The sequence below is a fragment of the Pseudophryne corroboree genome, unplaced genomic scaffold (assembly GCF_028390025.1).
Source record: "Pseudophryne corroboree isolate aPseCor3 unplaced genomic scaffold, aPseCor3.hap2 scaffold_599, whole genome shotgun sequence".
NCBI classification, from domain to species: domain Eukaryota; kingdom Metazoa; phylum Chordata; class Amphibia; order Anura; family Myobatrachidae; genus Pseudophryne; species Pseudophryne corroboree.
In genome coordinates this window covers 201,857-273,945 of record NW_026970197.1, presented here as the reverse complement: position 1 = coordinate 273,945, position 72,089 = coordinate 201,857, and positions in this window count along the sequence as shown.

Here is a 72,089-nt window from a genome sequence, read left to right as displayed (position 1 = left end):
AAAGCCTCCTGTTAGGCCATCATCTACACGGCATAGCCCTGAATTTTCCAATGCGCAGCTCTTTGTAAAAGAGAGATATTGGCAAGGAAAAACTGTATTGTACCTTTGCATTTTTCTCCCAAACGAAGGACACTAGAAAGAAAATTTTAAAGCCTCCTGTTAGGCCATCATCTACACGGCATAGCCCTGAATTTTCCAATGCGCAGCTCTTTGCAAAAGAGAGATATTGGCAAGGAAATGCTGTCTTGTACCTTTGCATTTTTCTCCCAAACGAAGGACACTAGAAAGAAAATTTTAAAGCCTCCTGTTAGGCCATCATCTACACGGCATAGCCCTGAATTTTCCAATGCGCAGCTCTTTGCAAAAGAGAGATATTGGCAAGGAAATGCTGTCTTGTACCTTTGCATTTTTCTCCCAAACGAAGGACACTAGAAAGAAAATTTTAAAGCCTCCTGTTAGGCCATCATCTACACGGCATAGCCCTGAATTTTCCAATGCGCAGCTCTTTGTAAAAGAGAGATATTGGCAAGGAAAAACTGTCTTGTACCATTGGATTTTTCTCCCAAACGAAGGACACTAGAATGAAAAATTTAAAGCCTCCTGTTAGGCCATCATCTACACGGCATAGCCCTGAATTTTCCAATGCGCAGCTCTTTGCAAAAGAGAGATATTGGCAAGGAAAAGCTGTCTTGTACCTTTGCATTTTTCTCCCAAACGAAGGACACTAGAAAGAAAATTTTAAAGCCTCCTGTTAGGCCATCATCTACACGGCATAGCCCTGAATTTTCCAATGCGCAGCTCTTTGCAAAAGAGAGATATTGGCAAGGAAAAGCTGTCTTGTACCTTTGCATTTTTCTCCCAAACGAAGCACACTAGAATGAAAATTTTAAAGCCTCCTGTTAGTGCTTCATCTACACGGTATAGCCCTGAATTTTCCAATGCGTAGCTCTTTGCAAAAGAGAGATATTGGCAAGGAAAAGCTGTCTTGTACCTTTGCATTTTTCTCCCAAACGAAGGACACTAGAAATAAAATTTTAAAGCCTCCTGTTAGGTTATCATCTACACGGCATAGCCCTGAATTTTCCAATGCGCAGCTCTTTGCAAAAGAGAGATATTGGCAAGGAAAAGCTGTCTTGTACCTTTGCATTTTTCTCCCAAACGAAGGACACTAGAAATAAAATTTTAAAGCCTCCTGTTAGGCCATCATCTACACGGCATAGCCCTGAATTTTCCAATGCGCAGCTCTTTGCAAAAGAGAGATATTGGCAAGGAAATGCTGTCTTGTACCTTTGCATTTTTCTCCCAAACGAAGGACACTAGAAAGAAAATTTTAAAGCCTCCTGTTAGGCCATCATCTACACGGCATAGCCCTGAATTTTCCAATGCGCAGCTCTTTGTAAAAGAGAGATATTGGCAAGGAAAAACTGTATTGTACCTTTGCATTTTTCTCCCAAACGAAGGACACTAGAAAGAAAATTTTAAAGCCTCCTGTTAGGCCATCATCTACACGGCATAGCCCTGAATTTTCCAATGCGCAGCTCTTTGCAAAAGAGAGATATTGGCAAGGAAATGCTGTCTTGTACCTTTGCATTTTTCTCCCAAACGAAGGACACTAGAAAGAAAATTTTAAAGCCTCCTGTTAGGCCATCATCTACACGGCATAGCCCTGAATTTTCCAATGCGCAGCTCTTTGCAAAAGAGAGATATTGGCAAGGAAAAGCTGTCTTGTACCTTTGCATTTTTCTCCCAAACGAAGGACACTAGAAAGAAAATTTTAAAGCCTCCTGTTAGGCCATCATCTACACGGCATAGCCCTGAATTTTTCAATGCGCAGCTCTTTGCAAAAGAGAGATATTGGCAAGGAAAAGCTGTCTTGTACCATTGGATTTTTCTCCCAAACGAAGGACACTAGAATGAAAATTTTAAAGCCTCCTGTTAGTGCTTCATCTACACGGCATAGCCCTGAATTTTCCAATGCGCAGCTCTTTGCAAAAGAGAGATATTGGCAAGGAAAAGCTGTCTTGTACCTTTGCATTTTTCTCCCAAACGAAGGACACTAGAAATAAAATTTTAAAGCCTCCTGTTAGGCCATCATCTACACGGCATAGCCCTGAATTTTCCAATGCGCAGCTCTTTGCAAAAGAGAGATATTGGCAAGGAAAAGCTGTCTTGTACCTTTGCATTTTTCTCCCAAACGAAGGACACTAGAAAGAAAATTTTAAAGCCTCCTGTTAGGCCATCATCTACACGGCATAGCCCTGAATTTTCCAATGCGCAGCTCTTTGCAAAAGAGAGATATTGGCAAGGAAATGCTGTCTTGTACCTTTGCATTTTTCTCCCAAACGAAGGACACTAGAAAGAAAATTTTAAAGCCTCCTGTTAGGCCATCATCTACACGGCATAGCCCTGAATTTTCCAATGCACAGCTCTTTGCAAAAGAGAGATATTGGCAAGGAAAAGCTGTCTTGTACCATTGGATTTTTCTCCCAAACGAAGGACACTAGAATGAAAATTTTAAAGCCTCCTGTTAGTGCTTCATCTACACGGTATAGCCCTGAATTTTCCAATGCGTAGCTCTTTGCAAAAGAGAGATATTGGCAAGGAAAAGCTGTCTTGTACCTTTGCATTTTTCTCCCAAACGAAGGACACTAGAAAGAAAATTTTAAAGCCTCCTGTTAGGCCATCATCTACACGGCATAGCCCTGAATTTTCCAATGCGCAGCTCTTTGCAAAAGAGAGATATTGGCAAGGAAAAGCTGTCTTGTACCTTTGCATTTTTCTCCCAAACGAAGGACACTAGAAAGAAAATTTTAAAGCCTCCTGTTAGGCCATCATCTACACGGCATAGCCCTGAATTTTCCAATGCGCAGCTCTTTGCAAAAGAGAGATATTGGCAAGGAAAAGCTGTCTTGTACCTTTGCATTTTTCTCACAAACGAAGGACACTAGAATGAAAATTTTAAAGCCTCCTGTTAGTGCTTCATCTACACGGTATAGCCCTGAATTTTCCAATGCGTAGCTCTTTGCAAAAGAGAGATATTGGCAAGGAAAAGCTGTCTTGTACCTTTGCATTTTTCTCCCAAACGAAGGACACTAGAAAGAAAATTTTAAAGCCTCCTGTTAGGCCATCATCTACACGGCATAGCCCTGAATTTTCCAATGCGCAGCTCTTTGCAAAAGAGAGATATTGGCAAGGAAAAGCTGTCTTGTACCTTTGCATTTTTCTCCCAAACGAAGGACACTAGAAAGAAAATTTTAAAGCCTCCTGTTAGGCCATCATCTACACGGCATAGCCCTGAATTTTCCAATGCGCAGCTCTTTGCAAAAGAGAGATATTGGCAAGGAAAAGCTGTCTTGTACCTTTGCATTTTTCTCCCAAACGAAGCACACTAGAATGAAAATTTTAAAGCCTCCTGTTAGTGCTTCATCTACACGGTATAGCCCTGAATTTTCCAATGCGTAGCTCTTTGCAAAAGAGAGATATTGGCAAGGAAAAGCTGTCTTGTACCTTTGCATTTTTCTCCCAAACGAAGGACACTAGAAAGAAAATTTTAAAGCCTCCTGTTAGGCCATCATCTACACGGCATAGCCCTGAATTTTCCAATGCGCAGCTCTTTGCAAAAGAGAGATATTGGCAAGGAAATGCTGTCTTGTACCTTTGCATTTTTCTCCCAAACGAAGGACACTAGAAAGAAAATTTTAAAGCCTCCTGTTAGGCCATCATCTACACGGCATAGCCCTGAATTTTCCAATGCGCAGCTCTTTGTAAAAGAGAGATATTGGCAAGGAAAAACTGTCTTGTACCATTGGATTTTTCTCCCAAACGAAGGACACTAGAATGAAAAATTTAAAGCCTCCTGTTAGGCCATCATCTACACGGCATAGCCCTGAATTTTCCAATGCGCAGCTCTTTGCAAAAGAGAGATATTGGCAAGGAAAAGCTGTCTTGTACCTTTGCATTTTCCTCCCAAACGAAGGACACTAGAAAGAAAATTTTAAAGCCTCCTGTTAGGCCATCATCTACACGGCATAGCCCTGAATTTTCCAATGCGCAGCTCTTTGCAAAAGAGAGATATTGGCAAGGAAAAGCTGTCTTGTACCATTGGATTTTTCTCCCAAACGAAGGACACTAGAATGAAAATTTTAAAGCCTCCTGTTAGTGCTTCATCTACACGGCATAGCCCTGAATTTTCCAATGCGCAGCTCTTTGCAAAAGAGAGATATTGGCAAGGAAAAGCTGTCTTGTACCTTTGCATTTTTCTCCCAAACGAAGGACACTAGAAATAAAATTTTAAAGCCTCCTGTTAGGCCATCATCTACACGGCATAGCCCTGAATTTTCCAATGCGCAGCTCTTTGCAAAAGAGAGATATTGGCAAGGAAAAGCTGTCTTGTACCTTTGCATTTTTCTCCCAAACGAAGGACACTAGAAAGAAAATTTTAAAGCCTCCTGTTAGGCCATCATCTACACGGCATAGCCCTGAATTTTCCAATGCGCAGCTCTTTGCAAAAGAGAGATATTGGCAAGGAAATGCTGTCTTGTACCTTTGCATTTTTCTCCCAAACGAAGGACACTAGAAAGAAAATTTTAAAGCCTCCTGTTAGGCCATCATCTACACGGCATAGCCCTGAATTTTCCAATGCACAGCTCTTTGCAAAAGAGAGATATTGGCAAGGAAAAGCTGTCTTGTACCATTGGATTTTTCTCCCAAACGAAGGACACTAGAATGAAAATTTTAAAGCCTCCTGTTAGTGCTTCATCTACACGGTATAGCCCTGAATTTTCCAATGCGTAGCTCTTTGCAAAAGAGAGATATTGGCAAGGAAAAGCTGTCTTGTACCTTTGCATTTTTCTCCCAAACGAAGGACACTAGAAAGAAAATTTTAAAGCCTCCTGTTAGGCCATCATCTACACGGCATAGCCCTGAATTTTCCAATGCGCAGCTCTTTGCAAAAGAGAGATATTGGCAAGGAAAAGCTGTCTTGTACCTTTGCATTTTTCTCCCAAACGAAGGACACTAGAAAGAAAATTTTAAAGCCTCCTGTTAGGCCATCATCTACACGGCATAGCCCTGAATTTTCCAATGCGCAGCTCTTTGCAAAAGAGAGATATTGGCAAGGAAAAGCTGTCTTGTACCTTTGCATTTTTCTCACAAACGAAGGACACTAGAATGAAAATTTTAAAGCCTCCTGTTAGTGCTTCATCTACACGGTATAGCCCTGAATTTTCCAATGCGTAGCTCTTTGCAAAAGAGAGATATTGGCAAGGAAAAGCTGTCTTGTACCTTTGCATTTTTCTCCCAAACGAAGGACACTAGAAAGAAAATTTTAAAGCCTCCTGTTAGGCCATCATCTACACGGCATAGCCCTGAATTTTCCAATGCGCAGCTCTTTGCAAAAGAGAGATATTGGCAAGGAAAAGCTGTCTTGTACCTTTGCATTTTTCTCCCAAACGAAGGACACTAGAAAGAAAATTTTAAAGCCTCCTGTTAGGCCATCATCTACACGGCATAGCCCTGAATTTTCCAATGCGCAGCTCTTTGCAAAAGAGAGATATTGGCAAGGAAAAGCTGTCTTGTACCTTTGCATTTTTCTCCCAAATGAAGGACACTAGAAAGAAAATTGTAAAGCCTTCTGTTAGGCCATCATCTACACGGCATAGCCCTGAATTTTCCAATGCGCAGCTCTTTGCAAAAGAGAGATATTGGCAAGGAAAAGCTGTCTTGTACCATTGGATTTTTCTCCCAAACGAAGGACACTAGAATGAAAATTTTAAAGCCTCCTGTTAGTGCTTCATCTACACGGTATAGCCCTGAATTTTCCAATGCGCAGCTCTTTGCAAAAGAGAGATATTGGCAAGGAAAAGCTGTCTTGTACCTTTGCATTTTTCTCCCAAACGAAGGACACTAGAAAGAAAATTTTAAAGCCTCCTGTTAGGCCATCATCTACACGGCATAGCCCTGAATTTTCCAATGCGCAGCTCTTTGCAAAAGAGAGATATTGGCAAGGAAATGCTGTCTTGTACCTTTGCATTTTTCTCCCAAACGAAGGACACTAGAAAGAAAATGTTAAAGCCTCCTGTTAGGCCATCATCTACACGGCATAGCCCTGAATTTTCCAATGCGCAGCTCTTTGCAAAAGAGAGATATTGGCAAGGAAAAGCTGTCTTGTACCATTGGATTTTTCTCCCAAACGAAGGACACTAGAATGAAAATTTTAAAGCCTCCTGTTAGTGCTTCATCTACACGGTATAGCCCTGAATTTTCCAATGCGTAGCTCTTTGCAAAAGAGAGATATTGGCAAGGAAAAGCTGTCTTGTACCTTTGCATTTTTCTCCCAAACGAAGGACACTAGAAAGAAAATTTTAAAGCCTCCTGTTAGGCCATCATCTACACGGCATAGCCCTGAATTTTCCAATGCGCAGCTCTTTGCAAAAGAGAGATATTGGCAAGGAAAAGCTGTCTTGTACCATTGGATTTTTCTCCCAAACGAAGGACACTAGAATGAAAATTTTAAAGCCTCCTGTTAGTGCTTCATCTACACGGTATAGCCCTGAATTTTCCAATGCGTAGCTCTTTGCAAAAGAGAGATATTGGCAAGGAAAAGCTGTCTTGTACCTTTGCATTTTTCTCCCAAACGAAGGACACTAGAAAGAAAATTTTAAAGCCTCTTGTTAGGCCATCATCTACACGGCATAGCCCTGAATTTTCCAATGCGCAGCTCTTTGCAAAAGAGAGATATTGGCAAGGAAAAGCTGTCTTGTACCTTTGCATTTTTCTCCCAAACGAAGGACACTAGAAAGAAAATTTTAAAGCCTCCTGTTAGGCCATCATCTACACGGCATAGCCCTGAATTTTCCAATGCGCAGCTCTTTGCAAAAGAGAGATATTGGCAAGGAAAAGCTGTCTTGTACCATTGGATTTTTCTCCCAAACGAAGGACACTAGAATGAAAATTTTAAAGCCTCCTGTTAGTGCTTCATCTACACGGTATAGCCCTGAATTTTCCAATGCGTAGCTCTTTGCAAAAGAGCGATATTGGCAAGGAAAAGCTGTCTTGTACCTTTGCATTTTTCTCCCAAACGAAGGACACTACAAAGAAAATTTTAAAGCCTCCTGTTAGGCTATCATCTACACGGCATAGCCCTGAATTTTCCAATGCGCAGCTCTTTGCAAAAGAGAGATATTGGCAAGGAAAAGCTGTCTTGTACCTTTGCATTTTTCTCCCAAACGAAGGACACTAGAAAGAAAATTTTAAAGCCTCCTGTTAGGCCATCATCTACACGGCATAGCCCTGAATTTTCCAATGCGCAGCTCTTTGCAAAAGAGAGATATTGGCAAGGAAAAGCTGTCTTGTACCTTTGCATTTTTCTCCCAAACGAAGCACACTAGAATGAAAATTTTAAAGCCTCCTGTTAGTGCTTCATCTACACGGTATAGCCCTGAATTTTCCAATGCGTAGCTCTTTGCAAAAGAGAGATATTGGCAAGGAAAAGCTGTCTTGTACCTTTGCATTTTTCTCCCAAACGAAGGACACTAGAAATAAAATTTTAAAGCCTCCTGTTAGGTTATCATCTACACGGCATAGCCCTGAATTTTCCAATGCGCAGCTCTTTGCAAAAGAGAGATATTGGCAAGGAAAAGCTGTCTTGTACCTTTGCATTTTTCTCCCAAACGAAGGACACTAGAAATAAAATTTTAAAGCCTCCTGTTAGGCCATCATCTACACGGCATAGCCCTGAATTTTCCAATGCGCAGCTCTTTGCAAAAGAGAGATATTGGCAAGGAAATGCTGTCTTGTACCTTTGCATTTTTCTCCCAAACGAAGGACACTAGAAAGAAAATTTTAAAGCCTCCTGTTAGGCCATCATCTACACGGCATAGCCCTGAATTTTCCAATGCGCAGCTCTTTGTAAAAGAGAGATATTGGCAAGGAAAAACTGTATTGTACCTTTGCATTTTTCTCCCAAACGAAGGACACTAGAAAGAAAATTTTAAAGCCTCCTGTTAGGCCATCATCTACACGGCATAGCCCTGAATTTTCCAATGCGCAGCTCTTTGCAAAAGAGAGATATTGGCAAGGAAATGCTGTCTTGTACCTTTGCATTTTTCTCCCAAACGAAGGACACTAGAAAGAAAATTTTAAAGCCTCCTGTTAGGCCATCATCTACACGGCATAGCCCTGAATTTTCCAATGCGCAGCTCTTTGTAAAAGAGAGATATTGGCAAGGAAAAACTGTCTTGTACCATTGGATTTTTCTCCCAAACGAAGGACACTAGAATGAAAAATTTAAAGCCTCCTGTTAGGCCATCATCTACACGGCATAGCCCTGAATTTTCCAATGCGCAGCTCTTTGCAAAAGAGAGATATTGGCAAGGAAAAGCTGTCTTGTACCTTTGCATTTTTCTCCCAAACGAAGGACACTAGAAAGAAAATTTTAAAGCCTCCTGTTAGGCCATCATCTACACGGCATAGCCCTGAATTTTCCAATGCGCAGCTCTTTGCAAAAGAGAGATATTGGCAAGGAAAAGCTGTCTTGTACCATTGGATTTTTCTCCCAAACGAAGGACACTAGAATGAAAATTTTAAAGCCTCCTGTTAGTGCTTCATCTACACGGCATAGCCCTGAATTTTCCAATGCGCAGCTCTTTGCAAAAGAGAGATATTGGCAAGGAAAAGCTGTCTTGTACCTTTGCATTTTTCTCCCAAACGAAGGACACTAGAAATAAAATTTTAAAGCCTCCTGTTAGGCCATCATCTACACGGCATAGCCCTGAATTTTCCAATGCGCAGCTCTTTGCAAAAGAGAGATATTGGCAAGGAAAAGCTGTCTAGTACCTTTGCATTTTTCTCCCAAACGAAGGACACTAGAAAGAAAATTTTAAAGCCTCCTGTTAGGCCATCATCTACACGGCATAGCCCTGAATTTTCCAATGCGCAGCTCTTTGCAAAAGAGAGATATTGGCAAGGAAATGCTGTCTTGTACCTTTGCATTTTTCTCCCAAACGAAGGACACTAGAAAGAAAATTTTAAAGCCTCCTGTTAGGCCATCATCTACACGGCATAGCCCTGAATTTTCCAATGCACAGCTCTTTGCAAAAGAGAGATATTGGCAAGGAAAAGCTGTCTTGTACCATTGGATTTTTCTCCCAAACGAAGGACACTAGAATGAAAATTTTAAAGCCTCCTGTTAGTGCTTCATCTACACGGTATAGCCCTGAATTTTCCAATGCGTAGCTCTTTGCAAAAGAGAGATATTGGCAAGGAAAAGCTGTCTTGTACCTTTGCATTTTTCTCCCAAACGAAGGACACTAGAAAGAAAATTTTAAAGCCTCCTGTTAGGCCATCATCTACACGGCATAGCCCTGAATTTTCCAATGCGCAGCTCTTTGCAAAAGAGAGATATTGGCAAGGAAAAGCTGTCTTGTACCTTTGCATTTTTCTCCCAAACGAAGGACACTAGAAAGAAAATTTTAAAGCCTCCTGTTAGGCCATCATCTACACGGCATAGCCCTGAATTTTCCAATGCGCAGCTCTTTGCAAAAGAGAGATATTGGCAAGGAAAAGCTGTCTTGTACCTTTGCATTTTTCTCACAAACGAAGGACACTAGAATGAAAATTTTAAAGCCTCCTGTTAGTGCTTCATCTACACGGTATAGCCCTGAATTTTCCAATGCGTAGCTCTTTGCAAAAGAGAGATATTGGCAAGGAAAAGCTGTCTTGTACCTTTGCATTTTTCTCCCAAACGAAGGACACTAGAAAGAAAATTTTAAAGCCTCCTGTTAGGCCATCATCTACACGGCATAGCCCTGAATTTTCCAATGCGCAGCTCTTTGCAAAAGAGAGATATTGGCAAGGAAAAGCTGTCTTGTACCTTTGCATTTTTCTCCCAAACGAAGGACACTAGAAAGAAAATTTTAAAGCCTCCTGTTAGGCCATCATCTACACGGCATAGCCCTGAATTTTCCAATGCGCAGCTCTTTGCAAAAGAGAGATATTGGCAAGGAAAAGCTGTCTTGTACCTTTGCATTTTTCTCCCAAATGAAGGACACTAGAAAGAAAATTGTAAAGCCTTCTGTTAGGCCATCATCTACACGGCATAGCCCTGAATTTTCCAATGCGCAGCTCTTTGCAAAAGAGAGATATTGGCAAGGAAAAGCTGTCTTGTACCATTGGATTTTTCTCCCAAACGAAGGACACTAGAATGAAAATTTTAAAGCCTCCTGTTAGTGCTTCATCTACACGGTATAGCCCTGAATTTTCCAATGCGCAGCTCTTTGCAAAAGAGAGATATTGGCAAGGAAAAGCTGTCTTGTACCTTTGCATTTTTCTCCCAAACGAAGGACACTAGAAAGAAAATTTTAAAGCCTCCTGTTAGGCCATCATCTACACGGCATAGCCCTGAATTTTCCAATGCGCAGCTCTTTGCAAAAGAGAGATATTGGCAAGGAAAAGCTGTCTTGTACCTTTGCATTTTTCTCCCAAACGAAGGACACTAGAAAGAAAATGTTAAAGCCTCCTGTTAGGCCATCATCTACACGGCATAGCCCTGAATTTTCCAATGCGCAGCTCTTTGCAAAAGAGAGATATTGGCAAGGAAAAGCTGTCTTGTACCATTGGATTTTTCTCCCAAACGAAGGACACTAGAATGAAAATTTTAAAGCCTCCTGTTAGTGCTTCATCTACACGGTATAGCCCTGAATTTTCCAATGCGTAGCTCTTTGCAAAAGAGAGATATTGGCAAGGAAAAGCTGTCTTGTACCTTTGCATTTTTCTCCCAAACGAAGGACACTAGAAAGAAATTTTAAAGCCTCCTGTTAGGCCATCATCTACACGGTATAGCCCTGAATTTTCCAATGCGCAGCTCTTTGCAAAAGAGAGATATTGGCAAGGAAAAGCTGTCTTGTATCTTTGCATTTTTCTCCCAAACGAAGGACACTAGAAAGAAAATTTTAAAGCCTCCTGTTAGGCCATCATCTACACGGCATAGCCCTGAATTTTCCAATGCGCAGCTCTTTGCAAAAGAGAGATATTGGCAAGGAAAAGCTGTCTTGTACCTTTGCATTTTTCTCCCAAATGAAGGACACTAGAAAGAAAATTTTAATGCCTTCTGTTAGGCCATCATCTACACGGCATAGCCCTGAATTTTCCAATGCGCAGCTCTTTGCAAAAGAGAGATATTGGCAAGGAAAAGCTGTCTTGTACCATTGGATTTTTCTCCCAAACGAAGGACACTAGAATGAAAATTTTAAAGCCTCCTGTTAGTGCTTCATCTACACGGTATAGCCCTGAATTTTCCAATGCGCAGCTCTTTGCAAAAGAGAGATATTGGCAAGGAAAAGCTGTCTTGTACCTTTGCATTTTTCTCCCAAACGAAGGACACTAGAAAGAAAATTTTAAAGCCTCCTGTTAGGCCATCATCTACACGGCATAGCCCTGAATTTTCCAATGCGCAGCTCTTTGCAAAAGAGAGATATTGGCAAGGAAAAGCTGTCTTGTACCTTTGCATTTTTCTCCCAAACGAAGGACACTAGAAAGAAAATTTTAAAGTCTCCTGTTAGGCCATCATCTACACGGCATAGCCCTGAATTTTCCAATGCGCAGCTCTTTGCAAAAGAGAGATATTGGCAAGGAAAAGCTGTCTTGTACCATTGGATTTTTCTCCCAAACGAAGGACACTAGAATGAAAATTTTAAAGCCTCCTGTTAGTGCTTCATCTACACGGTATAGCCCTGAATTTTCCAATGCGTAGCTCTTTGCAAAAGAGAGATATTGGCAAGGAAAAGCTGTCTTGTACCTTTGCATTTTTCTCCCAAACGAAGGACACTAGAAAGAAAATTTTAAAGCCTCCTGTTAGGCCATCATCTACACGGCATAGCCCTGAATTTTCCAATGCGCAGCTCTTTGCAAAAGAGAGATATTGGCAAGGAAAAACTGTCTTGTACCTTTGCATTTTTCTCCCAAACGAAGGACACTAGAAAGAAAATTTTAAAGCCTCCTGTTAGGCCATCATCTACACGGCATAGCCCTGAATTTTCCAATGCGCAGCTCTTTGCAAAAGAGAGATATTGGCAAGGAAAAGCTGTCTTGTACCTTTGCATTTTTCTCCCAAACGAAGGACACTAGAAAGAAAATTTTAAAGCTTCCTGTTAGGCCATCATCTACACGGCATAGCCCTGAATTTTCCAATGCGCAGCTCTTTGCAAAAGAGAGATATTGGCAAGGAAAAGCTGTCTTGTACCTTTGCATTTTTCTCCCAAACGAAGGACACTAGAAAGAAAATTTTAAAGCCTCCTGTTAGGCCATCATCTACACGGCATAGCCCTGAATTTTCCAATGCGCAGCTCTTTGCAAAAGAGAGATATTGGCAAGGAAAAGCTGTCTTGTACCTTTGCATTTTTCTCCCAAACGAAGGACACTAGAAAGAAAATTTTAAAGCCTCCTGTTAGGCCATCATCTACACGGCATAGCCCTGAATTTTCCAATGCGCAGCTCTTTGCAAAAGAGAGATATTGGCAAGGAAAAGCTGTCTTGTACCTTTGCATTTTTCTCCCAAACGAAGGACACTAGAAAGAAAATTTTAAAGCTTCCTGTTAGGCCATCATCTACACGGCATAGCCCTGAATTTTCCAATGCGCAGCTCTTTGCAAAAGAGAGATATTGGCAAGGAAAAGCTGTCTTGTACCTTTGCATTTTTCTCCCAAACGAAGGACACTAGAAAGAAAATTTTAAAGCCTCCTGTTAGGCCATCATCTACACGGCATAGCCCTGAATTTTCCAATGCGCAGCTCTTTGCAAAAGAGAGATATTGGCAAGGAAAAGCTGTCTTGTACCTTTGCATTTTTCTCCCAAACGAAGGACACTAGAATGAAAATTTTAAAGCCTCCTGTTAGTGCTTCATCTACACGGTATAGCCCTGAATTTTCCAATGCGTAGCTCTTTGCAAAAGAGAGATATTGACAAGGAAAAGCTGTCTTGTACCTTTGCATTTTTCTCCCAAACGAAGGACACTAGAAAGAAAATTTTAAAGCCTCCTGTTAGGCCATCATCTACACGGCATAGCCCTGAATTTTCCAATGCGCAGCTCTTTGCAAAAGAGAGATATTGGCAAGGAAAAGCTGTCTTGTACCTTTGCATTTTTCTCCCAAACGAAGGACACTAGAAAGAAAATTTTAAAGCCTCCTGTTAGGCCATCATCTACACGGCATAGCCCTGAATTTTCCAATGCGCAGCTCTTTGCAAAAGAGAGATATTGGCAAGGAAAAGCTGTCTTGTACCTTTGCATTTTTCTCCCAAACGAAGGACACTACAAAGAAAATTTTAAAGCCTCCTGTTAGGCCATCATCTACACGGCATAGCCCTGAATTTTCCAATGCGCAGCTTTGTGCAAAAGAGAGATATTGGCAAGGAAAAGCTGTCTTGTATTAATGGATTTTTCTCCCAAATGAAGGACACTAGAATGAAAATTTTAAAGCCTTCTGTTAGTGCTTCATCTACACGGTATAGCCCTGAATTTTCCAATGCGTAGCTCTTTGCAAAAGAGAGATATTGGCAAGGAAAAGCTGTCTTGTACCTTTGCATTTTTCTCCCAAACGAAGGAAACTAGAAAGAAAATTTTAAAGCCTCCTGTTAGGCCATCATCTACACGGCATAGCCCTGAATTTTCCAATGCGCAGCTCTTTGCAAAAGAGAGATATTGGCAAGGAAAAGCTGTCTTGTACCTTTGCATTTTTCTCCCAAACGAAGGACACTAGAAAGAAAATTTTAAAGCCTCCTGTTAGGCCATCATCTACACGGCATAGCCCTGAATTTTCCAATGCGCAGTTCTTTGCAAAAGAGAGATATTGGCAAGGAAATGCTGTCTTGTACCTTTGCATTTTTCTCCCAAACGAAGGACACTAGAAAGAAAATTTTAAAGCCTCCTGTTAGGCCATCATCTACACGGCATAGCCCTGAATTTTCCAATGCGCAGCTCTTTGCAAAAGAGAGATATTGGCAAGGAAAAGTTGTCTTGTACCATTGGATTTTTCTCCCAAACGAAGGACACTAGAATGAAAATTTTAAAGCCTCCTGTTAGTGCTTCATCTACACGGTATAGCCCTGAATTTTCCAATGCGTAGCTCTTTGCAAAAGAGAGATATTGACAAGGAAAAGCTGTCTTGTACCTTTGCATTTTTCTCCCAAACGAAGGACACTAGAAAGAAAATTTTAAAGCCTCCTGTTAGGCCATCATCTACACGGCATAGCCCTGAATTTTCCAATGCGCAGCTCTTTGCAAAAGAGAGATATTGGCAAGGAAAAGCTGTCTTGTACCTTTGCATTTTTCTCCCAAACGAAGGACACTAGAAAGAAAATTTTAAAGCCTCCTGTTAGGCCATCATCTACACGGCATAGCCCTGAATTTTCCAATGCGCAGCTCTTTGCAAAAGAGAGATATTGGCAAGGAAAAGCTGTCTTGTACCTTTGCATTTTTCTCCCAAACGAAGGACACTACAAAGAAAATTTTAAAGCCTCCTGTTAGGCTATCATCTACACGGCATAGCCCTGAATTTTCCAATGCGCAGCTTTGTGCAAAAGAGAGATATTGGCAAGGAAAAGCTGTCTTGTATTAATGGATTTTTCTCCCAAATGAAGGACACTAGAATGAAAATTTTAAAGCCTTCTGTTAGTGCTTCATCTACACGGTATAGCCCTGAATTTTCCAATGCGTAGCTCTTTGCAAAAGAGAGATATTGGCAAGGAAAAGCTGTCTTGTACCTTTGCATTTTTCTCCCAAACGAAGGAAACTAGAAAGAAAATTTTAAAGCCTCCTGTTAGGCCATCATCTACACGGCATAGCCCTGAATTTTCCAATGCGCAGCTCTTTGCAAAAGAGAGATATTGGCAAGGAAAAGCTGTCTTGTACCTTTGCATTTTTCTCCCAAACGAAGGACACTAGAAAGAAAATTTTAAAGCATCCTGTTAGGCCATCATCTACACGGCATAGCCCTGAATTTTCCAATGCGCAGTTCTTTGCAAAAGAGAGATATTGGCAAGGAAATGCTGTCTTGTACCTTTGCATTTTTCTCCCAAACGAAGGACACTAGAAAGAAAATTTTAAAGCCTCCTGTTAGGCCATCATCTACACGGCATAGCCCTGAATTTTCCAATGCGCAGCTCTTTGCAAAAGAGAGATATTGGCAAGGAAAAGCTGTCTTGTACCATTGGATTTTTCTCCCAAACGAAGGACACTAGAATGAAAATTTTAAAGCCTCCTGTTAGTGCTTCATCTACACGGTATAGCCCTGAATTTTCCAATGCGTAGCTCTTTGCAAAAGAGAGATATTGACAAGGAAAAGCTGTCTTGTACCTTTGCATTTTTCTCCCAAACGAAGGACACTAGAAAGAAAATTTTAAAGCCTCCTGTTAGGCCATCATCTACACGGCATAGCCCTGAATTTTCCAATGCGCAGCTCTTTGCAAAAGAGAGATATTGGCAAGGAAAAGCTGTCTTGTACCTTTGCATTTTTCTCCCAAACGAAGGACACTAGAAAGAAAATTTTAAAGCCTCCTGTTAGGCCATCATCTACACGGCATAGCCCTGAATTTTCCAATGCGCAGCTCTTTGCAAAAGAGAGATATTGGCAAGGAAAAGCTGTCTTGTACCTTTGCATTTTTCTCCCAAATGAAGGACACTAGAAAGAAAATTTTAAAGCCTTCTGTTAGGCCATCATCTACACGGCATAGCCCTGAATTTTCCAATGCGCAGCTCTTTGCAAAAGAGAGATATTGGCAAGGAAAAGCTGTCTTGTGCCATTGGATTTTTCTCCCAAACGAAGGACACTAGAATGAAAATTTTAAAGCCTCCTGTTAGTGCTTCATCTACACGGTATAGCCCTGAATTTTCCAATGCGCAGCTCTTTGCAAAAGAGAGATATTGGCAAGGAAAAGCTGTCTTGTACCTTTGCATTTTTCTCCCAAACGAAGGACACTAGAAAGAAAATTTTAAAGCCTCCTGTTAGGCCATCATCTACACGGCATAGCCCTGAATTTTCCAATGCGCAGCTCTTTGCAAAAGAGAGATATTGGCAAGGAAAAGCTGTCTTGTACCTTTGCATTTTTCTCCCAAACGAAGGACACTAGAAAGAAAATTTTAAAGCCTCCTGTTAGGCCATCATCTACACGGCATAGCCCTGAATTTTCCAATGCGCAGCTCTTTGCAAAAGAGAGATATTGGCAAGGAAAAGCTGTCTTGTACCTTTGCATTTTTCTCCCAAACGAAGGACACTACAAAGAAAATTTTAAAGCCTCCTGTTAGGCCATCATCTACACGGCATAGCCCTGAATTTTCCAATGCGCAGCTTTGTGCAAAAGAGAGATATTGGCAAGGAAAAGCTGTCTTGTATTAATGGATTTTTCTCCCAAATGAAGGACACTAGAATGAAAATTTTAAAGCCTTCTGTTAGTGCTTCATCTACACGGTATAGCCCTGAATTTTCCAATGCGTAGCTCTTTGCAAAAGAGAGATATTGGCAAGGAAAAGCTGTCTTGTACCTTTGCATTTTTCTCCCAAACGAAGGAAACTAGAAAGAAAATTTTAAAGCCTCCTGTTAGGCCATCATCTACACGGCATAGCCCTGAATTTTCCAATGCGCAGCTCTTTGCAAAAGAGAGATATTGGCAAGGAAAAGCTGTCTTGTACCTTTGCATTTTTCTCCCAAACGAAGGACACTAGAAAGAAAATTTTAAAGCCTCCTGTTAGGCCATCATCTACACGGCATAGCCCTGAATTTTCCAATGCGCAGTTCTTTGCAAAAGAGAGATATTGGCAAGGAAATGCTGTCTTGTACCTTTGCATTTTTCTCCCAAACGAAGGACACTAGAAAGAAAATTTTAAAGCCTCCTGTTAGGCCATCATCTACACGGCATAGCCCTGAATTTTCCAATGCGCAGCTCTTTGCAAAAGAGAGATATTGGCAAGGAAAAGTTGTCTTGTACCATTGGATTTTTCTCCCAAACGAAGGACACTAGAATGAAAATTTTAAAGCCTCCTGTTAGTGCTTCATCTACACGGTATAGCCCTGAATTTTCCAATGCGTAGCTCTTTGCAAAAGAGAGATATTGACAAGGAAAAGCTGTCTTGTACCTTTGCATTTTTCTCCCAAACGAAGGACACTAGAAAGAAAATTTTAAAGCCTCCTGTTAGGCCATCATCTACACGGCATAGCCCTGAATTTTCCAATGCGCAGCTCTTTGCAAAAGAGAGATATTGGCAAGGAAAAGCTGTCTTGTACCTTTGCATTTTTCTCCCAAACGAAGGACACTAGAAAGAAAATTTTAAAGCCTCCTGTTAGGCCATCATCTACACGGCATAGCCCTGAATTTTCCAATGCGCAGCTCTTTGCAAAAGAGAGATATTGGCAAGGAAAAGCTGTCTTGTACCTTTGCATTTTTCTCCCAAACGAAGGACACTAGAAAGAAAATTTTAAAGCTTCCTGTTAGGCCATCATCTACACGGCATAGCCCTGAATTTTCCAATGCGCAGCTCTTTGCAAAAGAGAGATATTGGCAAGGAAAAGCTGTCTTGTACCTTTGCATTTTTCTCCCAAACGAAGGACACTAGAAAGAAAATTTTAAAGCCTCCTGTTAGGCCATCATCTACACGGCATAGCCCTGAATTTTCCAATGCGCAGCTCTTTGCAAAAGAGAGATATTGGCAAGGAAAAGCTGTCTTGTACCTTTGCATTTTTCTCACAAACGAAGGACACTAGAATGAAAATTTTAAAGCCTCCTGTTAGTGCTTCATCTACACGGTATAGCCCTGAATTTTCCAATGCGTAGCTCTTTGCAAAAGAGAGATATTGACAAGGAAAAGCTGTCTTGTACCTTTGCATTTTTCTCCCAAACGAAGGACACTAGAAAGAAAATTTTAAAGCCTCCTGTTAGGCCATCATCTACACGGCATAGCCCTGAATTTTCCAATGCGCAGCTCTTTGCAAAAGAGAGATATTGGCAAGGAAAAGCTGTCTTGTACCTTTGCATTTTTCTCCCAAACGAAGGACACTAGAAAGAAAATTTTAAAGCCTCCTGTTAGGCCATCATCTACACGGCATAGCCCTGAATTTTCCAATGCGCAGCTCTTTGCAAAAGAGAGATATTGGCAAGGAAAAGCTGTCTTGTACCTTTGCATTTTTCTCCCAAACGAAGGACACTACAAAGAAAATTTTAAAGCCTCCTGTTAGGCTATCATCTACACGGCATAGCCCTGAATTTTCCAATGCGCAGCTTTGTGCAAAAGAGAGATATTGGCAAGGAAAAGCTGTCTTGTATTAATGGATTTTTCTCCCAAATGAAGGACACTAGAATGAAAATTTTAAAGCCTTCTGTTAGTGCTTCATCTACACGGTATAGCCCTGAATTTTCCAATGCGTAGCTCTTTGCAAAAGAGAGATATTGGCAAGGAAAAGCTGTCTTGTACCTTTGCATTTTTCTCCCAAACGAAGGAAACTAGAAAGAAAATTTTAAAGCCTCCTGTTAGGCCATCATCTACACGGCATAGCCCTGAATTTTCCAATGCGCAGCTCTTTGCAAAAGAGAGATATTGGCAAGGAAAAGCTGTCTTGTACCTTTGCATTTTTCTCCCAAACGAAGGACACTAGAAAGAAAATTTTAAAGCCTCCTGTTAGGCCATCATCTACACGGCATAGCCCTGAATTTTCCAATGCGCAGTTCTTTGCAAAAGAGAGATATTGGCAAGGAAATGCTGTCTTGTACCTTTGCATTTTTCTCCCAAACGAAGGACACTAGAAAGAAAATTTTAAAGCCTCCTGTTAGGCCATCATCTACACGGCATAGCCCTGAATTTTCCAATGCGCAGCTCTTTGCAAAAGAGAGATATTGGCAAGGAAAAGCTGTCTTGTACCATTGGATTTTTCTCCCAAACGAAGGACACTAGAATGAAAATTTTAAAGCCTCCTGTTAGTGCTTCATCTACACGGTATAGCCCTGAATTTTCCAATGCGTAGCTCTTTGCAAAAGAGAGATATTGACAAGGAAAAGCTGTCTTGTACCTTTGCATTTTTCTCCCAAACGAAGGACACTAGAAAGAAAATTTTAAAGCCTCCTGTTAGGCCATCATCTACACGGCATAGCCCTGAATTTTCCAATGCGCAGCTCTTTGCAAAAGAGAGATATTGGCAAGGAAAAGCTGTCTTGTACCTTTGCATTTTTCTCCCAAACGAAGGACACTAGAAAGAAAATTTTAAAGCCTCCTGTTAGGCCATCATCTACACGGCATAGCCCTGAATTTTCCAATGCACAGCTCTTTGCAAAAGAGAGATATTGGCAAGGAAAAGCTGTCTTGTACCTTTGCATTTTTCTCCCAAATGAAGGACACTAGAAAGAAAATTTTAAAGCCTTCTGTTAGGCCATCATCTACACGGCATAGCCCTGAATTTTCCAATGCGCAGCTCTTTGCAAAAGAGAGATATTGGCAAGGAAAAGCTGTCTTGTGCCATTGGATTTTTCTCCCAAACGAAGGACACTAGAATGAAAATTTTAAAGCCTCCTGTTAGTGCTTCATCTACACGGTATAGCCCTGAATTTTCCAATGCGCAGCTCTTTGCAAAAGAGAGATATTGGCAAGGAAAAGCTGTCTTGTACCTTTGCATTTTTCTCCCAAACGAAGGACACTAGAAAGAAAATTTTAAAGCCTCCTGTTAGGCCATCATCTACACGGCATAGCCCTGAATTTTCCAATGCGCAGCTCTTTGCAAAAGAGAGATATTGGCAAGGAAAAGCTGTCTTGTACCTTTGCATTTTTCTCCCAAACGAAGGACACTAGAAAGAAAATTTTAAAGCCTCCTGTTAGGCCATCATCTACACGGCATAGCCCTGAATTTTCCAATGCGCAGCTCTTTGCAAAAGAGAGATATTGGCAAGGAAAAGCTGTCTTGTACCATTGGATTTTTCTCCCAAACGAAGGACACTAGAATGAAAATTTTAAAGCCTCCTGTTAGTGCTTCATCTACACGGTATAGCCCTGAATTTTCCAATGCGTAGCTCTTTGCAAAAGAGAGATATTGGCAAGGAAAAGCTGTCTTGTACCTTTGCATTTTTCTCCCAAACGAAGGACACTAGAAAGAAAATTTTAAAGCCTCCTGTTAGGCCATCATCTACACGGCATAGCCCTGAATTTTCCAATGCGCAGCTCTTTGCAAAAGAGAGATATTGGCAAGGAAAAGTTGTCTTGTACCATTGGATTTTTCTCCCAAACGAAGGACACTAGAATGAAAATTTTAAAGCCTCCTGTTAGTGCTTCATCTACACGGTATAGCCCTGAATTTTCCAATGCGTAGCTCTTTGCAAAAGAGAGATATTGACAAGGAAAAGCTGTCTTGTACCTTTGCATTTTTCTCCCAAACGAAGGACACTAGAAAGAAAATTTTAAAGCCTCCTGTTAGGCCATCATCTACACGGCATAGCCCTGAATTTTCCAATGCGCAGCTCTTTGCAAAAGAGAGATATTGGCAAGGAAAAGCTGTCTTGTACCTTTGCATTTTTCTCCCAAACGAAGGACACTAGAAAGAAAATTTTAAAGCCTCCTGTTAGGCCATCATCTACACGGCATAGCCCTGAATTTTCCAATGCGCAGCTCTTTGCAAAAGAGAGATATTGGCAAGGAAAAGCTGTCTTGTACCTTTGCATTTTTCTCCCAAACGAAGGACACTAGAAAGAAAATTTTAAAGCTTCCTGTTAGGCCATCATCTACACGGCATAGCCCTGAATTTTCCAATGCGCAGCTCTTTGCAAAAGAGAGATATTGGCAAGGAAAAGCTGTCTTGTACCTTTGCATTTTTCTCCCAAACGAAGGACACTAGAAAGAAAATTTTAAAGCCTCCTGTTAGGCCATCATCTACACGGCATAGCCCTGAATTTTCCAATGCGCAGCTCTTTGCAAAAGAGAGATATTGGCAAGGAAAAGCTGTCTTGTACCTTTGCATTTTTCTCACAAACGAAGGACACTAGAATGAAAATTTTAAAGCCTCCTGTTAGTGCTTCATCTACACGGTATAGCCCTGAATTTTCCAATGCGTAGCTCTTTGCAAAAGAGAGATATTGACAAGGAAAAGCTGTCTTGTACCTTTGCATTTTTCTCCCAAACGAAGGACACTAGAAAGAAAATTTTAAAGCCTCCTGTTAGGCCATCATCTACACGGCATAGCCCTGAATTTTCCAATGCGCAGCTCTTTGCAAAAGAGAGATATTGGCAAGGAAAAGCTGTCTTGTACCTTTGCATTTTTCTCCCAAACGAAGGACACTAGAAAGAAAATTTTAAAGCCTCCTGTTAGGCCATCATCTACACGGCATAGCCCTGAATTTTCCAATGCGCAGCTCTTTGCAAAAGAGAGATATTGGCAAGGAAAAGCTGTCTTGTACCTTTGCATTTTTCTCCCAAACGAAGGACACTACAAAGAAAATTTTAAAGCCTCCTGTTAGGCTATCATCTACACGGCATAGCCCTGAATTTTCCAATGCGCAGCTTTGTGCAAAAGAGAGATATTGGCAAGGAAAAGCTGTCTTGTATTAATGGATTTTTCTCCCAAATGAAGGACACTAGAATGAAAATTTTAAAGCCTTCTGTTAGTGCTTCATCTACACGGTATAGCCCTGAATTTTCCAATGCGTAGCTCTTTGCAAAAGAGAGATATTGGCAAGGAAAAGCTGTCTTGTACCTTTGCATTTTTCTCCCAAACGAAGGAAACTAGAAAGAAAATTTTAAAGCCTCCTGTTAGGCCATCATCTACACGGCATAGCCCTGAATTTTCCAATGCGCAGCTCTTTGCAAAAGAGAGATATTGGCAAGGAAAAGCTGTCTTGTACCTTTGCATTTTTCTCCCAAACGAAGGACACTAGAAAGAAAATTTTAAAGCCTCCTGTTAGGCCATCATCTACACGGCATAGCCCTGAATTTTCCAATGCGCAGTTCTTTGCAAAAGAGAGATATTGGCAAGGAAATGCTGTCTTGTACCTTTGCATTTTTCTCCCAAACGAAGGACACTAGAAAGAAAATTTTAAAGCCTCCTGTTAGGCCATCATCTACACGGCATAGCCCTGAATTTTCCAATGCGCAGCTCTTTGCAAAAGAGAGATATTGGCAAGGAAAAGCTGTCTTGTACCATTGGATTTTTCTCCCAAACGAAGGACACTAGAATGAAAATTTTAAAGCCTCCTGTTAGTGCTTCATCTACACGGTATAGCCCTGAATTTTCCAATGCGTAGCTCTTTGCAAAAGAGAGATATTGACAAGGAAAAGCTGTCTTGTACCTTTGCATTTTTCTCCCAAACGAAGGACACTAGAAAGAAAATTTTAAAGCCTCCTGTTAGGCCATCATCTACACGGCATAGCCCTGAATTTTCCAATGCGCAGCTCTTTGCAAAAGAGAGATATTGGCAAGGAAAAGCTGTCTTGTACCTTTGCATTTTTCTCCCAAACGAAGGACACTAGAAAGAAAATTTTAAAGCCTCCTGTTAGGCCATCATCTACACGGCATAGCCCTGAATTTTCCAATGCACAGCTCTTTGCAAAAGAGAGATATTGGCAAGGAAAAGCTGTCTTGTACCTTTGCATTTTTCTCCCAAATGAAGGACACTAGAAAGAAAATTTTAAAGCCTTCTGTTAGGCCATCATCTACACGGCATAGCCCTGAATTTTCCAATGCGCAGCTCTTTGCAAAAGAGAGATATTGGCAAGGAAAAGCTGTCTTGTGCCATTGGATTTTTCTCCCAAACGAAGGACACTAGAATGAAAATTTTAAAGCCTCCTGTTAGTGCTTCATCTACACGGTATAGCCCTGAATTTTCCAATGCGCAGCTCTTTGCAAAAGAGAGATATTGGCAAGGAAAAGCTGTCTTGTACCTTTGCATTTTTCTCCCAAACGAAGGACACTAGAAAGAAAATTTTAAAGCCTCCTGTTAGGCCATCATCTACACGGCATAGCCCTGAATTTTCCAATGCGCAGCTCTTTGCAAAAGAGAGATATTGGCAAGGAAAAGCTGTCTTGTACCTTTGCATTTTTCTCCCAAACGAAGGACACTAGAAAGAAAATTTTAAAGCCTCCTGTTAGGCCATCATCTACACGGCATAGCCCTGAATTTTCCAATGCGCAGCTCTTTGCAAAAGAGAGATATTGGCAAGGAAAAGCTGTCTTGTACCATTGGATTTTTCTCCCAAACGAAGGACACTAGAATGAAAATTTTAAAGCCTCCTGTTAGTGCTTCATCTACACGGTATAGCCCTGAATTTTCCAATGCGTAGCTCTTTGCAAAAGAGAGATATTGGCAAGGAAAAGCTGTCTTGTACCTTTGCATTTTTCTCCCAAACGAAGGACACTACAAAGAAAATTTTAAAGCCTCCTGTTAGGCCATCATCTACACGGCATAGCCCTGAATTTTCCAATGCGCAGCTTTGTGCAAAAGATAGATATTGGCAAGGAAATGCTGTCTTGTACCTTTGCATTTTTCTCCCAAACGAAGGACACTAGAAAGAAAATTTTAAAGCCTCCTGTTAGGCCATCATCTACACGGCATAGCCCTGAATTTTCCAATGCGCAGCTCTTTGCAAAAGAGAGATATTGGCAAGGAAAAGCTGTCTTGTACCATTGGATTTTTCTCCCAAACGAAGGACACTAGAATGAAAATTTTAAAGCCTCCTGTTAGTGCTTCATCTACACGGTATAGCCCTGAATTTTCCAATGCGTAGCTCTTTGCAAAAGAGAGATATTGGCAAGGAAAAGCTGTCTTGTACCTTTGCATTTTTCTCCCAAACGAAGGACACTACAAAGAAAATTTTAAAGCCTCCTGTTAGGCCATCATCTACACGGCATAGCCCTGAATTTTCCAATGCGCAGCTTTGTGCAAAAGATAGATATTGGCAAGGAAAAGCTGTCTTGTACCTTTGCATTTTTCTCCCAAACGAAGGACACTAGAAAGAAAATTTTAAAGCCTCCTGTTAGGCCATCATCTACACGGCATAGCCCTGAATTTTCCAATGCGCAGCTCTTTGCAAAAGAGAGATATTGGCAAGGAAAAGCTGTCTTGTACCATTGGATTTTTCTCCCAAACGAAGGACACTAGAATGAAAATTTTAAAGCCTCCTGTTAGTGCTTCATCTACACGGTATAGCCCTGAATTTTCCAATGCGTAGCTCTTTGCAAAAGAGAGATATTGACAAGGAAAAGCTGTCTTGTACCTTTGCATTTTTCTCCCAAACGAAGGACACTAGAAAGAAAATTTTAAAGCCTCCTGTTAGGCCATCATCTACACGGCATAGCCCTGAATTTTCCAATGCGCAGTTCTTTGCAAAAGAGAGATATTGGCAAGGAAATGCTGTCTTGTACCTTTGCATTTTTCTCCCAAACGAAGGACACTAGAAAGAAAATTTTAAAGCCTCCTGTTAGGCCATCATCTACACGGCATAGCCCTGAATTTTCCAATGCGCAGCTCTTTGCAAAAGAGAGATATTGGCAAGGAAAAGCTGTCTTGTACCATTGGATTTTTCTCCCAAACGAAGGACACTAGAATGAAAATTTTAAAGCCTCCTGTTAGTGCTTCATCTACACGGTATAGCCCTGAATTTTCCAATGCGTAGCTCTTTGCAAAAGAGAGATATTGACAAGGAAAAGCTGTCTTGTACCTTTGCATTTTTCTCCCAAACGAAGGACACTAGAAAGAAAATTTTAAAGCCTCCTGTTAGGCCATCATCTACACGGCATAGCCCTGAATTTTCCAATGCGCAGCTCTTTGCAAAAGAGAGATATTGGCAAGGAAAAGCTGTCTTGTACCTTTGCATTTTTCTCCCAAACGAAGGACACTAGAAAGAAAATTTTAAAGCCTCCTGTTAGGCCATCATCTACACGGCATAGCCCTGAATTTTCCAATGCGCAGCTCTTTGCAAAAGAGAGATATTGGCAAGGAAAAGCTGTCTTGTACCTTTGCATTTTTCTCCCAAACGAAGGACACTAGAAAGAAAATTTTAAAGCTTCCTGTTAGGCCATCATCTACACGGCATAGCCCTGAATTTTCCAATGCGCAGCTCTTTGCAAAAGAGAGATATTGGCAAGGAAAAGCTGTCTTGTACCTTTGCATTTTTCTCCCAAACGAAGGACACTAGAAAGAAAATTTTAAAGCCTCCTGTTAGGCCATCATCTACACGGCATAGCCCTGAATTTTCCAATGCGCAGCTCTTTGCAAAAGAGAGATATTGGCAAGGAAAAGCTGTCTTGTACCATTGGATTTTTCTCCCAAACGAAGGACACTAGAATGAAAATTTTAAAGCCTCCTGTTAGTGCTTCATCTACACGGTATAGCCCTGAATTTTCCAATGCGTAGCTCTTTGCAAAAGAGAGATATTGACAAGGAAAAGCTGTCTTGTACCTTTGCATTTTTCTCCCAAACGAAGGACACTAGAAAGAAAATTTTAAAGCCTCCTGTTAGGCCATCATCTACACGGCATAGCCCTGAATTTTCCAATGCGCAGCTCTTTGCAAAAGAGAGATATTGGCAAGGAAAAGCTGTCTTGTACCTTTGCATTTTTCTCCCAAACGAAGGACACTAGAAAGAAAATTTTAAAGCCTCCTGTTAGGCCATCATCTACACGGCATAGCCCTGAATTTTCCAATGCACAGCTCTTTGCAAAAGAGAGATATTGGCAAGGAAAAGCTGTCTTGTACCTTTGCATTTTTCTCCCAAATGAAGGACACTAGAAAGAAAATTTTAAAGCCTTCTGTTAGGCCATCATCTACACGGCATAGCCCTGAATTTTCCAATGCGCAGCTCTTTGCAAAAGAGAGATATTGGCAAGGAAAAGCTGTCTTGTGCCATTGGATTTTTCTCCCAAACGAAGGACACTAGAATGAAAATTTTAAAGCCTCCTGTTAGTGCTTCATCTACACGGTATAGCCCTGAATTTTCCAATGCGCAGCTCTTTGCAAAAGAGAGATATTGGCAAGGAAAAGCTGTCTTGTACCTTTGCATTTTTCTCCCAAACGAAGGACACTAGAAAGAAAATTTTAAAGCCTCCTGTTAGGCCATCATCTACACGGCATAGCCCTGAATTTTCCAATGCGCAGCTCTTTGCAAAAGAGAGATATTGGCAAGGAAAAGCTGTCTTGTACCTTTGCATTTTTCTCCCAAACGAAGGACACTAGAAAGAAAATTTTAAAGCCTCCTGTTAGGCCATCATCTACACGGCATAGCCCTGAATTTTCCAATGCGCAGCTCTTTGCAAAAGAGAGATATTGGCAAGGAAAAGCTGTCTTGTACCATTGGATTTTTCTCCCAAACGAAGGACACTAGAATGAAAATTTTAAAGCCTCCTGTTAGTGCTTCATCTACACGGTATAGCCCTGAATTTTCCAATGCGTAGCTCTTTGCAAAAGAGAGATATTGGCAAGGAAAAGCTGTCTTGTACCTTTGCATTTTTCTCCCAAACGAAGGACACTACAAAGAAAATTTTAAAGCCTCCTGTTAGGCCATCATCTACACGGCATAGCCCTGAATTTTCCAATGCGCAGCTTTGTGCAAAAGATAGATATTGGCAAGGAAATGCTGTCTTGTACCTTTGCATTTTTCTCCCAAACGAAGGACACTAGAAAGAAAATTTTAAAGCCTCCTGTTAGGCCATCATCTACACGGCATAGCCCTGAATTTTCCAATGCGCAGCTCTTTGCAAAAGAGAGATATTGGCAAGGAAAAGCTGTCTTGTACCATTGGATTTTTCTCCCAAACGAAGGACACTAGAATGAAAATTTTAAAGCCTCCTGTTAGTGCTTCATCTACACGGTATAGCCCTGAATTTTCCAATGCGTAGCTCTTTGCAAAAGAGAGATATTGGCAAGGAAAAGCTGTCTTGTACCTTTGCATTTTTCTCCCAAACGAAGGACACTACAAAGAAAATTTTAAAGCCTCCTGTTAGGCCATCATCTACACGGCATAGCCCTGAATTTTCCAATGCGCAGCTTTGTGCAAAAGATAGATATTGGCAAGGAAAAGCTGTCTTGTACCTTTGCATTTTTCTCCCAAACGAAGGACACTAGAAAGAAAATTTTAAAGCCTCCTGTTAGGCCATCATCTACACGGCATAGCCCTGAATTTTCCAATGCGCAGCTCTTTGCAAAAGAGAGATATTGGCAAGGAAAAGCTGTCTTGTACCATTGGATTTTTCTCCCAAACGAAGGACACTAGAATGAAAATTTTAAAGCCTCCTGTTAGTGCTTCATCTACACGGTATAGCCCTGAATTTTCCAATGCGTAGCTCTTTGCAAAAGAGAGATATTGACAAGGAAAAGCTGTCTTGTACCTTTGCATTTTTCTCCCAAACGAAGGACACTAGAAAGAAAATTTTAAAGCCTCCTGTTAGGCCATCATCTACACGGCATAGCCCTGAATTTTCCAATGCGCAGTTCTTTGCAAAAGAGAGATATTGGCAAGGAAATGCTGTCTTGTACCTTTGCATTTTTCTCCCAAACGAAGGACACTAGAAAGAAAATTTTAAAGCCTCCTGTTAGGCCATCATCTACACGGCATAGCCCTGAATTTTCCAATGCGCAGCTCTTTGCAAAAGAGAGATATTGGCAAGGAAAAGCTGTCTTGTACCATTGGATTTTTCTCCCAAACGAAGGACACTAGAATGAAAATTTTAAAGCCTCCTGTTAGTGCTTCATCTACACGGTATAGCCCTGAATTTTCCAATGCGTAGCTCTTTGCAAAAGAGAGATATTGACAAGGAAAAGCTGTCTTGTACCTTTGCATTTTTCTCCCAAACGAAGGACACTAGAAAGAAAATTTTAAAGCCTCCTGTTAGGCCATCATCTACACGGCATAGCCCTGAATTTTCCAATGCGCAGCTCTTTGCAAAAGAGAGATATTGGCAAGGAAAAGCTGTCTTGTACCTTTGCATTTTTCTCCCAAACGAAGGACACTAGAAAGAAAATTTTAAAGCCTCCTGTTAGGCCATCATCTACACGGCATAGCCCTGAATTTTCCAATGCGCAGCTCTTTGCAAAAGAGAGATATTGGCAAGGAAAAGCTGTCTTGTACCTTTGCATTTTTCTCCCAAACGAAGGACACTAGAAAGAAAATTTTAAAGCTTCCTGTTAGGCCATCATCTACACGGCATAGCCCTGAATTTTCCAATGCGCAGCTCTTTGCAAAAGAGAGATATTGGCAAGGAAAAGCTGTCTTGTACCTTTGCATTTTTCTCCCAAACGAAGGACACTAGAAAGAAAATTTTAAAGCCTCCTGTTAGGCCATCATCTACACGGCATAGCCCTGAATTTTCCAATGCGCAGCTCTTTGCAAAAGAGAGATATTGGCAAGGAAAAGCTGTCTTGTACCTTTGCATTTTTCTCACAAACGAAGGACACTAGAATGAAAATTTTAAAGCCTCCTGTTAGTGCTTCATCTACACGGTATAGCCCTGAATTTTCCAATGCGTAGCTCTTTGCAAAAGAGAGATATTGACAAGGAAAAGCTGTCTTGTACCTTTGCATTTTTCTCCCAAACGAAGGACACTAGAAAGAAAATTTTAAAGCCTCCTGTTAGGCCATCATCTACACGGCATAGCCCTGAATTTTCCAATGCGCAGCTCTTTGCAAAAGAGAGATATTGGCAAGGAAAAGCTGTCTTGTACCTTTGCATTTTTCTCCCAAACGAAGGACACTAGAAAGAAAATTTTAAAGCCTCCTGTTAGGCCATCATCTACACGGCATAGCCCTGAATTTTCCAATGCGCAGCTCTTTGCAAAAGAGAGATATTGGCAAGGAAAAGCTGTCTTGTACCTTTGCATTTTTCTCCCAAACGAAGGACACTAGAAAGAAAATTTTAAAGCCTCCTGTTAGGCCATCATCTACACGGTATAGCCCTGAATTTTCCAATGCGCAGCTTTGTGCAAAAGAGAGATATTGGCAAGGAAAAGCTGTCTTGTATTAATGGATTTTTCTCCCAAATGAAGGACACTAGAATGAAAATTTTAAAGCCTTCTGTTAGTGCTTCATCTACACGGTATAGCCCTGAATTTTCCAATGCGTAGCTCTTTGCAAAAGAGAGATATTGGCAAGGAAAAGCTGTCTTGTACCTTTGCATTTTTCTCCCAAACGAAGGAAACTAGAAAGAAAATTTTAAAGCCTCCTGTTAGGCCATCATCTACACGGCATAGCCCTGAATTTTCCAATGCGCAGCTCTTTGCTAAAGAGAGATATTGGCAAGGAAAAGCTGTCTTGTACCTTTGCATTTTTCTCCCAAACGAAGGACACTAGAAAGAAAATTTTAAAGCCTCCTGTTAGGCCATCATCTACACGGCATAGCCCTGAAATTTCCAATGCGCAGTTCTTTGCAAAAGAGAGATATTGGCAAGGAAATGCTGTCTTGTACCTTTGCATTTTTCTCCCAAACGAAGGACACTAGAAAGAAAATTTTAAAGCCTCCTGTTAGGCCATCATCTACACGGCATAGCCCTGAATTTTCCAATGCGCAGCTCTTTGCAAAAGAGAGATATTGGCAAGGAAAAGCTGTCTTGTACCATTGGATTTTTCTCCCAAACGAAGGACACTAGAATGAAAATTTTAAAGCCTCCTGTTAGTGCTTCATCTACACGGTATAGCCCTGAATTTTCCAATGCGTAGCTCTTTGCAAAAGAGAGATATTGACAAGGAAAAGCTGTCTTGTACCTTTGCATTTTTCTCCCAAACGAAGGACACTAGAAAACATTTTTTAAAGCCTCCTGTTAGGCCATCATCTACACGGCATAGCCCTGAATTTTCCAATGCGCAGCTCTTTGCAAAAGAGAGATATTGGCAAGGAAAAGCTGTCTTGTACCTTTGCATTTTTCTCCCAAACGAAGGACACTAGAAAGAAAATTTTAAAGCCTCCTGTTAGGCCATCATCTACACGGCATAGCCCTGAATTTTCCAATGCGCAGCTCTTTGCAAAAGAGAGATATTGGCAAGGAAAAGCTGTCTTGTACCTTTGCATTTTTCTCCCAAATGAAGGACACTAGAAAGAAAATTTTAAAGCCTTCTGTTAGGCCATCATCTACACGGCATAGCCCTGAATTTTCCAATGCGCAGCTCTTTGCAAAAGAGAGATATTGGCAAGGAAAAGCTGTCTTGTGCCATTGGATTTTTCTCCCAAACGAAGGACACTAGAATGAAAATTTTAAAGCCTCCTGTTAGTGCTTCATCTACACGGTATAGCCCTGAATTTTCCAATGCGCAGCTCTTTGCAAAAGAGAGATATTGGCAAGGAAAAGCTGTCTTGTACCTTTGCATTTTTCTCCCAAACGAAGGACACTAGAAAGAAAATTTTAAAGCCTCCTGTTAGGCCATCATCTACACGGCATAGCCCTGAATTTTCCAATGCGCAGCTCTTTGCAAAAGAGAGATATTGGCAAGGAAAAGCTGTCTTGTACCTTTGCATTTTTCTCCCAAACGAAGGACACTAGAAAGAAAATTTTAAAGCCTCCTGTTAGGCCATCATCTACACGGCATAGCCCTGAATTTTCCAATGCGCAGCTCTTTGCAAAAGAGAGATATTGGCAAGGAAAAGCTGTCTTGTACCATTGGATTTTTCTCCCAAACGAAGGACACTAGAATGAAAATTTTAAAGCCTCCTGTTAGTGCTTCATCTACACGGTATAGCCCTGAATTTTCCAATGCGTAGCTCTTTGCAAAAGAGAGATATTGGCAAGGAAAAGCTGTCTTGTACCTTTGCATTTTTCTCCCAAACGAAGGACACTAGAAAGAAAATTTTAAAGCCTCCTGTTAGGCCATCATCTACACGGCATAGCCCTGAATTTTCCAATGCGCAGCTCTTTGCAAAAGAGAGATATTGGCAAGGAAAAGCTGTCTTGTACCTTTGCATTTTTCTCCCAAACGAAGGACACTAGAAAGAAAATTTTAAAGCCTCCTGTTAGGCCATCATCTACACGGCATAGCCCTGAATTTTCCAATGCGCAGCTCTTTGCAAAAGAGAGATATTGGCAAGGAAAAGCTGTCTTGTACCTTTGCATTTTTCTCCCAAACGAAGGACACTAGAATGAAAATTTTAAAGCCTCCTGTTAGTGCTTCATCTACACGGTATAGCCCTGAATTTTCCAATGCGTAGCTCATTGCAAAAGAGAGATATTGGCAAGGAAAAGCTGTCTTGTACCTTTGCATTTTTCTCCCAAACGAAGGACACTAGAAAGAAAATTTTAAAGCCTCCTGTTAGGCCATCATCTACACGGCATAGCCCTGAATTTTCCAATGCGCAGCTCTTTGCAAAAGAGAGATATTGGCAAGGAAAAGCTGTCTTGTACCTTTGCATTTTTCTCCCAAACGAAGGACACTAGAAAGAAAATTTTAAAGCCTCCTGTTAGGCCATCATCTACACGGCATAGCCCTGAATTTTCTAATGCGCAGCTCTTTGCAAAAGAGAGATATTGGCAAGGAAAAGCTGTCTTGTACCTTTGCATTTTTCTCCCAAACGAAGGACACTAGAATGAAAATTTTAAAGCCTCCTGTTAGTGCTTCATCTACACGGTATAGCCCTGAATTTTCCAATGCGTAGCTCATTGCAAAAGAGAGATATTGGCAAGGAAAAGCTGTCTTGTACCTTTGCATTTTTCTCCCAAACGAAGGACACTAGAAAGAAAATTTTAAAGCCTCCTGTTAGGCCATCATCTACACGGCATAGCCCTGAATTTTCCAATGCGCAGCTCTTTGCAAAAGAGAGATATTGGCAAGGAAAAGCTGTCTTGTACCTTTGCATTTTTCTCCCAAACGAAGGACACTAGAAAGAAAATTTTAAAGCCTCCTGTTAGGCCATCATCTACACGGCATAGCCCTGAATTTTCCAATGCGCAGCTCTTTGCAAAAGAGAGATATTGGCAAGGAAAAGCTGTCTTGTACCTTTGCATTTTTCTCCCAAACGAAGGACACTACAAAGAAAATTTTAAAGCCTCCTGTTAGGCCATCATCTACACGGCATAGCCCTGAATTTTCCAATGCGCAGCTTTGTGCAAAAGATAGATATTGGCAAGGAAAAGCTGTCTTGTACCAATGGATTTTTCTCCCAAATGAAGGACACTAGAATGAAAATTTTAAAGCCTCCTGTTAGTGCTTCATCTACACGGTATAGCCCTGAATTTTCCAATGCGTAGCTCTTTGCAAAAGAGAGATATTGGCAAGGAAAAGCTGTCTTGTACCTTTGCATTTTTCTCCCAAACGAAGGACACTAGTAATAAAATTTTAAAGCCTCCTGTTAGGCCATCATCTACACGGCATAGCCCTGAATTTTCCAATGCGCAGCTCTTTGCAAAAGAGAGATATTGGCAAGGAAAAGCTGTCTTGTACCTTTGCATTTTTCTCCCAAACGAAGGAAACTAGAAAGAAAATTTTAAAGCCTCCTGTTAGGCCATCATCTACACGGCATAGCCCTGAATTTTCCAATGCGCAGCTCTTTGCAAAAGAGAGATATTGGCAAGGAAAAGGTGTATTGTACCTTTGCATTTTCTCCCAAACGAAGGACACTAGAAATAAAATTGTAAAGCCTCCTGTTAGGCCATCATCTACACGGCATAGCCCTGAATTTTCCAATGCGCAGCTCTTTGCAAAAGAGAGATATTGGCAAGGAAAAGCTGTCTTGTACCTTTGCATTTTCTCCCAAACGAAGGACACTAGAAATAAAATTGTAAAGCCTCCTGTTAGGCCATCATCTACACGGCATAGCCCTGAATTTTCCAATGCGCAGCTCTTTGCAAAAGAGAGATATTGGCAAGGAAAAGCTGTCTTGTACCTTTGCATTTTTCTCCCAAACGAAGGACACTAGAAAGAAAATTTTAAAAACTCCTGTTAGGCCATCATCTACACGGCATAGCCCTGAATTTTCCAATGCGCAGCTCTTTGCAAAAGAGAGATATTGGCAAGGAAAAGCTGTCTTGTACCTTTGCATTTTTCTCCCAAACGAAGGACACTAGAAAGAAAATTTTAAAGCCTCCTGTTAGGCCATCATCTACACGGCATAGCCCTGAATTTTCCAATGCGCAGCTCTTTGCAAAAGAGAGATATTGGCAAGGAAAAGCTGTCTTGTACCTTTGCATTTTTCTCCCAAACGAAGGACACTACAAAGATAATTTTAAAGCCTCCTGTTAGGCCATCATCCACACGGCATAGCCCTGAATTTTCCAATGCGCAGCTTTGTGCAAAAGAGAGATATTGGCAAGGAAAAGCTGTCTTGTACCAATGGATTTTTCTCCCAAATGAAGGACACTAGAATGAAAATTTTAAAGCCTCCTGTTAGTGCTTCATCTACACGGTATAGCCCTGAATTTTCCAATGCGTAGCTCTTTGCAAAAGAGAGATATTGGCAAGGAAAAGCTGTCTTGTACCTTTGCATTTTTCTCCCAAACGAAGGACACTAGAAATAAAATTTTAAAGCCTCCTGTTAGGCCATCATCAACACGGCATAGCCCTGAATTTTCCAATGCGCAGCTCTTTGTAAAAGAGAGATATTGGCAAGGAAAAACTGTCTTGTACCATTGGATTTTTCTCCCAAACGAAGGACACTAGAATGAAAATTTTAAAGCCTCCTGTTAGGCCATCTACACGGCATAGCCCTGAATTTTCCAATGCGCAGCTCTTTGCAAAAGAGAGATATTGGCAAGGAAAAGCTGTCTTGTACCTTTGCATTTTTCTCCCAAATGAAGGACACTAGAAAGAAAATTTTAAAGCCTCCTGTTAGGCCATCATCTACACGGCATAGCCCTGAATTTTCCAATGCGCAGCTCTTTGCAAAAGAGAGATATTGGCAAGGAAAAGCTGTCTTGTACCTTTGCATTTTTCTCCCAAACGAAGGACACTAGAAATAAAATTTTAAAGCCTCCTGTTAGGCCATCATCTACACGGCATAGCCCTGAATTTTCCAATGCGCAGCTCTTTGCAAAAGACAGATATTGGCAAGGATAAGCTGTCTTGTACCTTTGCATTTTTCTCCCAAACGAAGGAAACTAGAAAGAAAATGTTAAAGCCTCCTGTTAGGCCATCATCTACACGGCATAGCCCTGAATTTTCCAATGCGCAGCTCTTTGTAAAAGCGAGATATTGGCAAGGAAAAACTGTCTTGTACCATTGGATTTTTCTCCCAAACGAAGGACACTAGAATGAAAATTTTAAAGCCTCCTGTTAGTGCTTCATCTACATGGTATAGCCCTGAATTTTCCAATGCGTAGCTCTTTGCAAAAGAGAAATATTGGCAAGGAAAAGCTGTCTTGTACCTTTGCATTTTTCTCCCAAACGAAGGACACTAGAAAGAAAATTTTAAAGCCTCCTGTTAGGCCATCATCTACACGGCATAGCCCTGAACTTTCCAATGCGCAGCTCTTTGCAAAAGAGAGATATTGGCAAGGAAAAGCTGTCTTGTACCTTTGCATTTTTCTCCCAAACGAAGGACACTAGAAAGAAAATTTTAAAGCCTCCAGTTAGGCCATCATCTACACGGCATAGCCCTGAATTTTCCAATGCGCAGCTCTTTGCAAAAGAGAGATATTGGCAAGGAAAAGCTGTCTTGTACCTTTGCATTTTTCTCCCAAACGAAGGACACTAGAAAGAAAATTTTAAAGCCTCCTGTTAGGCCATCATCTACACGGCATAGCCCTGAATTTTCCAATGCGCAGCTTTGTGCAAAAGAGAGATATTGGCAAGGAAAAGCTGTCTTGTACCAATGGATTTTTCTCCCAAATGAAGGACACTAGAATGAAAATTTTAAAGCCTCCTGTTAGTGCTTCATCTACACGGTATAGCCCTGAATTTTCCAATGCGTAGCTCTTTGCAAAAGAGAGATATTGGCAAGGAAAAGCTGTCTTGTACCTTTGCATTTTTCTCCCAAACGAAGGACACTAGAAATAAAATTGTAAAGCCTCCTGTTAAGCCATCATCTATACGGCATAGCCCTGAATTTTCCAATGCGTAGCTCTTTGCAAAAGAGAGATATTGGCAAGGAAAAGCTGTCTTGTACCTTTGCATTTTTCTCCCAAACGAAGGACACTAGAAATAAAATTTTAAAGCCTCCAGTTAGGCCATCATCTACACGGCATAGCCCTGAATTTTCCAATGCGCAGCTCTTTGCAAAAGAGAGATATTGGCAAGGAAAAGCTGTCTTGTACCTGTGCATTTTTCTCCCAAACGAAGGAAACTAGAAAGAAAATTTTAAAGCCTCCTGTTAGGCCATCATCTACACGGCATAGCCCTGAATTTTCCAATGCGCAGCTCTTTGCAAAAGAGAGATATTGGCAAGGAAAAGCTGTCTTGTACCTGTGCATTTTTCTCCCAAACGAAGGAAACTAGAAAGAAAATTTTAAAGCCTCCTGTTAGGCCATCATCTACACGGCATAGCCCTGAATTTTCCAATGCGCAGCTCTTTGTAAAAGAGAGATATTGGCAAGGAAAAACTGTCTTGTACCATTGGATTTTTCTCCCAAATGAAGGACACTAGAATGAAAATTTTAAAGCCTCCTGTTAGGCCATCATCTACACGGCATAGCCCTGAATTTTCCAATGCGCAGCTCTTTGCAAAAGAGAGATATTGGCAAGGAAAAGCTGTCTTGTACCTTTGCATTTTTCTCCCAAACGAAGGACACTAGAAAGAAAATTTTAAAGCCTCCAGTTAGGCCATCATCTACACGGCATAGCCCTGAATTTTCCAATGCGCAGCTCTTTGCAAAAGAGAGATATTGGCAAGCAAAAGCTGTCTTGTACCTTTGCATTTTTCTCCCAAACGAAGGACACTACAAAGAAAATTTTAAAGCCTCCTGTTAGGCCATCATCTACACGGCATAGCCCTGAATTTTCCAATGTGCAGCTTTGTGCAAAAGAGAGATATTGGCAAGGAAAAACTGTCTTGTACCAATGGATTTTTCTCCCAAATGAAGGACACTAGAATGAAAATTTTAAAGCCTCCTGTTAGTGCTTCATCTACACGGTATAGCCCTGAATTTTCCAATGCGTAGCTCTTTGCAAAAGAGAGATATTGGCAAGGAAAAGCTGTCTTGTACCTTTGCATTTTTCTCCCAAACGAAGGACACTAAAAATAAAATTTTAAAGCCTCCTGTTAAGCCATCATCTACACGGCATAGCCCTGAATTTTCCAATGCGCAGCTCTTTGCAAAAGAGAGATATTGGCAAGGAAAAGCTGTCTTGTACCTGTGCATTTTTCTCCCAAACGAAGGAAACTAGAAAGAAAATTTTAAAGCCTCCTGTTAGGCCATCATCTACACGGCATAGCCCTGAATTTTCCAATGCGCAGCTCTTTGCAAAAGAGATATTGGCAAGGAAAAGCTGTCTTGTACCTGTGCATTTTTCTCCCAAACGAAGGAAACTAGAAAGAAAATTTTAAAGCCTCCTGTTAGGCCATCATCTACACGGCATAGCCCTGAATTTTCCAATGCGTAGCTCTTTGCAAAAGAGAGATATTGGCAAGGAAAAGCTGTCTTGTACCTTTGCATTTTTCTCCCAAACGAAGGACACTAGAAATAAAGTTTTAAAGCCTCCAGTTAGGCCATCATCTACACGGCATAGCCCTGAATTTTCCAATGCGCAGCTCTTTGCAAAAGAGAGATATTGGCAAGGAAAAGCTGTCTTGTACCTGTGCATTTTTCTCCCAAACGAAGGAAACTAGAAAGAAAATTTTAAAGCCTCCTGTTAGGCCATCATCTACACGGCATAGCCCTGAATTTTCCAATGCGCAGCTCTTTGCAAAAGAGAGATATTGGCAAGGAAAAGCTGTCTTGTACCTTTGCATTTTTCTCCCAAACGAAGGACACTACAAAGAAAATTTTAAAGCCTCCTGTTAGGCCATCATCTACACGGCATAGCCCTGAATTTTCCAATGTGCAGCTTTGTGCAAAAGAGAGATATTGGCAAGGAAAAACTGTCTTGTACCAATGGATTTTTCTCCCAAATGAAGGACACTAGAATGAAAATTTTAAAGCCTCCTGTTAGTGCTTCATCTACACGGTATAGCCCTGAATTTTCCAATGCGTAGCTCTTTGCAAAAGAGAGATATTGGCAAGGAAAAGCTGTCTTGTACCTTTGCATTTTTCTCCCAAACGAAGGACACTAAAAATAAAATTTTAAAGCCTCCTGTTAAGCCATCATCTACACGGCATAGCCCTGAATTTTCCAATGCGCAGCTCTTTGCAAAAGAGAGATATTGGCAAGGAAAAGCTGTCTTGTACCTGTGCATTTTTTTCCCAAACGAAGGAAACTAGAAAGAAAATTTTAAAGCCTCCTGTTAGGCCATCATCTACACGGCATAGCCCTGAATTTTCCAATGCGCAGCTCTTTGCAAAAGAGATATTGGCAAGGAAAAGCTGTCTTGTACCTGTGCATTTTTCTCCCAAACGAAGGAAACTAGAAAGAAAATTTTAAAGCCTCCTGTTAGGCCATCATCTACACGGCATAGCCCTGAATTTTCCAATGCGCAGCTCTTTGTAAAAGAGAGATATTGGCAAGGAAAAGCTGTCTTGTACCTGTGCATTTTTCTCCCAAACGAAGGAAACTAGAAAGAAAATTTTAAAGCCTCCTGTTAGGCCATCATCTACACGGCATAGCCCTGAATTTTCCAATGCGCAGCTTTGTGCAAAAGAGAGATATTGGCAAGGAAAAGCTGTCTTGTACCAATGGATTTTTCTCCCAAATGAAGGACACTAGAATGAAAATTTTAAAGCCTCCTGTTAGTGCTTCATCTACACGGTATAGCCCTGAATTTTCCAATGCGTAGCTCTTTGAAAAAGAGAGATATTGGCAAGGAAAAGCTGTCTTGTACCTTTGCATTTTTCTCCCAAACGAAGGACACTAGAAATAAAATTTTAAAGCCTCCTGTTAGGCCATCATCTACACGGCATAGCCCTGAATTTTCCAATGCGCAGCTCTTTGCAAAAGAGAGATATTGGCAAGGAAAAACTGTCTTGTACCTGTGCATTTTTCTCCCAAACGAAGGAAACTAGAAAGAAAATTTTAAAGCCTCCTGTTAGGCCATCATCTACACGGCATAGCCCTGAATTTTCCAATGCGCAGCTCTTTGTAAAAGAGAGATATTGGCAAGGAAAAACTGTCTTGTACCATTGGATTTTTCTCCCAAACGAAGGACACTAGAATGAAAATTTTAAAGCCTCCTGTTAGGCCATCATCTACACGGCATAGCCCTGAATTTTCCAATGCGCAGCTCTTTGCAAAAGAGAGATATTGGCAAGGAAAAGCTGTCTTGTACCTTTGCATTTTTCTCCCAAACGAAGCACACTAGAAAGAAAATTTTAAAGCCTCCTGTTAGGCCATCATCTACACGGCATAGCCCTGAATTTTCCAATGCGCAGCTCTTTGCAAAAGAGAGATATTGGCAAGGAAAAGCTGTCTTGTACCTTTGCATTTTTCTCCCAAACGAAGGACACTAGAAATAAAATTTTAAAGCCTCCTGTTAGGCCATCATCTACACGGCATAGCCCTGAATTTTCCAATGCGCAGCTTTGTGCAAAAGAGAGATATTGGCAAGGAAAAGCTGTCTTGTACCAATGGATTTTTCTCCCAAATGAAGGACACTAGAATGAAAATTTTAAAGCCTCCTGTTAGTGCTTCATCTACACGGTATAGCCCTGAATTTTCCAATGCGTAGCTCTTTGCAAAAGAGAGATATTAGCAAGGGAAAGTTGTCTTGTACCTTTGCATTTTTCTCCCAAACGAAGGACACTAGAAATAAAATTTTAAAGCCTCCTGTTAGGCCATCATCTACACGGCATAGCCCTGAATTTTCCAATGCGCAGCTCTTTGCAAAAGAGAGATATTGGCAAGGAAAAGCTGTCTTGTACCTTTGCATTTTTCTCCCAAACGAAGGAAACTAGAAAGAAAATTTTAAAGCCTCCTGTTAGGCCATCATCTACACGGCATAGCCCTGAATTTTCCAATGCGCAGCTTTGTGCAAAAGAGAGATATTGGCAAGGAAAAACTGTCTTGTACCATTGGATTTTTCTCCCAAACGAAGGACACTAGAATGAAAATTTTAAAGCCTCCTGTTAGTGCTTCATCTACATGGTATAGCCCTGAATTTTCCAATGCGTAGCTCTTTGCAAAAGAGAGATATTGGCAAGGAAAAGCTGTCTTGTACCTTTGCATTTTTCTCCCAAACGAAGGACACTAGAAAGAAAATTGTAAAGCCTCCTGTTAGGCCATCATCTACACGGCATAGCCCTGAATTTTCCAATGCGCAGCTCTTTGCAAAAGAGAGAAATTGGCAAGGAAAAGCTGTCTTGTACCTTTGCGTTTTTCTCCCAAACGAAGGACACTAGAAATAAAATTGTAAAGCCTCCTGTTAGGCCATCATCTACACGGCATAGCCCTGAATTTTCCAATGCGCAGCTCTTTGCAAAAGAGAGATATTGGCAAGGAAAAGCTGTCTTGTACCTTTGCGTTTTTCTCCCAAACGAAGGACACTAGAAAGAAAATGTTAAAGCCTCCTGTTAGGCCATCATCTACACGGCATAGCCCTGAACTTTCCAATGCGCAGCTCTTTGCAAAAGAGAGATATTGGCAAGGAAAAGCTGTCTTGTACCTTTGCATTTTTCTCCCAAACGAAGGACACTAGAAAGAAAATTTTAAAACCTCCTGTTAGGCCATCATCTACACGGCATAGCCCTGAATTTTCCAATGCGCAGCTCTTTGCAAAAGAGAGATATTGGCAAGGAAAAGCTGTCTTGTACCTTTGCATTTTTCTCCCAAACGAAGGACACTAGAAAGAAAATTTTAAAGCCTCCTGTTAGGCCATCATCTACACGGCATAGCCCTGAATTTTCCAATGCGCAGCTCTTTGCAAAAGAGAGATATTGGCAAGGAAAAGCTGTCTTGTACCATTGGATTTTTCTCCCAAACGAAGGACACTAGAATGAAAATTTTAAAGCCTCCTGTTAGTGCTTCATCTACACGGTATAGCCCTGAATTTTCCAATGCGCAGCTCTTTGCAAAAGAGAGATATTGGCAAGGAAAAGCTATCTTGTACCTTTGCATTTTTCTCCCAAACGAAGGACACTAGAAAGAAAATTTTAAAGCCTCCTGTTAGGCCATCATCTACACGGCATAGCCCTGAATTTTCCAATGCGCAGCTCTTTGCAAAAGAGAGATATTGGCAAGGAAAAGCTGTCTTGTACCTTTGCATTTTTCTCACAAACGAAGGACACTAGAATGAAAATTTTAAAACCTCCTGTTAGGCCATCATCTACACGGCATAGCCCTGAATTTTCCAATGCGCAGCTCTTTGCAAAAGAGAGATATTGGCAAGGAAAAGCTGTCTTGTACCTTTACATTTTTCTCCCAAACGAAGGACACTAGAACGAAAATTTTAAAGCCTCCTGTTAGGCCATCATCTACACGGCATAGCCCTGAATTTTCCAATGCGCAGCTCTTTGCAAAAGAGAGATATTGGCAAGGAAAAGCTGTCTTGTACCATTGGATTTTTCTCCCAAACGAAGGACATTAGAATGAAAATTTTAAAGCCTCCTGTTAGTGCTTCATCTACACGGTATAGCCATGAATTTTCCAATGCGTAGCTCTTTGCAAAAGAGAGATATTGGCAAGGAAAAGCTGTCTTGTACCATTGGATTTTTCTCCCAAACGAAGGACACTAGAATGAAAATTTTAAAGCCTCCTGTTAGTGCTTCATCTACACGGTATAGCCATGAATTTTCCAATGCGTAGCTCTTTGCAAAAGAGAGATATTGGCAAGGAAAAACTGTCTTGTACCATTGGATTTTTCTCCCAAACGAAGGACATTAGAATGAAAATTTTAAAGCCTCCTGTTAGTGCTTCATCTACACGGTATAGCCATGAATTTTCCAATGCGTAGCTCTTTGCAAAAGAGAGATATTGGCAAGGAAAAGCTGTCTTGTACCATTGGATTTTTCTCCCAAACGAAGGACATTAGAATGAAAATTTTAAAGCCTCCTGTTAGGCCATCATCTACACGGCATAGCCCTGAATTTTCCAATGCGCAGCTCTTTGCAGAAGAGAGATATTGGCAAGGAAAAGCTGTCTTGTACCATTGGATTTTTCTCCCAAACGAAGGACATTAGAATGAAAATTTTAAAGCCTCCTGTTAGTGCTTCATCTACACGGTATAGCCATGAATTTTCCAATGCGTAGCTCTTTGCAAAAGAGAGATATTGGCAAGGAAAAGCTGTCTTGTACCTTTGCATTTTTCTCCCAAACGAAGGACACTAGAAAGAAAATTTTAAAGCCTCCTGTCAGTGCTTCATCTACACGGTATAGCCCTGAATTTTCCAATGCGTAGCTCTTTGCAAAAGAGAGATATTGGCAAGGAAAAGCTGTCTTGTACCTTTGCATTTTTCTCCCAAACGAAGGACACTAGAAATAAAATTTTAAAGCCTCCAGTTAGGCCATCATCTACACGGCATAGCCCTGAATTTTCCAATGCGCAGCTCTTTGCAAAAGAGAGATATTGGCAAGGAAAAGCTGTCTTGTACCTGTGCATTTTTCTCCCAAACGAAGGAAACTAGAAAGAAAATTTTAAAGCCTCCTGTTAGGCCATCATCTACACGGCATAGCCCTGAATTTTCCAATGCGCAGCTCTTTGTAAAAGAGAGATATTGGCAAGGAAAAACTGTCTTGTACCATTGGATTTTTCTCCCAAATGAAGGACACTAGAAAGAAAATTTTAAAGCCTCCAGTTAGGCCATCATCTACACGGCATAGCCCTGAATTTTCCAATGCGCAGCTCTTTGCAAAAGAGAGATATTGGCAAGGAAAAGCTGTCTTGTACCTTTGCATTTTTCTCCCAAACGAAGGACACTACAAAGAAAATTTTAAAGCCTCCTGTTAGGCCATCATCTACACGGCATAGCCCTGAATTTTCCAATGCGCAGCTTTGTGCAAAAGAGAGATATTGGCAAGGAAAAGCTGTCTTGTACCAATGGATTTTTCTCCCAAATGAAGGACACTAGAATGAAAATTTTAAAGCCTCCTGTTAGTGCTTCATCTACACGGTATAGCCCTGAATTTTCCAATGCGCAGCTCTTTGCAAAAGAGAGATATTGGCAAGGAAAAGCTGTCTTGTACCTTTGCATTTTTCTCCCAAACGAAGGACACTAGAAAGAAAATTGTAAAGCCTCCTGTTAGGCCATCATCTACACGGCATAGCCCTGAATTTTCCAATGCGCAGCTCTTTGCAAAAGAGAGAAATTGGCAAGGAAAAGCTGTCTTGTACCTTTGCGTTTTTCTCCCAAACGAAGGACACTAGAAATAAAATTGTAAAGCCTCCTGTTAGGCCATCATCTACACGGCATAGCCCTGAATTTTCCAATGCGCAGCTCTTTGCAAAAGAGAGATATTGGCAAGGAAAAGCTGTCTTGTACCTTTGCGTTTTTCTCCCAAACGAAGGACACTAGAAAGAAAATTTTAAAGCCTCCTGTTAGGCCATCATCTACACGGCATAGCCCTGAACTTTCCAATGCGCAGCTCTTTGCAAAAGAGAGATATTGGCAAGGAAAAGCTGTCTTGTACCTTTGCATTTTTCTCCCAAACGAAGGACACTAGAAAGAAAATTTTAAAACCTCCTGTTAGGCCATCATCTACACGGCATAGCCCTGAATTTTCCAATGCGCAGCTCTTTGCAAAAGAGAGATATTGGCAAGGAAAAGCTGTCTTGTACCTTTGCATTTTTCTCCCAAACAAAGGACACTAGAAAGAAAATTTTAAAGCCTCCTGTTAGGCCATCATCTACACGGCATAGCCCTGAATTTTCCAATGCGCAGCTCTTTGCAAAAGAGAGATATTGGCAAGGAAAAGCTGTCTTGTACCATTGGATTTTTCTCCCAAACGAAGGACACTAGAATGAAAATTTTAAAGCCTCCTTGTTAGTGCTTCATCTACACGGTATAGCCCTGAATTTTCCAATGCGCAGCTCTTTGCAAAAGAGAGATATTGGCAAGGAAAAGCTGTCTTGTACCTTTGCATTTTTCTCCCAAACGAAGGACACTAGAAAGAAAATTTTAAAGCCTCCTGTTAGGCCATCATCTACACGGCATAGCCCTGAATTTTCCAATGCGCAGCTCTTTGCAAAAGAGAGATATTGGCAAGGAAAAGCTGTCTTGTACCTTTGCATTTTTCTCCCAAACGAAGGACACTACAAAGAAAATTTTAAAGCCTCCTGTTAGGCCATCATCTACATGGCATAGCCCTGAATTTTCCAATGTGCAGCTTTGTGCAAAAGAGAGATATTGGCAAGGAAAAACTGTCTTGTACCAATGGATTTTTCTCCCAAATGAAGGACACTAGAATGAAAATTTTAAAGCCTCCTGTTAGTGCTTCATCTACACGGTATAGCCCTGAATTTTCCAATGCGTAGCTCTTTGCAAAAGAGAGATATTGGCAAGGAAAAGCTGTCTTGTACCTTTGCATTTTTCTCCCAAACGAAGGACACTAAAAATAAAATTTTAAAGCCTCCTGTTAAGCCATCATCTACACGGCATAGCCCTGAATTTTCCAATGCGCAGCTCTTTGCAAAAGAGAGATATTGGCAAGGAAAAGCTGTCTTGTACCTGTGCATTTTTCTCCCAAACGAAGGAAACTAGAAAGAAAATTTTAAAGCCTCCTGTTAGGCCATCATCTACACGGCATAGCCCTGAATTTTCCAATGCGCAGCTCTTTGCAAAAGAGATATTGGCAAGGAAAAGCTGTCTTGTACCTGTGCATTTTTCTCCCAAACGAAGGAAACTAGAAAGAAAATTTTAAAGCCTCCTGTTAGGCCATCATCTACACGGCATAGCCCTGAATTTTCCAATGCGCAGCTCTTTGTAAAAGAGAGATATTGGCAAGGAAAAGCTGTCTTGTACCTGTGCATTTTTCTCCCAAACGAAGGAAACTAGAAAGAAAATTTTAAAGCCTCCTGTTAGGCCATCATCTACACGGCATAGCCCTGAATTTTCCAATGCGCAGCTTTGTGCAAAAGAGAGATATTGGCAAGGAAAAGCTGTCTTGTACCAATGGATTTTTCTCCCAAATGAAGGACACTAGAATGAAAATTTTAAAGCCTCCTGTTAGTGCTTCATCTACACGGTATAGCCCTGAATTTTCCAATGCGTAGCTCTTTGAAAAAGAGAGATATTGGCAAGGAAAAGCTGTCTTGTACCTTTGCATTTTTCTCCCAAACGAAGGACACTAGAAATAAAATTGTAAAGCCTCCTGTTAGGCCATCATCTACACGGCATAGCCCTGAATTTTCCAATGCGCAGCTCTTTGCAAAAGAGAGATATTGGCAAGGAAAAGCTGTCTTGTACCTTTGCGTTTTTCTCCCAAACGAAGGACACTAGAAAGAAAATTTTAAAGCCTCCTGTTAGGCCATCATCTACACGGCATAGCCCTGAACTTTCCAATGCGCAGCTCTTTGCAAAAGAGAGATATTGGCAAGGAAAAGCTGTCTTGTACCTTTGCATTTTTCTCCCAAACGAAGGACACTAGAAAGAAAATTTTAAAACCTCCTGTTAGGCCATCATCTACACGGCATAGCCCTGAATTTTCCAATGCGCAGCTCTTTGCAAAAGAGAGATATTGGCAAGGAAAAGCTGTCTTGTACCTTTGCATTTTTCTCCCAAACGAAGGACACTAGAAAGAAAATTTTAAAGCCTCCTGTTAGGCCATCATCTACACGGCATAGCCCTGAATTTTCCAATGCGCAGCTCTTTGCAAAAGAGAGATATTGGCAAGGAAAAGCTGTCTTGTACCTTTGCATTTTTCTCCCAAACGAAGGACACTAGAAAGAAAATTTTAAAGCCTCCTGTTAGGCCATCATCTACACGGCATAGCCCTGAATTTTCCAATGCGCAGCTCTTTGCAAAAGAGAGATATTGGCAAGGAAAAGCTGTCTTGTACCTTTGCATTTTTCTCCCAAACGAAGGACACTAGAAAGAAAATTTTAAAGCCTCCAGTTAGGCCATCATCTACACGGCATAGCCCTGAATTTTCCAATGCGCAGCTCTTTGCAAAAGAGAGATATTGGCAAGGAAAAGCTGTCTTGTACCTTTGCATTTTTCTCCCAAACGAAGGACACTACAAAGAAAATTTTAAAGCCTCCTGTTAGGCCATCATCTACATGGCATAGCCCTGAATTTTCCAATGTGCAGCTTTGTGCAAAAGAGAGATATTGGCAAGGAAAAGCTGTCTTGTACCAATGGATTTTTCTCCCAAATGAAGGACACTAGAATGAAAATTTTAAAGCCTCCTGTTAGTGCTTCATCTACACGGTATAGCCCTGAATTTTCCAATGCGTAGCTCTTTGCAAAAGAGAGATATTAGCAAGGGAAAGTTGTCTTGTACCTTTGCATTTTTCTCCCAAACGAAGGACACTAGAAATAAAATTTTAAAGCCTCCTGTTAGGCCATCATCTACACGGCATAGCCCTGAATTTTCCAATGCGCAGCTCTTTGCAAAAGAGAGATATTGGCAAGGAAAAGCTGTCTTGTACCTTTGCATTTTTCTCCCAAACGAAGGAAACTAGAAAGAAAATTTTAAAGCCTCCTGTTAGGCCATCATCTACACGGCATAGCCCTGAATTTTCCAATGCGCAGCTTTGTGCAAAAGAGAGATATTGGCAAGGAAAAACTGTCTTGTACCATTGGATTTTTCTCCCAAACGAAGGACACTAGAATGAAAATTTTAAAGCCTCCTGTTAGTGCTTCATCTACATGGTATAGCCCTGAATTTTCCAATGCGTAGCTCTTTGCAAAAGAGAGATATTGGCAAGGAAAAGCTGTCTTGTACCTTTGCATTTTTCTCCCAAACGAAGGACACTAGAAAGAAAATTGTAAAGCCTCCTGTTAGGCCATCATCTACACGGCATAGCCCTGAATTTTCCAATGCGCAGCTCTTTGCAAAAGAGAGAAATTGGCAAGGAAAAGCTGTCTTGTACCTTTGCGTTTTTCTCCCAAACGAAGGACACTAGAAATAAAATTGTAAAGCCTCCTGTTAGGCCATCATCTACACGGCATAGCCCTGAATTTTCCAATGCGCAGCTCTTTGCAAAAGAGAGATATTGGCAAGGAAAAGCTGTCTTGTACCTTTGCGTTTTTCTCCCAAACGAAGGACACTAGAAAGAAAATGTTAAAGCCTCCTGTTAGGCCATCATCTACACGGCATAGCCCTGAACTTTCCAATGCGCAGCTCTTTGCAAAAGAGAGATATTGGCAAGGAAAAGCTGTCTTGTACCTTTGCATTTTTCTCCCAAACGAAGGACACTAGAAAGAAAATTTTAAAACCTCCTGTTAGGCCATCATCTACACGGCATAGCCCTGAATTTTCCAATGCGCAGCTCTTTGCAAAAGAGAGATATTGGCAAGGAAAAGCTGTCTTGTACCTTTGCATTTTTCTCCCAAACGAAGGACACTAGAAAGAAAATTTTAAAGCCTCCTGTTAGGCCATCATCTACACGGCATAGCCCTGAATTTTCCAATGCGCAGCTCTTTGCAAAAGAGAGATATTGGCAAGGAAAAGCTGTCTTGTACCTTTGCATTTTTCTCCCAAACGAAGGACACTACAAAGAAAATTTTAAAGCCTCCTGTTAGGCCATCATCTACACGGCATAGCCCTGAATTTTCCAATGCGCAGCTCTTTGCAAAAGAGAGAAATTGGCAAGGAAAAGCTGTCTTGTACCTTTGCGTTTTTCTCCCAAACGAAGGACACTAGAAATAAAATTGTAAAGCCTCCTGTTAGGCCATCATCTACACGGCATAGCCCTGAATTTTCCAATGCGCAGCTCTTTGCAAAAGAGAGATATTGGCAAGGAAAAGCTGTCTTGTACCTTTGCGTTTTTCTCCCAAACGAAGGACACTAGAAAGAAAATGTTAAAGCCTCCTGTTAGGCCATCATCTACACGGCATAGCCCTGAACTTTCCAATGCGCAGCTCTTTGCAAAAGAGAGATATTGGCAAGGAAAAGCTGTCTTGTACCTTTGCATTTTTCTCCCAAACGAAGGACACTAGAAAGAAAATTTTAAAACCTCCTGTTAGGCCATCATCTACACGGCATAGCCCTGAATTTTCCAATGCGCAGCTCTTTGCAAAAGAGAGATATTGGCAAGGAAAAGCTGTCTTGTACCTTTGCATTTTTCTCCCAAACGAAGGACACTACAAAGAAAATTTTAAAGCCTCCTGTTAGGCCATCATCTACATGGCATAGCCCTGAATTTTCCAATGTGCAGCTTTGTGCAAAAGAGAGATATTGGCAAGGAAAAACTGTCTTGTACCAATGGATTTTTCTCCCAAATGAAGGACACTAGAATGAAAATTTTAAAGCCTCCTGTTAGTGCTTCATCTACACGGTATAGCCCTGAATTTTCCAATGCGTAGCTCTTTGCAAAAGAGAGATATTGGCAAGGAAAAGCTGTCTTGTACCTTTGCATTTTTCTCCCAAACGAAGGACACTAAAAATAAAATTTTAAAGCCTCCTGTTAAGCCATCATCTACACGGCATAGCCCTGAATTTTCCAATGCGCAGCTCTTTGCAAAAGAGAGATATTGGCAAGGAAAAGCTGTCTTGTACCTGTGCATTTTTCTCCCAAACGAAGGAAACTAGAAAGAAAATTTTAAAGCCTCCTGTTAGGCCATCATCTACACGGCATAGCCCTGAATTTTCCAATGCGCAGCTTTGTGCAAAAGAGAGATATTGGCAAGGAAAAGCTGTCTTGTACCAATGGATTTTTCTCCCAAATGAAGGACACTAGAATGAAAATTTTAAAGCCTCCTGTTAGTGCTTCATCTACACGGTATAGCCCTGAATTTTCCAATGCGTAGCTCTTTGAAAAAGAGAGATATTGGCAAGGAAAAGCTGTCTTGTACCTTTGCATTTTTCTCCCAAACGAAGGACACTAGAAATAAAATTTTAAAGCCTCCTGTTAGGCCATCATCTACACGGCATAGCCCTGAATTTTCCAATGCGCAGCTCTTTGCAAAAGAGAGATATTGGCAAGGAAAAGCTGTCTTGTACCTGTGCATTTTTCTCCCAAACGAAGGAAACTAGAAAGAAAATTTTAAAGCCTCCTGTTAGGCCATCATCTACACGGCATAGCCCTGAATTTTCCAATGCGCAGCTCTTTGTAAAAGAGAGATATTGGCAAGGAAAAGCTGTCTTGTACCTGTGCATTTTTCTCCCAAACGAAGGAAACTAGAAAGAAAATTTTAAAGCCTCCTGTTAGGCCATCATCTACACGGCATAGCCCTGAATTTTCCAATGCGCAGCTTTGTGCAAAAGAGAGATATTGGCAAGGAAAAGCTGTCTTGTACCAATGGATTTTTCTCCCAAATGAAGGACACTAGAATGAAAATTTTAAAGCCTCCTGTTAGTGCTTCATCTACACGGTATAGCCCTGAATTTTCCAATGCGTAGCTCTTTGAAAAAGAGAGATATTGGCAAGGAAAAGCTGTCTTGTACCTTTGCATTTTTCTCCCAAACGAAGGACACTAGAAATAAAATTGTAAAGCCTCCTGTTAGGCCATCATCTACACGGCATAGCCCTGAATTTTCCAATGCGCAGCTCTTTGCAAAAGAGAGATATTGGCAAGGAAAAGCTGTCTTGTACCTTTGCGTTTTTCTCCCAAACGAAGGACACTAGAAAGAAAATTTTAAAGCCTCCTGTTAGGCCATCATCTACACGGCATAGCCCTGAACTTTCCAATGCGCAGCTCTTTGCAAAAGAGAGATATTGGCAAGGAAAAGCTGTCTTGTACCTTTGCATTTTTCTCCCAAACGAAGGACACTAGAAAGAAAATTTTAAAACCTCCTGTTAGGCCATCATCTACACGGCATAGCCCTGAATTTTCCAATGCGCAGCTCTTTGCAAAAGAGAGATATTGGCAAGGAAAAGCTGTCTTGTACCTTTGCATTTTTCTCCCAAACGAAGGACACTAGAAAGAAAATTTTAAAGCCTCCTGTTAGGCCATCATCTACACGGCATAGCCCTGAATTTTCCAATGCGCAGCTCTTTGCAAAAGAGAGATATTGGCAAGGAAAAGCTGTCTTGTACCATTGGATTTTTCTCCCAAACGAAGGACACTAGAATGAAAATTTTAAAGCCTCCTTGTTAGTGCTTCATCTACACGGTATAGCCCTGAATTTTCCAATGCGCAGCTCTTTGCAAAAGAGAGATATTGGCAAGGAAAAGCTGTCTTGTACCTTTGCATTTTTCTCCCAAACGAAGGACACTAGAAAGAAAATTTTAAAGCCTCCTGTTAGGCCATCATCTACACGGCATAGCCCTGAATTTTCCAATGCGCAGCTCTTTGCAAAAGAGAGATATTGGCAAGGAAAAGCTGTCTTGTACCTTTGCATTTTTCTCCCAAACGAAGGACACTAGAAAGAAAATTTTAAAGCCTCCAGTTAGGCCATCATCTACACGGCATAGCCCTGAATTTTCCAATGCGCAGCTCTTTGCAAAAGAGAGATATTGGCAAGGAAAAGCTGTCTTGTACCTTTGCATTTTTCTCCCAAACGAAGGACACTACAAAGAAAATTTTAAAGCCTCCTGTTAGGCCATCATCTACATGGCATAGCCCTGAATTTTCCAATGTGCAGCTTTGTGCAAAAGAGAGATATTGGCAAGGAAAAACTGTCTTGTACCAATGGATTTTTCTCCCAAATGAAGGACACTAGAATGAAAATTTTAAAGCCTCCTGTTAGTGCTTCATCTACACGGTATAGCCCTGAATTTTCCAATGCGTAGCTCTTTGCAAAAGAGAGATATTGGCAAGGAAAAGCTGTCTTGTACCTTTGCATTTTTCTCCCAAACGAAGGACACTAAAAATAAAATTTTAAAGCCTCCTGTTAAGCCATCATCTACACGGCATAGCCCTGAATTTTCCAATGCGCAGCTCTTTGCAAAAGAGAGATATTGGCAAGGAAAAGCTGTCTTGTACCTGTGCATTTTTCTCCCAAACGAAGGAAACTAGAAAGAAAATTTTAAAGCCTCCTGTTAGGCCATCATCTACACGGCATAGCCCTGAATTTTCCAATGCGCAGCTCTTTGCAAAAGAGATATTGGCAAGGAAAAGCTGTCTTGTACCTGTGCATTTTTCTCCCAAACGAAGGAAACTAGAAAGAAAATTTTAAAGCCTCCTGTTAGGCCATCATCTACACGGCATAGCCCTGAATTTTCCAATGCGCAGCTCTTTGTAAAAGAGAGATATTGGCAAGGAAAAGCTGTCTTGTACCTGTGCATTTTTCTCCCAAACGAAGGAAACTAGAAAGAAAATTTTAAAGCCTCCTGTTAGGCCATCATCTACACGGCATAGCCCTGAATTTTCCAATGCGCAGCTTTGTGCAAAAGAGAGATATTGGCAAGGAAAAGCTGTCTTGTACCAATGGATTTTTCTCCCAAATGAAGGACACTAGAATGAAAATTTTAAAGCCTCCTGTTAGTGCTTCATCTACACGGTATAGCCCTGAATTTTCCAATGCGTAGCTCTTTGAAAAAGAGAGATATTGGCAAGGAAAAGCTGTCTTGTACCTTTGCATTTTTCTCCCAAACGAAGGACACTAGAAATAAAATTTTAAAGCCTCCTGTTAGGCCATCATCTACACGGCATAGCCCTGAATTTTCCAATGCGCAGCTCTTTGCAAAAGAGAGATATTGGCAAGGAAAAGCTGTCTTGTACCTGTGCATTTTTCTCCCAAACGAAGGAAACTAGAAAGAAAATTTTAAAGCCTCCTGTTAGGCCATCATCTACACGGCATAGCCCTGAATTTTCCAATGCGCAGCTCTTTGTAAAAGAGAGATATTGGCAAGGAAAAACTGTCTTGTACCATTGGATTTTTCTCCCAAACGAAGGACACTAGAATGAAAATTTTAAAGCCTCCTGTTAGGCCATCATCTACACGGCATAGCCCTGAATTTTCCAATGCGCAGCTCTTTGCAAAAGAGAGATATTGGCAAGGAAAAGCTGTCTTGTACCTTTGCATTTTTCTCCCAAACGAAGGACACTAGAAAGAAAATTTTAAAGCCTCCTGTTAGGCCATCATCTACACGGCATAGCCCTGAATTTTCCAATGCGCAGCTCTTTGCAAAAGAGAGATATTGGCAAGGAAAAGCTGTCTTGTACCTTTGCATTTTTCTCCCAAACGAAGGACACTAGAAATAAAATTTTAAAGCCTCCTGTTAGGCCATCATCTACACGGCATAGCCCTGAATTTTCCAATGCGCAGCTTTGTGCAAAAGAGAGATATTGGCAAGGAAAAGCTGTCTTGTACCAATGGATTTTTCTCCCAAATGAAGGACACTAGAATGAAAATTTTAAAGCCTCCTGTTAGGCCATCATCTACACGGCATAGCCCTGAATTTTCCAATGCGCAGCTCTTTGCAAAAGAGAGATATTGGCAAGGAAAAGCTGTCTTGTACCTTTGCATTTTTCTCCCAAACGAAGGAAACTAGAAAGAAAATTTTAAAGCCTCCTGTTAGGCCATCATCTACACGGCATAGCCCTGAATTTTCCAATGCGCAGCTTTGTGCAAAAGAGAGATATTGGCAAGGAAAAACTGTCTTGTACCATTGGATTTTTCACCCAAACGAAGGACACTAGAATGAAAATTTTAAAGCCTCCTGTTAGTGCTTCATCTACATGGTATAGCCCTGAATTTTCCAATGCGTAGCTCTTTGCAAAAGAGAGATATTGGCAAGGAAAAGCTGTCTTGTACCTGTGCATTTTTCTCCCAAACGAAGGAAACTAGAAAGAAAATTTTAAAGCCTCCTGTTAGGCCATCATCTACACGGCATAGCCCTGAATTTTCCAATGCGCAGCTCTTTGTAAAAGAGAGATATTGGCAAGGAAAAACTGTCTTGTACCATTGGATTTTTCTCCCAAACGAAGGACACTAGAATGAAAATTTTAAAGCCTCCTGTTAGGCCATCATCTACACGGCATAGCCCTGAATTTTCCAATGCGCAGCTCTTTGCAAAAGAGAGATATTGGCAAGGAAAAGCTGTCTTGTACCTTTGCATTTTTCTCCCAAACGAAGGACACTAGAAAGAAAATTTTAAAGCCTCCTGTTAGGCCATCATCTACACGGCATAGCCCTGAATTTTCCAATGCGCAGCTCTTTGCAAAAGAGAGATATTGGCAAGGAAAAGCTGTCTTGTACCTTTGCATTTTTCTCCCAAACGAAGGACACTAGAAATAAAATTTTAAAGCCTCCTGTTAGGCCATCATCTACACGGCATAGCCCTGAATTTTCCAATGCGCAGCTTTGTGCAAAAGAGAGATATTGGCAAGGAAAAACTGTCTTGTACCATTGGATTTTTCTCCCAAACGAAGGACACTAGAATGAAAATTTTAAAGCCTCCTGTTAGTGCTTCATCTACATGGTATAGCCCTGAATTTTCCAATGCGTAGCTCTTTGCAAAAGAGAGATATTGGCAAGGAAAAGCTGTCTTGTACCTTTGCATTTTTCTCCCAAACGAAGGACACTAGAAAGAAAATTGTAAAGCCTCCTGTTAGGCCATCATCTACACGGCATAGCCCTGAATTTTCCAATGCGCAGCTCTTTGCAAAAGAGAGAAATTGGCAAGGAAAAGCTGTCTTGTACCTTTGCGTTTTTCTCCCAAACGAAGGACACTAGAAATAAAATTGTAAAGCCTCCTGTTAGGCCATCATCTACACGGCATAGCCCTGAATTTTCCAATGCGCAGCTCTTTGCAAAAGAGAGATATTGGCAAGGAAAAGCTGTCTTGTACCTTTGCGTTTTTCTCCCAAACGAAGGACACTAGAAAGAAAATTTTAAAGCCTCCTGTTAGGCCATCATCTACACGGCATAGCCCTGAACTTTCCAATGCGCAGCTCTTTGCAAAAGAGAGATATTGGCAAGGAAAAGCTGTCTTGTACCTTTGCATTTTTCTCCCAAACGAAGGACACTAGAAAGAAAATTTTAAAACCTCCTGTTAGGCCATCATCTACACGGCATAGCCCTGAATTTTCCAATGCGCAGCTCTTTGCAAAAGAGAGATATTGGCAAGGAAAAGCTGTCTTGTACCTTTGCATTTTTCTCCCAAACGAAGGACACTAGAAAGAAAATTTTAAAGCCTCCTGTTAGTGCTTCATCTACACGGTATAGCCCTGAATTTTCCAATGCGCAGCTCTTTGCAAAAGAGATATTGGCAAGGAAAAGCTGTCTTGTACCTTTGCGTTTGTCTCCCAAACGAAGGACACTAGAAAGAAAATTTTAAAGCCTCCTGTTAGGCCATCATCTACACGGCATAGCCCTGAATTTTCCAATGCGCAGCTCTTTGCAAAAGAGAGATATTGGCAAGGAAAAGCTGTCTTGTACCTTTGCATTTTTCTCCCAAACGAAGGACACTAGAAAGAAAATTTTAAAGCCTCCAGTTAGGCCATCATCTACACGGCATAGCCCTGAATTTTCCAATGCGCAGCTCTTTGCAAAAGAGAGATATTGGCAAGGAAAAGCTGTCTTGTACCAATGGATTTTTCTCCCAAACGAAGGACACTAGAAATAAAATTTTAAAGCCTCCTGTTAGGCCATCATCTACACGGCATAGCCCTGAATTTTCCAACGCGCAGCTCTTTGCAAAAGAGAGATATTGGCAAGGAAAAGCTGTCTTGTACCTGTGCATTTTTCTCCCAAACGAAGGAAACTAGAAAGAAAATTGTAAAGCCTCCTGTTAGGCCATCATCTACACGGCATAGCCCTGAATTTTCCAACGCGCAGCTCTTTGCAAAAGAGAGATATTGGCAAGGAAAAGCTGTCTTGTACCTTTGCATTTTTCTCCCAAACGAAGGACACTAGAATTTTTTTTTAAAGCCTCCTGTTAGGCCATCATATACACGGCATAGCCCTGAATTTTCCAATGCGCAGCTCTTTGCAAAAGAGAGATATTGGCAAGGAAAAGCTGTCTTGTACCTTTGCATTTTTCTCCCAAACGAAGGACACTAGAAAAAATTTTTTAAAGCCTCCTGTTAGGCCATCATCTACACGGCATAGCCCTGAATTTTCCAATGCGCAGCTCTTTGCAAAAGAGAGATATTGGCAAGGAAAAGCTGTCTTGTACCTTTACATTTTTCTCCCTAACGAAGGACACTAGAAAAATTTTTTTAAAGCCTCCTGTTAGGCCATCATCTACAGGGCATAGCCCTGAATTTTCCAATGCGCAGCTCTTTGCAAAAGAGAGATATTGGCAAGGAAAAGCTGTCTTGTACCTTTGCATTTTTCTCCCAAACGAAGGACACTAGAAAGAAAATTTTAAAGCCTCCTGTTAGGCCATCATCTACACGACATAGCCCTGAATTTTCCAATGCGCAGCTCTTTGCAAAAGAGAGATATTGGCAAGGAAAAGCTGTCTTGTACCTTTGCATTTTTCTCCCAAACGAAGGACACTAGAAAGAAAATTTTAAAGCCTCCTGTTAGGCCATCATCTACACGGCATAGCCCTGAATTTTCCAATGCGCAGCTCTTTGCAAAAGAGAGATATTGGCAATGAAAAGCTGTCTTGTACCTTTGCATTTTTCTCCCAAACGAAGGACACTAGAAATAAAACTGTAAAGCCTCCTGTTAGGCCATCATCTACACGGCATAGCCCTGAATTTTCCAATGCGCAGCTTTGTGCAAAAGAGAGATATTGGCAAGGAAAAGCTGTCTTGTACCATTGGATTCATCATCTACACGGCATAGCCCTGAATTTTCCAATGCGCAGCTTTGTGCAAAAGAGAGATATTGGCAAGGAAAAGCTGTCTTGTACCATTGGATTTTTCTCCCAAACGAAGGACACTAGAAAGAAAATTTTAAAGCCTCCTGTTAGGCCATCATCTACACGGCATAGCCCTGAATTTTCCAATGCGCAGCTCTTTGCAAAAGAGAGACATTGGCAAGGAAAAGCTGTCTTGTACCTTTGCATTTTTCTCCCAAACTAAGGACACTACAAAGAAAATTTTAAAGCCTCCTGTTAGGCCATCATCTACACGGCATAGCCCTGAATTTTCCAATGCGCAGCTTTGTGCAAAAGAGAGATATTGGCAAGGAAAAGCTGTCTTGTACCATTGGATTTTTCTACCAAACGAAGGACACTAGAAAGAAAATTTTAAAGCCTCCTGTTAGGCCATCATCTACACGGCATAGCCCTGAATTTTCCAATGCGCAGCTCTTTGCAAAAGAGAGATATTGGCAAGGAAAAGCTGTCTTGTACCTTTGCATTTTTCTCCCAAACGAAGGACACTAGAAAGAAAATTTTAAAGCCTCCTGTTAGGCCATTATCTACACGGCATAGCCCTGAATTTTCCAATGCGCAGCTCTTTGCAAAAGAGAGATATTGGCAAGGAAAAGCTGTCTTGTACCTTTGCATTTTTCTCCCAAACGAAGGACACTAGAAATTTTTTTTTAAAGCCTCCTGTTAGGCCATCATCTACACGGCATAGCCCTGAATTTTCCAATGCGCAGCTCTTTGCAAAAGAGAGATATTGGCAAGGAAAAACTGTCTTGTACCTTTGCATTTTTCTCCCAAACGAAGGACACTAGAAAGAAAATTTTAAAGCCTCCTGTTAGGCCATCATCTACACGGCATAGCCCTGAATTTTCCAATGCGCAGCTCTTTGCAAAAGAGAGATATTGGCAAGGAAAAGCTGTCTTGTACCTTTGCATTTTTCTCCCAAACGAAGGACACTAGAAAGAAAATTTTAAAGCCTCCTGTTAGGCCATCATCTACACGGCATAGCCCTGAATTTTCCAATGCGCAGCTCTTTGCAAAAGAGAGATATTGGCAAGGAAAAGCTGTCTTGTACATTTGCATTTTTCTCCCAAACTAAGGACACTACAAAGAAAATTTTAAAGCCTCCTGTTAGGCCATCATCTACACGGCATAGCCCTGAATTTTCCAATGCGCAGCTTTGTGCAAAAGAGAGATATTGGCAAGGAAAAGCTGTCTTGTACCATTGGATTTTTCTCCCAAACGAAGGACACTAGAATGAAAATTTTAAAGCCTCCTGTTAGTGCTTCATCTACACGGTATAGCCCTGAATTTTCCAATGCGTAGCTCTTTGCAAAAGAGAGATATTGGCAAGGAAAAGCTGTCTTGTACCTTTGCATTTTTCTCCCAAACGAAGGACACTAGAAAGAAAATTTTAAAGCCTCCTGTTAGGCCATCATCTACACGGCATAGCCCTGAATTTTCCAATGCGCAGCTCTTTGCAAAAGAGAGATATTGGCAAGGAAAAGCTGTCTTGTACCTTTGCATTTTTCTCCCAAACGAAGGACACTAGAAATTTTTTTTTAAAGCCTCCTGTTAGGCTATCATCTACACGGCATAGCCCTGAATTTTCCAATGCGCAGCTCTTTGCAAAAGAGAGATATTGGCAAGGAAAAGCTGTCTTGTACCTTTGCATTTTTCTCCCAAACGAAGGATACTAGAAAGAAAATTTTAAAGCCTCCTGTTAGGCCATCATCTACACGGCATAGCCCTGAATTTTCCAATGCGCAGCTCTTTGCAAAAGAGAGATATTGGCAAGGAAAAGCTGTCTTGTACCTTTGCATTTTTCTCCCAAACGAAGGACACTAGAACATTTTTTTTAAAGACTCCTGTTAGGCCATCATCTACACGGCATAGCCCTGAATTTTCCAATGCGTAGCTCTTTGCAAAAGAGAGATATTGGCAAGGAAAAGCTGTCTTGTACCTTTGCATTTTTCTCCCAAACGAAGGACACTAGAAAGAAAATGTTAAAGCCTCCTGTTAGGCCATCATCTACACGGCATAGCCCTGAATTTTCCAATGCGCAGCTCTTTGCAAAAGAGAGACATTGGCAAGGAAAAGCTGTCTTGTACCTTTGCATTTTTCTCCCAAACTAAGGACACTACAAAGAAAATTTTAAAGCCTCCTGTTAGGCCATCATCTACACGGCATAGCCCTGAATTTTCCAATGCGCAGCTTTGTGCAAAAGAGAGATATTGGCAAGGAAAAGCTGTCTTGTACCATTGGATTTTTCTACCAAACGAAGGACACTAGAAAGAAAATTTTAAAGCCTCCTGTTAGGCCATCATCTACACGGCATAGCCCTGAATTTTCCAATGCGCAGCTCTTTGCAAAAGAGAGATATTGGCAAGGAAAAGCTGTCTTGTACCTTTGCATTTTTCTCCCAAACGAAGGACACTAGAAAGAAAATTTTAAAGCCTCCTGTTAGGCCATTATCTACACGGCATAGCCCTGAATTTTCCAATGCGCAGCTCTTTGCAAAAGAGAGATATTGGCAAGGAAAAGCTGTCTTGTACCTTTGCATTTTTCTCCCAAACGAAGGACACTAGAAAGAAAATTTTAAAGCCTCCTGTTAGGCCATTATCTACACGGCATAGCCCTGAATTTTCCAATGCGCAGCTCTTTGCAAAAGAGAGATATTGGCAAGGAAAAGCTGTCTTGTACCTTTGCATTTTTCTCCCAAACGAAGGACACTAGAATTTTTTTTTTAAAGCCTCCTGTTAGGCCATCATCTACACGGCATAGCCCTGAATTTTCCAATGCGCAGCTCTTTGCAAAAGAGAGATATTGGCAAGGAAAAGCTGTCTTGTACCTTTGCATTTTTCTCCCAAACGAAGGACACTAGAAAGAAAATTTTAAAGCCTCCTGTTAGGCCATCATCTACACGGCATAGCCCTGAATTTTCCAATGCGCAGCTCTTTGCAAAAGAGAGATATTGGCAAGGAAAAGCTGTCTTGTACCTTTGCTTTTTTCTCCCAGACGAAGGACACTAGAAAGAAAATTTTAAAGCCTCCTGTTAGGCCATCATCTACACGGCATAGCCCTGAATTTTCCAATGCGCAGCTCTTTGCAAAAGAGAGATATTGGCAAGGAAAAGCTGTCTTGTACCATTGGATTTTTCTCCCAAACGAAGGACACTAGAATGAAAATTTTAAAGCCTCCTGTTAGTGCTTCATCTACATGGTATAGCCCTGAATTTTCCAATGCGTAGCTCGTTGCAAAAGAGAGATATTGGCAAGGAAAAGCTGTCTTGTACCATTGGATTTTTCTCCCAAACGAAGGACACTAGAATGAAAATTTTAAAGCCTCCTGTTATTGCTTCATCTACACAGTATAGCCCTGAATTTTCCAATGCGTAGCTCTTTGCAAAAGAGAGATATTGGCAAGGAAAAGCTGTCTTGTACCTTTGCATTTTTCTCCCAAACGAAGGACACTAGAAAGAAAATTTTAAAGCCTCCTGTTAGGCCATCATCTACACGGCATAGCCCTGAATTTTCCAATGCGCAGCTCTTTGCAAAAGAGAGATATTGGCAAGGAAAAGCTGTCTTGTACATTTGCATTTTTCTCCCAAACGAAGGACACTAGAAAGAAAATTTTAAAGCCTCCAGTTAGGCCATCATCTACACGGCATAGCCCTGAATTTTCCAATGCGCAGCTCTTTGCAAAAGAGAGATATTGGCAAGGAAAAGCTGTCATGTACCTTTGCATTTTTCTCCCAAACGAAGGACACTAGAAAAAAAATTTTTAAGCCTCCTGTTAGGCCATCATCTACACGGCATAGCCCTGAATTTTCCAATGCGCAGCTCTTTGTAAAAGAGAGATATTGGCAAGGAAAAACTGTCTTGTACCATTGGATTTTTCTCCCAAACGAAGGACACTAGAATGAAAATTTTAAAGCCTCCTGTTAGTGCTTCATCTACATGGTATAGCCCTGAATTTTCCAATGCGTAGCTCGTTGCAAAAGAGAGATATTGGCAAGGAAAAGCTGTCTTGTACCATTGGATTTTTCTCCCAAACGAAGGACACTAGAATGAAAATTTTAAAGCCTCCTGTTATTGCTTCATCTACACAGTGTAGCCCTGAATTTTCCAATGCGTAGCTCTTTGCAAAAGAGAGATATTGGCAAGGAAAAGCTGTCTTGTACCTTTGCATTTTTCTCCCAAACGAAGGACACTAGAAAGAAAATTTTAAAGCCTCCTGTTAGGCCATCATCTACACGGCATAGCCCTGAATTTTCCAATGCGCAGCTCTTTGCAAAAGAGAGACATTGGCAAGGAAAAGCTGTCTTGTACCTTTGCATTTTTCTCCCGAACGAAGGACACTAGAATTTTTTTTGTAAAGCCTCCTGTTAGGCCATCATCTACACGGCATAGCCCTGAATTTTCCAATGCGCAGCTCTTTGCAAAAGAGAGATATTGGCAAGGAAAAGCTGTCTTGTACCTTTGCATTTTTCTTCCAAACGAAGGACACTAGAAAGAAAATTTTAAAGCCTCCTGTTAGGCCATCATCTACACGGCATAGCCCTGAATTTTCCAATGCGTAGCTCTTTGTAAAAGAGAGATATTGGCAAGGAAAAGCTGTCTTGTACCTTTGCATTTTTCTCCCAAACGAAGGAAACTAGAAAGAAAATTTTAAAGCCTCCTGTTAGGCCATCATCTACACGGCATAGCCCTGAATTTTCCAATGCGCAGCTCTTTGTAAAAGAGAGATATTGGCAAGGAAAAACTGTCTTGTACCATTGGATTTTTCTCCCAAACGAAGGACACTAGAATGAAAATTTTAAAACCTCCTGTTAGTGCTTCATCTACATGGTATAGCCCTGAATTTTCCAATGCGTAGCTCTTTGCAAAAGAGAGATATTGGCAATGAAAAGCTGTCTTGTACCTTTGCATTTTTCTCCCAAACGAAGGACACTAGAAATAAAATTGTAAAGCCTCCTGTTAGGCCATCATCTACACGGCATAGCCCTGAATTTTCCAATGTGCAGCTCTTTGCAAAAGAGAGATATTGGCAAGGAAAAGCTGTCTTGTACCTTTGCATTTTTCTCCCAAACGAAGGACACTAGAAAGAAAATTTTAAAGCCTCCTGTTAGGCCATCATCTACACGGCATAGCCCTGAATTTTCCAATGCGCAGCTCTTTGCAAAAGAGAGATATTGGCAAGGAAAAGCTGTCTTGTACCTTTGCATTTTTCTCCCAAACGAAGGACACTAGAATTTTTTTTTAAAGCCTCCTGTTAGGCCATCATATACACGGCATAGCCCTGAATTTTCCAATGCGCAGCTCTTTGCAAAAGAGAGATATTGGCAAGGAAAAGCTGTCTTGTACCTTTGCATTTTTCTCCCAAACGAAGGACACTAGAAAGAAAATTTTAAAGCCTCCTGTTAGGCCATCATCTACACTGCATAGCCCTGAATTTTCCAATGCGCAGCTCTTTGCAAAAGAGAGATATTGGCAAGGAAAAGCTGTCTTGTACCTTTACATTTTTCTCCCTAACGAAGGACACTAGAAAATTTTTTTTAAAGCCTCCTGTTAGGCCATCATCTACAGGGCATAGCCCTGAATTTTCCAATGCGCAGCTCTTTGCAAAAGAGAGATATTGGCAAGGAAAAGCTGTCTTGTACCTTTGCATTTTTCTCCCAAACGAAGGACACTAGAAAGAAAATTTTAAAGCCTCCTGTTAGGCCATCATCTACACGACATAGCCCTGAATTTTCCAATGCGCAGCTCTTTGCAAAAGAGAGATATTGGCAAGGAAAAGCTGTCTTGTACCTTTGCATTTTTCTCCCAAACGAAGGACACTAGAAAGAAAATTTTAAAGCCTCCTGTTAGGCCATCATCTACACGGCATAGCCCTGAATTTTCCAATGCGCAGCTCTTTGCAAAAGAGAGATATTGGCAATGAAAAGCTGTCTTGTACCTTTGCATTTTTCTCCCAAACGAAGGACACTAGAAATAAAACTGTAAAGCCTCCTGTTAGGCCTTCATCTACACGGCATAGCCCTGAATTTTCCAATGCGCAGCTTTGTGCAAAAGAGAGATATTGGCAAGGAAAAGCTGTCTTGTACCATTGGATTCATCATCTACACGGCATAGCCCTGAATTTTCCAATGCGCAGCTTTGTGCAAAAGAGAGATATTGGCAAGGAAAAGCTGTCTTGTACCATTGGATTTTTCTCCCAAACGAAGGACACTAGAAAGAAAATTTTAAAGCCTCCTGTTAGGCCATCATCTACACGGCATAGCCCTGAATTTTCCAATGCGCAGCTCTTTGCAAAAGAGAGACATTGGCAAGGAAAAGCTGTCTTGTACCTTTGCATTTTTCTCCCAAACTAAGGACACTACAAAGAAAATTTTAAAGCCTCCTGTTAGGCCATCATCTACACGGCATAGCCCTGAATTTTCCAATGCGCAGCTTTGTGCAAAAGAGAGATATTGGCAAGGAAAAGCTGTCTTGTACCATTGGATTTTTCTACCAAACGAAGGACACTAGAAAGAAAATTTTAAAGCCTCCTGTTAGGCCATCATCTACACGGCATAGCCCTGAATTTTCCAATGCGCAGCTCTTTGCAAAAGAGAGATATTGGCAAGGAAAAGCTGTCTTGTACCTTTGCATTTTTCTCCCAAACGAAGGACACTAGAAAGAAAATTTTAAAGCCTCCTGTTAGGCCATTATCTACACGGCATAGCCCTGAATTTTCCAATGCGCAGCTCTTTGCAAAAGAGAGATATTGGCAAGGAAAAGCTGTCTTGTACCTTTGCATTTTTCTCCCAAACGAAGGACACTAGAAATTTTTTTTTAAAGCCTCCTGTTAGGCCATCATCTACACGGCATAGCCCTGAATTTTCCAATGCGCAGCTCTTTGCAAAAGAGAGATATTGGCAAGGAAAAGCTGTCTTGTACCTTTGCATTTTTCTCCCAAACGAAGGACACTAGAAAGAAAATTTTAAAGCCTCCTGTTAGGCCATCATCTACACGGCATAGCCCTGAATTTTCCAATGCGCAGCTCTTTGCAAAAGAGAGATATTGGCAAGGAAAAGCTGTCTTGTACATTTGCATTTTTCTCCCAAACGAAGGACACTAGAAAGAAAATTTTAAAGCCTCCAGTTAGGCCATCATCTACACGGCATAGCCCTGAATTTTCCAATGCGCAGCTCTTTGCAAAAGAGAGATATTGGCAAGGAAAAGCTGTCATGTACCTTTGCATTTTTCTCCCAAACGAAGGACACTAGAAAAAATTTTTTTAAGCCTCCTGTTAGGCCATCATCTACACGGCATAGCCCTGAATTTTCCAATGCGCAGCTCTTTGTAAAAGAGAGATATTGGCAAGGAAAAACTGTCTTGTACCATTGGATTTTTCTCCCAAACGAAGGACACTAGAATGAAAATTTTAAAGCCTCCTGTTAGTGCTTCATCTACATGGTATAGCCCTGAATTTTCCAATGCGTAGCTCGTTGCAAAAGAGAGATATTGGCAAGGAAAAGCTGTCTTGTACCATTGGATTTTTCTCCCAAACGAAGGACACTAGAATGAAAATTTTAAAGCCTCCTGTTATTGCTTCATCTACACAGTGTAGCCCTGAATTTTCCAATGCGTAGCTCTTTGCAAAAGAGAGATATTGGCAAGGAAAAGCTGTCTTGTACCTTTGCATTTTTCTCCCAAACGAAGGACACTAGAAAGAAAATTTTAAAGCCTTCTGTTAGGCCATCATCTACACGGCATAGCCCTGAATTTTCCAATGCGCAGCTCTTTGCAAAAGAGAGATATTGGCAAGGAAAAGCTGTCTTGTACCTTTGCATTTTTCTCCCGAACGAAGGACACTAGAAATTTTTTTGTAAAGCCTCCTGTTAGGCCATCATCTACACGGCATAGCCCTGAATTTTCCAATGCGCAGCTCTTTGCAAAAGAGAGATATTGGCAAGGAAAAGCTGTCTTGTACCTTTGCATTTTTCTTCCAAACGAAGGACACTAGAAAGAAAATTTTAAAGCCTCCTGTTAGGCCATCATCTACACGGCATAGCCCTGAATTTTCCAATGCGTAGCTCTTTGTAAAAGAGAGATATTGGCAAGGAAAAGCTGTCTTGTACCTTTGCATTTTTCTCCCAAACGAAGGAAACTAGAAAGAAAATTTTAAAGCCTCCTGTTAGGCCATCATCTACACGGCATAGCCCTGAATTTTCCAATGCGCAGCTCTTTGTAAAAGAGAGATATTGGCAAGGAAAAACTGTCTTGTACCATTGGATTTTTCTCCCAAACGAAGGACACTAGAATGAAAATTTTAAAACCTCCTGTTAGTGCTTCATCTACATGGTATAGCCCTGAATTTTCCAATGCGTAGCTCTTTGCAAAAGAGAGATATTGGCAATGAAAAGCTGTCTTGTACCTTTGCATTTTTCTCCCAAACGAAGGACACTAGAAATAAAATTGTAAAGCCTCCTGTTAGGCCATCATCTACACGGCATAGCCCTGAATTTTCCAATGTGCAGCTCTTTGCAAAAGAGAGATATTGGCAAGGAAAAGCTGTCTTGTACCTTTGCATTTTTCTACCAAACGAAGGACACTAGAAAGAAAATTTTAAAGCCTCCTGTTAGGCCATCATCTACACGGCATAGCCCTGAATTTTCCAATGCGCAGCTCTTTGCAAAAGAGAGATATTGGCAAGGAAAAGCTGTCTTGTACCTTTGCATTTTTCTCCCAAACGAAGGACACTAGAATTTTTTTTTAAAGCCTCCTGTTAGGCCATCATATACACGGCATAGCCCTGAATTTTCCAATGCGCAGCTCTTTGCAAAAGAGAGATATTGGCAAGGAAAAGCTGTCTTGTACCTTTGCATTTTTCTCCCAAACGAAGGACACTAGAAAGAAAATTTTAAAGCCTCCTGTTAGGCCATCATCTACACGGCATAGCCCTGAATTTTCCAATGCGCAGCTCTTTGCAAAAGAGAGATATTGGCAAGGAAAAGCTGTCTTGTACCTTTACATTTTTCTCCCTAACGAAGGACACTAGAAAATTTTTTTTAAAGCCTCCTGTTAGGCCATCATCTACAGGGCATAGCCCTGAATTTTCCAATGCGCAGCTCTTTGCAAAAGAGAGATATTGGCAAGGAAAAGCTGTCTTGTACCTTTGCATTTTTCTCCCAAACGAAGGACACTAGAAAGAAAATTTTAAAGCCTCCTGGTAGGCCATCATCTACACGACATAGCCCTGAATTTTCCAATGCGCAGCTCTTTGCAAAAGAGAGATATTGGCAAGGAAAAGCTGTCTTGTACCTTTGCATTTTTCTCCCAAACGAAGGACACTAGAAAGAAAATTTTAAAGCCTCCTGTTAGGCCATCATCTACACGGCATAGCCCTGAATTTTCCAATGCGCAGCTCTTTGCAAAAGAGAGATATTGGCAATGAAAAGCTGTCTTGTACCTTTGCATTTTTCTCCCAAACGAAGGACACTAGAAATAAAACTGTAAAGCCTCCTGTTAGGCCATCATCTACACGGCATAGCCCTGAATTTTCCAATGCGCAGCTTTGTGCAAAAGAGAGATATTGGCAAGGAAAAGCTGTCTTGTACCATTGGATTCATCATCTACACGGCATAGCCCTGAATTTTCCAATGCGCAGCTTTGTGCAAAAGAGAGATATTGGCAAGGAAAAGCTGTCTTGTACCATTGGATTTTTCTCCCAAACGAAGGACACTAGAAAGAAAATTTTAAAGCCTCCTGTTAGGCCATCATCTACACGGCATAGCCCTGAATTTTCCAATGCGCAGCTCTTTGCAAAAGAGAGACATTGGCAAGGAAAAGCTGTCTTGTACCTTTGCATTTTTCTCCCAAACTAAGGACACTACAAAGAAAATTTTAAAGCCTCCTGTTAGGCCATCATCTACACGGCATAGCCCTGAATTTTCCAATGCGCAGCTTTGTGCAAAAGAGAGATATTGGCAAGGAAAAGCTGTCTTGTACCATTGGATTTTTCTACCAAACGAAGGACACTAGAAAGAAAATTTTAAAGCCTCCTGTTAGGCCATCATCTACACGGCATAGCCCTGAATTTTCCAATGCGCAGCTCTTTGCAAAAGAGAGATATTGGCAAGGAAAAGCTGTCTTGTACCTTTGCATTTTTCTCCCAAACGAAGGACACTAGAAAGAAAATTTTAAAGCCTCCTGTTAGGCCATTATCTACACGGCATAGCCCTGAATTTTCCAATGCGCAGCTCTTTGCAAAAGAGAGATATTGGCAAGGAAAAGCTGTCTTGTACCTTTGCATTTTTCTCCCAAACGAAGGACACTAGAAATTTTTTTTTAAAGCCTCCTGTTAGGCCATCATCTACACGGCATAGCCCTGAATTTTCCAATGCGCAGCTCTTTGCAAAAGAGAGATATTGGCAAGGAAAAGCTGTCTTGTACCTTTGCATTTTTCTCCCAAACGAAGGACACTAGAAAGAAAATTTTAAAGCCTCCTGTTAGGCCATCATCTACACGGCATAGCCCTGAATTTTCCAATGCGCAGCTCTTTGCAAAAGAGAGATATTGGCAAGGAAAAGCTGTCTTGTACATTTGCATTTTTCTCCCAAACGAAGGACACTAGAAAGAAAATTTTAAAGCCTCCAGTTAGGCCATCATCTACACGGCATAGCCCTGAATTTTCCAATGCGCAGCTCTTTGCAAAAGAGAGATATTGGCAAGGAAAAGCTGTCATGTACCTTTGCATTTTTCTCCCAAACGAAGGACACTAGAAAAAAATTTTTTAAGCCTCCTGTTAGGCCATCATCTACACGGCATAGCCCTGAATTTTCCAATGCGCAGCTCTTTGTAAAAGAGAGATATTGGCAAGGAAAAACTGTCTTGTACCATTGGATTTTTCTCCCAAACGAAGGACACTAGAATGAAAATTTTAAAGCCTCCTGTTAGTGCTTCATCTACATGGTATAGCCCTGAATTTTCCAATGCGTAGCTCGTTGCAAAAGAGAGATATTGGCAAGGAAAAGCTGTCTTGTACCATTGGATTTTTCTCCCAAACGAAGGACACTAGAATGAAAATTTTAAAGCCTCCTGTTATTGCTTCATCTACACAGTGTAGCCCTGAATTTTCCAATGCGTAGCTCTTTGCAAAAGAGAGATATTGGCAAGGAAAAGCTGTCTTGTACCTTTGCATTTTTCTCCCAAACGAAGGACACTAGAAAGAAAATTTTAAAGCCTCCTGTTAGGCCATCATCTACACGGCATAGCCCTGAATTTTCCAATGCGCAGCTCTTTGCAAAAGAGAGATATTGGCAAGGAAAAGCTGTCTTGTACCTTTGCATTTTTCTCCCGAACGAAGGACACTAGAAATTTTTTTGTAAAGCCTCCTGTTAGGCCATCATCTACACGGCATAGCCCTGAATTTTCCAATGCGCAGCTCTTTGCAAAAGAGAGATATTGGCAAGGAAAAGCTGTCTTGTACCTTTGCATTTTTCTTCCAAACGAAGGACACTAGAAAGAAAATTTTAAAGCCTCCTGTTAGGCCATCATCTACACGGCATAGCCCTGAATTTTCCAATGCGTAGCTCTTTGTAAAAGAGAGATATTGGTAAGGAAAAGCTGTCTTGTACCTTTGCATTTTTCTCCCAAACGAAGGAAACTAGAAAGAAAATTTTAAAGCCTCCTGTTAGGCCATCATCTACACGGCATAGCCCTGAATTTTCCAATGCGCAGCTCTTTGTAAAAGAGAGATATTGGCAAGGAAAAACTGTCTTGTACCATTGGATTTTTCTCCCAAACGAAGGACACTAGAATGAAAATTTTAAAACCTCCTGTTAGTGCTTCATCTACATGGTATAGCCCTGAATTTTCCAATGCGTAGCTCTTTGCAAAAGAGAGATATTGGCAATGAAAAGCTGTCTTGTACCTTTGCATTTTTCTCCCAAACGAAGGACACTAGAAATAAAATTGTAAAGCCTCCTGTTAGGCCATCATCTACACGGCATAGCCCTGAATTTTCCAATGTGCAGCTCTTTGCAAAAGAGAGATATTGGCAAGGAAAAGCTGTCTTGTACCTTTGCATTTTTCTACCAAACGAAGGACACTAGAAAGAAAATTTTAAAGCCTCCTGTTAGGCCATCATCTACACGGCATAGCCCTGAATTTTCCAATGCGCAGCTCTTTGCAAAAGAGAGATATTGGCAAGGAAAAGCTGTCTTGTACCTTTGCATTTTTCTCCCAAACGAAGGACACTAGAATTTTTTTTTAAAGCCTCCTGTTAGGCCATCATATACACGGCATAGCCCTGAATTTTCCAATGCGCAGCTCTTTGCAAAAGAGAGATATTGGCAAGGAAAAGCTGTCTTGTACCTTTGCATTTTTCTCCCAAACGAAGGACACTAGAAAGAAAATTTTAAAGCCTCCTGTTAGGCCATCATCTACACGGCATAGCCCTGAATTTTCCAATGCGCAGCTCTTTGCAAAAGAGAGATATTGGCAAGGAAAAGCTGTCTTGTACCTTTACATTTTTCTCCCTAACGAAGGACACTAGAAAATTTTTTTTAAAGCCTCCTGTTAGGCCATCATCTACAGGGCATAGCCCTGAATTTTCCAATGCGCAGCTCTTTGCAAAAGAGAGATATTGGCAAGGAAAAGCTGTCTTGTACCTTTGCATTTTTCTCCCAAACGAAGGACACTAGAAAGAAAATTTTAAAGCCTCCTGTTAGGCCATCATCTACACGACATAGCCCTGAATTTTCCAATGCGCAGCTCTTTGCAAAAGAGAGATATTGGCAAGGAAAAGCTGTCTTGTACCTTTGCATTTTTCTCCCAAACGAAGGACACTAGAAAGAAAATTTTAAAGCCTCCTGTTAGGCCATCATCTACACGGCATAGCCCTGAATTTTCCAATGCGCAGCTCTTTGCAAAAGAGAGATATTGGCAATGAAAAGCTGTCTTGTACCTTTGCATTTTTCTCCCAAACGAAGGACACTAGAAATAAAACTGTAAAGCCTCCTGTTAGGCCATCATCTACACGGCATAGCCCTGAATTTTCCAATGCGCAGCTTTGTGCAAAAGAGAGATATTGGCAAGGAAAAGCTGTCTTGTACCATTGGATTCATCATCTACACGGCATAGCCCTGAATTTTCCAATGCGCAGCTTTGTGCAAAAGAGAGATATTGGCAAGGAAAAGCTGTCTTGTACCATTGGATTTTTCTCCCAAACGAAGGACACTAGAAAGAAAATTTTAAAGCCTCCTGTTAGGCCATCATCTACACGGCATAGCCCTGAATTTTCCAATGCGCAGCTCTTTGCAAAAGAGAGACATTGGCAAGGAAAAGCTGTCTTGTACCTTTGCATTTTTCTCCCAAACTAAGGACACTACAAAGAAAATTTTAAAGCCTCCTGTTAGGCCATCATCTACACGGCATAGCCCTGAATTTTCCAATGCGCAGCTTTGTGCAAAAGAGAGATATTGGCAAGGAAAAGCTGTCTTGTACCATTGGATTTTTCTACCAAACGAAGGACACTAGAAAGAAAATTTTAAAGCCTCCTGTTAGGCCATCATCTACACGGCATAGCCCTGAATTTTCCAATGCGCAGCTCTTTGCAAAAGAGAGATATTGGCAAGGAAAAGCTGTCTTGTACCTTTGCATTTTTCTCCCAAACGAAGGACACTAGAAAGAAAATTTTAAAGCCTCCTGTTAGGCCATTATCTACACGGCATAGCCCTGAATTTTCCAATGCGCAGCTCTTTGCAAAAGAGAGATATTGGCAAGGAAAAGCTGTCTTGTACCTTTGCATTTTTCTCCCAAACGAAGGACACTAGAAATTTTTTTTTAAAGCCTCCTGTTAGGCCATCATCTACACGGCATAGCCCTGAATTTTCCAATGCACAGCTCTTTGCAAAAGAGAGATATTGGCAAGGAAAAGCTGTCTTGTACCTTTGCATTTTTCTCCCAAACGAAGGACACTAGAAAGAAAATTTTAAAGCCTCCTGTTAGGCCATCATCTACACGGCATAGCCCTGAATTTTCCAATGCGCAGCTCTTTGCAAAAAAAGAGATATTGGCAAGGAAAAGCAGTCTTGTACCTTTGCATTTTTCTCCCAAACGAAGGACACTAGAAAATTTTTTTTTAAGCCTCCTGTTAGGCCATCATCTACACGGCATAGCCCTGAATTTTCCAATGCGCAGCTCTTTGTAAAAGAGAGATATTGGCAAGGAAAAACTGTCTTGTACCATTGGATTTTTCTCCCAAACGAAGGACACTAGAATGAAAATTTTAAAGCCTCCTGTTAGTGCTTCATCTACATGGTATAGCCCTGAATTTTCCAATGCGTAGCTAGTTGCAAAAGAGAGATATTGGCAAGGAAAAGCTGTCTTGTACCATTGGATTTTTTGTAAAGCCTCCTGTTAGGCCATCATCTACACGGCATAGCCCTGAATTTTCCAATGCGCAGCTCTTTGCAAAAGAGAGATATTGGCAAGGAAAAGCTGTCTTGTACCTTTGCATTTTTCTTCCAAACGAAGGACACTAGAAAGAAAATTTTAAAGCCTCCTGTTAGGCCATCATCTACACGGCATAGCCCTGAATTTTCCAATGCGTAGCTCTTTGCAAAAGAGAGATATTGGCAAGGAAAAACTGTCTTGTACCATTGGATTTTTCTCCCAAACGAAGGAAACTAGAAAGAAAATTTTAAAGCCTCCTGTTAGGCCATCATCTACACGGCATAGCCCTGAATTTTCCAATGCGCAGCTCTTTGTAAAAGAGAGATATTGGCAAGGAAAAACTGTCTTGTACCATTGGATTTTTCTCCCAAACGAAGGACACTAGAATGAAAATTTTAAAACCTCCTGTTAGTGCTTCATCTACATGGTATAGCCCTGAATTTTCCAATGCGTAGCTCTTTGCAAAAGAGAGATATTGGCAATGAAAAGCTGTCTTGTACCTTTGCATTTTTCTCCCAAACGAAGGACACTAGAAATAAAATTGTAAAGCCTCCTGTTAGGCCATCATCTACACGGCATAGCCCTGAATTTTCCAATGCGCAGCTCTTTGCAAAAGAGAGATATTGGCAAGGAAAAGCTGTCTTGTACCTTTGCATTTTTCTCCCAAACGAAGGACACTAGAAAGAAAATTTTAAAGCCTCCTGTTAGGCCATCATCTACACGGCATAGCCCTTAATTTTCCAATGCGCAGCTCTTTGCAAAAGAGAGATATTGGCACGGAAAAGCTGTCTTGTACCTTTGCATTTTTCTCCCAAACGAAGGACACTAGAATTTTTTTTTAAAGCCTCCTGTTAGGCCATCATATACACGGCATAGTCCTGAATTTTCCAATGCGCAGCTCTTTGCAAAAGAGAGATATTGGCAAGGAAAAGCTGTCTTGTACCTTTGCATTTTTCTCCCAAACGAAGGACACTAGAAAGAAAATTTTAAAGCCTCCTGTTAGGCCATCATCTACACGGCATAGCCCTGAATTTTCCAATGCGCAGCTCTTTGCAAAAGAGAGATATTGGCAAGGAAAAGCTGTCTTGTACCTTTACATTTTTCTCCCTAACGAAGGACACTAGAAAAAATTTTTTAAAGCCTCCTGTTAGGCCATCATCTACAGGGCATAGCCCTGAATTTTCCAATGCGCAGCTCTTTGCAAAAGAGAGATATTGGCAAGGAAAAGCTGTCTTGTACCTTTGCATTTTTCTCCCAAACGAAGGACACTAGAAAGAAAATTTTAAAGCCTCCTGTTAGGCCATCATCTACACGACATAGCCCTGAATTTTCCAATGCGCAGCTCTTTGCAAAAGAGAGATATTGGCAAGGAAAAGCTGTCTTGTACCTTTGCATTTTTCTCCCAAACGAAGGACACTACAAAGAAAATTTTAAAGCCTCCTGTTAGGCCATCATCTACACGGCATAGCCCTGAATTTTCCAATGCGCAGCTCTTTGCAAAAGAGAGATATTGGCAATGAAAAGCTGTCTTGTACCTTTGCATTTTTCTCCCAAACGAAGGACACTAGAAATAAAATTGTAAAGCCTCCTGTTAGGCCATCATCTACACGGCATAGCCCTGAATTTTCCAATGCGCAGCTTTGTGCAAAAGAGAGATATTGGCAAGGAAAAGCTGTCTTGTACCATTGGATTCATCATCTACACGGCATAGCCCTGAATTTTCCAATGCGCAGCTTTGTGCAAAAGAGAGATATTGGCAAGGAAAAGCTGTCTTGTACCATTGGATTTTTCTCCCAAACGAAGGACACTAGAAAGAAAATTTTAAAGCCTCCTGTTAGGCCATCATCTACACGGCATAGCCCTGAATTTTCCAATGCGCAGCTCTTTGCAAAAGAGAGACATTGGCAAGGAAAAGCTGTCTTGTACCTTTGCATTTTTCTCCCAAACTAAGGACACTACAAAGAAAATTTTAAAGCCTCCTGTTAGGCCATCATCTACACGGCATAGCCCTGAATTTTCCAATGCGCAGCTTTGTGCAAAAGAGAGATATTGGCAAGGATAAGCTGTCTTGTACCATTGGATTTTTCTACCAAACGAAGGACACTAGAAAGAAAATTTTAAAGCCTCCTGTTAGGCCATCATCTACACGGCATAGCCCTGAATTTTCCAATGCGCAGCTCTTTGCAAAAGAGAGATATTGGCAAGGAAAAGCTGTCTTGTACCTTTGCATTTTCTCCCAAACGAAGGACACTAGAAAGAAAATTTTAAAGCCTCCTGTTAGGCCATTATCTACACGGCATTGCCCTGAATTTTCCAATGCGCAGCTCTTTGCAAAAGAGAGATATTGGCAAGGAAAAGCTGTCTTGTACCTTTGCATTTTTCTCCCAAACGAAGGACACTAGAAAATTTTTTTTAAAGCCTCCTGTTAGGCCATCATCTACACGGCATAGCCCTGAATTTTCCAATGCGCAGCTCTTTGCAAAAGAGAGATATTGGCAAGGAAAAGCTGTCTTGTACCTTTGCATTTTTCTCCCAAACGAAGGACACTAGAAAGAAAATTTTAAAGCCTCCTGTTAGGCCATCATCTACACGGCATAGCCCTGAATTTTCCAATGCGCAGCTCTTTGCAAAAGAGAGATATTGGCAAGGAAAAGCTGTCTTGTACCTTTGCTTTTTTCTCCCAGACGAAGGACACTAGAAAGAAAATTTTAAAGCCTCCTGTTAGGCCATCATCTACACGGCATAGCCCTGAATTTTCCAATGCGCAGCTCTTTGCAAAAGAGAGATATTGGCAAGGAAAAGCTGTCTTGTACCTTTGCATTTTTCTCCCAAACGAAGGACACTAGAAAGAAAATTTTAAAGCCTCCTGTTAGGCCATCATCTACACGG